Below are 72089 nucleotides of genomic sequence, written 5' to 3' on the forward strand. Positions count from 1 at the left end.
GCTTTTAATATTAGTACACGAGTTCATTAAATTATATTATATGTCAAGTTTACATTGTACTAGCTTTATCAACAATAACTTCATATTATATGCTTAAATGTTTTTTTTGGTTTTAGTTCTTCTTGCTATATATCATCTAACGCTTTCAAACACAAATATATTATTGTTGCTTGTAATAAGTCTAGTTTAATATCACCGGTTCAATAGTTGAATATGTTATTACAGCCAAAGTAAGGAAAATTAAAGCTCACCATATTGTATTTTTACATATTTGATGTATCAGCCATTTGGTAATCGTTTGTGTTTATGATTTTGAAGTCAACCATATTTATTTATTCAGGTGTACTGCTGGTTTCCTAACAATGTTAGCACTGAGGGGTTGGTATAGAAATAGTTTTACTTTCTCATGGATAAACTCTATACAAAATATGAAACAATTTTGCTAGAAAGTATCAGCATTTGGCTTTGGTTTTTAGTCGTTTTTTTATACTAAAGGTAGTTTGATGACTAAAATGTTTCAAGATTAAAGTTTACAAAAACCTGATGGCCTGACAAAAAACGAGTAGGATTCAAATCAATGACCTACTTTACTAAGCGTAGCTCCTGACATCATTTTATGTCCATGTTTGCTTTTGGCAGTGTGCCATCCTTACTAGCAGAAAGTTCAAGTTCAGCTCATACTCAATTTTTTTTCTAGGAGTAACAAATTTTATGCTAAATTACAACACATCCTTGGCATTTTTCTAAAACACAGATGGCAAAATCTTTTGATTCGTTGTTATTTGCCAGTAAACCTGATTTGAAGATGCCGAGTGGAAGCTTTTCACTTCATTGGTTCAGCCCAGGCGCTGGTGACTCTAACTTTAACCTAGCAACGTGTCTTCTAGTACTCAGAAGAGCTCCAAGTTTACTAGAAGAAACAAAAATGGTTTGGAGCCCGTGCGCGCCTGCCTTCGATTGTGACAAACATTTTTTCCTTAAACGGGTATGTTATACTGTAATGACGGAATGTGGGGTTGTCCATTACTAGAAGTAACATAGAGGTGAGAATTAGTTAATATAAATGGACTGACCCACACTCCAGTATAACACAGAATCCGATTATAAGAGCTCGCTTGCAGCAAGAGTCTATTTGTTCATTAACTTTTTCTTAACTCTTAGACAGTTAATTGTTTTAATTGGAAAAATGTTCAAAGGAGCAATTATTACAAGGTTAAATTTATTATCCAATTCAAAGAAAATGAAAGTATACAGGAAATCAGAATGCCGGTCTGTAGTTAACGCACATTTTGGCTACTGATTTTTGGATGTACGCAATTGCCATGATAAGTAAGTCTATAGACTTTTTGTTTTAATGCAGCCAGCTGCAATATCTCACGGCGACTTATGAGGCTTGAAGTGGTAGAGGAGCCAAAAGTCGTAAAGCATTCGTAGAAAGTCTGACCTCTCTAAGCACCGGAGGGCGTAAACAGTGTCATTAACTGCGTACTATCAAGGAAGGTGGGTATCGGTAGACTGAAACATCAAAAATAAACTTGGCCATTTTACAGGACACATGTCAGAGGCGTCATTCTATTGGCTAAGGACAAACCGTACCACCGTTGGGTCAATTAAAATGTCAATCGCGTTGTGGGCCAGATAGGTACCGGTACTTTAACACAGTGCGAGCGACGCAAAAGAAACCCAGTGACTGCACATCGCTCAATGAACTATCCAAAACGATATAACAACTCCCAGTTTCAAGCAATCATTGAAAATTACCATAATATGGTTTGACAACAATGAATAGAGTACAATGTTTAAATAGTCAATATTTCAGTAATTTAGTTTATGTTGATTTAGTCATGTCAGCTGTGTCTTTGCTTATATCATATGTGTTTCTTTTATTATCCAATTTTCATGTATACCCACTGCGTGTCCTGTCTGTGTGTGCGTTGCAATCAGTCATCAGACTTTGAATTAGTAATGATCTTCAACGTGATAACACATTTCTACATAAATTTGAGAACCCATGATTTAACCAAGATGTTGCTGAAATTTTGGCAAACAGAAGTTTTGTGAGGGTTTGTGAGGGTACGCTGACCTCATTTTTATGGCCTCGGCGTAAAGTTTAGTACAAATAATACTTTCACTTTGAACTTCAAACAAGATACTACATTTGAGTATTGTACAAAATGTGCATAACAATTCCTTGTAAAATACTGACTCTCTATTGCTAAGAGTGCTTATTTTATATAAAACACTTTCATGGCACGACCGATGTCAAAACATAAATATTGCCAAACATAAATTGGTATATTTGACACACTAAATTAGCCAAAGTATACATTTTATCTTTTAGATAGAATTGACACTACCACAGATCACAGACAGCTGTATCACAACATTGGTTTGCAAATAAACCTTGAAGACAGGCACAATATAACATTGTTCATTTTATACAGAGTTCATTGCAATGCGTGTCAGCAATGACTTCGATGTTAATTAATACATAAACATTACATAGCTTGTGCGAATAAGTGGCTTTTATGGAAATGATACTGCGGCCTTTATTCAAAAAATTAATGATTCTCAAAAAATGCTCTACCAACCTTAATTGTTAGAACTGATATAATTTGGTCAAAACTGATGAGTCATTGAAAATAAATTGTTTACAAATAAAGTACTTCTGATCAAGTCTGAAACTTGTTAGAAGTATGTATGTAAAGTTACCGAAGAAATAAAATCAACGATATGTGGTTATACTAAAATGAGTTAAGTGTACTGTTTATTGTTATAGATAAAATGTTTTTAACAACATATAACGCTTTACCGTATGCTTTAACCTATTTGTGTCCCAACATGGACATTTTGGAAGACAAAATTATGTCTGGCATATCTATTCCTTCACAGCCAGTGTTAATTCCTTTTTTCGATGTACAACATTTTTATTTTATTTTATAACTTAGTTTTATAAACACTTAACCATTTTGCTGTCAAATACGCATTCATGCGTTTTCTGTAGTCGAGTGCCACAAATGGTTAAGTGCGACTTTCCCAGCAATTGCATAGTAACTTGATTTTATTATTTTTTGACATCCTAACCCATGATCTTTAAGACTTTTTAACATATTGAAAATGTTGTTCAAAGATATATTTATAAAATTAGCTTAAAATAAAGAAGCAGTTTTAAACTTTGGTTTAGGAACTACTATCCTAAAAACAAACCATTTTTTGTGAGTCGATTAACTACCGCGCGCGAGTCAGAAAACAAGTAATTACTTATGTTGATGTCATTATAGCCAATTCAGATTGAGATTTTTTGTGATTATAAAGATGATTAAAGTAGCAGCAGTGACTCTGATAGTGGTGAAAGTGAGTTTTGTAAGAGTAAGGTGAAAGTATTAGTTTTGTGAGCGTGAGGAACATTGTAGATGATCTTCTTAGCTTTGTAGCGATCGGTTCACATAGCTTATCATCGCACAAAGTATATATACATTAAAGTTTTTGCATAGCAGTGTTAGTTAAAATGTTGCAAAAACAAAATATGTTACAAAAATGTTCCAGATCCCAGATAGAATTTGAAATTGAAAACATATTATACACATCATGAAGCAATATTGACAATTTTTGGTAAAATGGCTGGCACTAGGCTGATAGCTAATTTTGTACATGGTTGGCAGCGAAAGGGCTGATCTTGCTTTACTTATCAACAATGCAAATCTAAACTTTTGAAGTAAACCTAATATTTATAGTTATCAGGCAGTGTTTGTTATTACAAGTTTCTTTTGCATTGCAGTTGTACCTGTTGACAAACAGTCAAAAATATGAGTGCTGCTAAGTTGTTAAAAAGCAGCTGACATAACAAATACCGAGATGTCAAAGTTCACCGGTAGTTAATATAGAATAACATTGAAATCAAATAATTTAGAGAACGGATCATTGATGAGTTTTGGTGTTTTTACTGGCCTAATCAGTTTTATCAGGGCAGGTCAAGTTGTAGTATAGACAAAGCCCAATGCTATAATTAAGGCAAATTAAAGTATACAGGAAAATCTTGAAATTAAAAGAAAATTTTCCAACAAAATTAATGAAAATTTGTTCCCACAATGATTGCCCCATACGTACAAGCTCTAAACCAGTTTACTTTCTTCTAGTAAATTTGGAGCACTGCCAAGCACTAGCCAACATGTTGTCAAGTCAGAAACTATATTCATAAGTGATATGATCAGAGCCACTGAAGTGCATGAGTTAGCCTGGCATTTCCAGATCAGGTTTAATGACAGAGAACAAGATTCAAAAGATTTTGCCAATAATGTTTTAGAAAACTGCTATAAATGTGTTTAAATTTAGTGAACAATATAGTATTTTATGAACCTATTATTTATTATGACCTAAAGTTCATGTCAGAAATGACTGTCAATATAAATAGATCCGTAAACATTGCATAGCTTGTTTCAATGAGTAGCTTTCTGATGATCACAATGTTGCTCTAATAAGATTATGGTTATCAAATAAATTCCCAATGACCTCAATCGCTAAGGTTGACATAATTAGGTCAACACTAATGGGTCATTGCAATAAGTTGTTCTTCTGCTTTGATATATATTTGTATCTTACAATGTTAATACTTCTGATCATGTCTGAAACTTATTAGAAGTATGCATGTAAAGTTACCAAATAAATAATATCAACAATATAAGGTTCTATCCAAAAAGCAATATCTTTATTATTTACTGTTAATAATAAAAATATATTTTAATAACCTATCAAGCTTCACTGAATGCTTTAACCCTTTGTGTCCCTATATTGACGATATTATTATATTGTCGTTCTATTGGCCCACCTATTGGTTCACTGTAAAGTTTCGTGCCAAAAAGAATTTCACTGCATACTACAAACAAAATAATACATATGAGTAATGTACATTGTGTATATAGCATTAAAATGTAGAAGACTGACTTTTCATAACTAAAAGTGCTTGTTTTATGCAAACATTACGATGGCACGACTGATGTCAAAACATAAACATTGCCAAGCACAACTTCATGTACGTGACACACCATTAGCCAAACATATGCACTCAATTTTAGATACAAAATGATATGATAACACCTCACAGAAAGATATATCGTAAAATTGGTTTTGAGAATAAACCTTGATGACAGACACATGATGAGATTTTTAATTTTAGACAGAGTTATTAGCAATTCATGTCGGCATTCATTTTGACAGTCAAAATAAATACACGTAAAACCGTAAACATTGCGTAGTTTGTTTGAATGAGTGGTCTTTCCTGTAAATATGATCACAATGTTGATCTAACAAGATTATGGTTATCAAATGAATGCCCAATGACGCTAATCGCTAAGACTGAGGTAATTAGGTCAACACTAGTGAGTCATTGAAATAAACTGTTCTTCTCCTTTGATATATATTTGTATCTTACAAAGTTAACACTTCTGATCATGTCTGAAACTTGTCAAAAATATGCATGTAAAGTTATTAAATAAATTATATTACCAATATAATGTTCTATCCAAAAAAGCATTATGTTTATTCTTTATGGTTAATGATAAAATATATTTCAATATCCTAAAAAGCTGAACTGAATGCTTGAACCCTTTGTGTCCCCATATTGACTATATCAGGGGTTGGCCAAGTTTTTTTCTCAAAGAGCCAATTGCAAAATAACAAGATTTTAAGGAGCCGCAAAATATGTGTATTAGAGTATAACATTTCATACTAATAACACATGTTTGCTAGTTGTACTGCAATTAAATTAGTTTTTTAGAATAATTTTACAATATCTTTGAATAATGTTAAAGTAAGCCTAAACAGCTTTGCAAAACTTGAAGTTTACTGAGATAGATGAAATTGTTTATGGCTGCTCACTATATCTTGGGAATCTGTATTTCTACTGCAGCATACTATTTTTAAGAGCTGAAACAAGTGATCTCGAGTCAAAGTAGATCTCAACTTGTTCTTGGTATGATTCATGTAAGAAAATGCTGATTCACATATATCTGTGCCGGTCAACACAGTGTGCAACAATGTTCTTAGTTGAGCAAGCTGTGGATATCTAGCCTATGTTGAAGCTTTCAAGTAAAAGCCCTTATCGATTTTATCTATATCTGTTTTTTGAGGTTAAACAACTACAGTTGCAGAGATGAGACATTACAAATTTTTAATGGCAACTGAGTAACCCACTCCCAATTTGGCTTCACCTTTTGAGGTAATTTTATGATGTGTTTCAATGATTGAAACTGACTAAATCGATTGTTAAACTTTTTTTGCAGCTTTTCTATGAAGTGAGTGTAATCAGATGTACAAGAGGCAATTGATTCACCCTCATCTAAACATTATCTGAAAGAGAAAGTAAACCCTATTACTTTGCAAATCCACCAGTTTTAACTCACACTTATGGAGAAGGCTTGAACAGCTGGTAGTGTATCAATTATAGTATTGTTCTTCCCTTGAATCTTGAGGTTCGAATAATTTAAATAACGACAGGTGTCAACAAGGAAGGCAAGGTCTCTCATACATTTAGAAAAGCTCATCATCCTTTGAAACCGTCTGGCATTCAGGCTTGTGCCTGTATTTAAAAATGAGGGTAATTCCTGACGACAACCGGACCACCTTGACAAGGCTTTCCCTTACTTAGCCATTTAAGTTTACTGCATGTTAGTAAACATTCACAAATGACATAACTTTCTTAAAGAAACTTCTTTAAGTTTATGTGTCTAAGAGCTGATTGACTTCTGAGGAAGTTGATCATCATCATCGTCTTACACATTAGTTGATGAAAGTGATTATTTGGCTTTCCGCATGAAACAGTTTGGTGGGCGATGTAATGAAATGTTAGCACTGAAGGCATATCCTTCTTCAATCTACATGTAGCTACACATTGTTCGCTTTCAACCATGGCTGGTGCTCCATCTGTTGTTACATATACGCATTTGTGGAGAAGGATCTTCATATTATCAAACCCTCTAAATATGGGGTTGCGTCTAATTTGAGTTGATCTTAAAAAATGTATTTATTTTGTCTATCAGTTGATATGTTGTTTGTTGTGTTAGGCAATTTTTTTCCCGAAATATTTAAAGATTGAAATAAAAAAAATGATTGCGGTAAAGACACTCAGGCCAAAAAAACCATGCCCAACTTTCCCGAATTGATGTAACGCGTAATACGATCTGTCTATGTCTTTCGTGTTCACCTCGACTATTGCGATAACAGTCTAGTCCTACGAGACTCTATTGACGCATATTTTATTTGGCATTTTCTCATGTTGCCTAGAATAAAAGTTTAAATGCGGCTACAGACAAATTATAATGAATGTTTCAAAGTCCTCAAATCAGCAATATTGAAAACTTGTCATATTACCATGTTATAAATGTTGTGTAAACATTTGAGTACCGACTACCAACTTTACCGGTCTGCGGTAATTAGGTCAAGCAAACTAAGTTGAGTAAGGTCTTTTTATCTACGCAGTTCTCAATCGCTACTCGTACAAAATACTACTAACGGTCAAAGCTACTAGCAGTGTATTGCAAAAATATGAATGGCTTTTTCTCATAATTTCCAACTTCCGTTGTGTCTGACAGAGATTAAAGTGAAAAGGCAAATCATTATTTAGTAAGTAAATTAGAATTGTCATCTGTTTTGATCTGTTCTTCTATAAAATAAAACAACATTAGGCCTACTACTTTAGTTCATAGTTGCAGCGCATTGTGTTAGTTCATTCAACTGGTGTACTAGTCAATCTGTCATTTCAATTGACAGAAATATTTTAATTGTAAAATAATAATTGTAGTTATAAAGTGCTTATTCAACTTTGTTCAACTTTACGTTTCTTTAAACTTTTTCGTTTTAAGATAGGATAGACACGCCTCGTATTTATACAAACATTACACGCTATAAAACTAATCTCGTCCATAATATGGATACTAAACATTTCCTTCAAATTTACAATAGTTTACACACCTAAAGAATTTGATATTTTTTATATTTGTTAAGAATAGTGTGCATAATCAGTTTAATGTTTTGCCGTGCCAGTGAAATGTATTCAAGTCGATGTGGTGTTCTTTGCTGTGCTCCAGCTAATGGTGAAGAGGCCAAACATCTATTTGTTTAACTTCAGGGAAGGACAGTACCAAATGCACAGCAAGCCAAATGGGCTGCACTTGTGAAGAAGCATGTAGCAAATTTTCAATCTAACATATATTTTAAATATATAGATATAGAATTTGCTTTCCTGCATTTCACTGATGAATGCTCCAGCAACTATTCCCATTGCAGGTACTAGAAACAAAAAAAGTATTGAGCTCATGTTAAAGAAGCACTCGGATATAATTCCCTCATGAAACTTTCACTTTGAAGCTGAATCTGTTGCTACCCTAAGGAAGCCAAAGCCAACTAAACCTTTGCCTACAAGAGAGCCAACAGCAGTGAAGCAAGGCTTACTTCTTGATGCGGCGGTGGTGTAAGATGTGATGAAGTACAGTACTAGGAACCTTTGAATTTCACAAATCATGTAATGAGCTTTCATTTTAAAAATATAAAACAACTCATGTTTTACAGAAAAGAATTTATTGTCCACGTTTTCAGTGTTCCTACGGTACCTAGGACACCCGTTCTTCCTCGTTCACAATCTAAAATACCATTTTGAAATCCTTAGCCTGCCGAGTCCTTTGGACCTGGAAAGTCCTCTAATGCTGGCAAAGTAGTACAGCTGCAGAAATGTTTTCACCATCCTAAGTATTGGTCGGTTTCAATCCAGACCGATGCTAAACAGTGAGTACAAAGTACTTGTTTCATATGATTGGAAGTGATTCTCTCTTATAATACATTTGAAAGTCTATAAACATTTATTCACAGGATTGAACTTCCAGCCTCACCTCCATCTAAGAGAAAAGTGGCAGTAGTTGATGAAGCAGGCGCCATTCAATCTACATCTAAGCAGTTACAAAAATATTCTCGAATTATAGAGAGTGATAATAGTGATGATATCTAGGAATGAGAATAAGATTTGGTAAGTTTCAAATACTTTGATAAAATACAATAGCGCTTCTTCCTTTTTTTAAGCTTCTTTCATGGTTAAGACTCAGATGATTTTTTTAAAATGCCATAGCACTTACTTTAGTTTTCTATGCTTCTTTTACCGTAAATACTTAGATGAAGAATAATGGGTACCAGATTCAGATAACGGTGAGATAGAAGACGAGGTTTCAGAACAGATAATTGAAGGGTAAGAAATCTATTAACTGCTAGTTCATGTTTGATGTGTATGGTTTCATCGATTATATGTACTCACTGCCTTTACACCACTGTTTTTTTTAGCATGGTTGCAGCAAGTATGCGTGTGCTTTCTGAAGAAGCTAAATATGGTCTAGCCTTGTTTACGCTTTGCTACTTTCTCATGCCTGCTTAACAACACTATTTTACATTCAAGTGTGTCACCTAATTGCCTCAAACCAGACTGTAGAGGTCTGCTACATAGTTTGTAGTTACAAGCTGCTGTGAAAATATTTATTATTATTAGTTGTAAAAAAGTTGATTTTTCAACTGTCTCTAATAGTAAAGTTTCCATTTTTCATCCTTATATGCTAATGAAGGCTTGGTTTCGGTGATTGATTTGATAGTACTAAAATACTGACTGATCTTCGCCAAAAGAGAATATTTTGTTGGTATTCACAGTGAGCCACCTTGGCAGAAACAGCCAAAATATATTGTGGAACGTAACCAGCCTCAAAAACTCCTTGAAATATGCCGTATGTGTGCAGGTCACAATGATGTGGAATTGATTGATAGACATGGACCATACGTTTGCTACCTTCCTCGTTACCTCACCTGTGACCACACAAGAACCTGGTCAAGCTCTGAAAAGGTTTCCTGGCTTCCAGTAATACACCTTTCATTTGTGCCAGCGAAATTCAGTGATGCTTCACAACATCACTACCAAAAAACTCTTTGATTTTCATAAGGGATAAACATCGCAGCACTGACATTGAATACATACTACAGGCATCAAATTGCATACATGTATCTACATGAGGTGAGGTTTATCTTAACTCCAGTTTCAAATTGTATAAACTTTATTGTATTATATGGTGTGAGGTTTACATGTTTTGTGATGTGATTTACAACAGACTGTTAGAAGTGTGACAGCTAATATGCTAACAAAAGGTTCATCAAGAGCACAGGGAAAATAGATCAGAGTGAGTAGCGATGTCTGTTTCCACAGCATTGGAAATTCAAGTACTGTATCTGTTGTGTAACTTTTTATGCTTTGCAAACTTGAAATGTGGAGCTCAATATTGAATTGCATGGTGCAATATTGAGGTTTCATTGTAGCTACATACATTTCTTAAACTTTGATAGATATTTGTTTCAGCAAGATTGTAGCATGCAAGCTCTTAATATGTACAGAAACGCCATTCTCACCTGTCACGGAACGTGAGGAAATGAAAAGGTATTAGGCTAATCTAGAAGAAAAATATCTACAAGTAGCCGGGTTGACGACTGACAGACACTCCGCTGTTACGAAGTACATGTCTACCCAGTAGAGTACCGTTTCTCACACTGTCGACTCATGGCACACGACCAAAAATTTGAGGAAGCAATCAACTACTCTTGCTAACTCCAAGGTTCCTTTCAGAATTCTTCCTGACTGAACACCAACCACTATGAATCCGACGTATCATGTAATTTTAAATACTCAAAGTGGCCAGCTCAGGAAAGAAAGGTGGTGCTCCGCTGTCAATCACATTTATGATATACATGTTCACACCTATGACACTTTTTCCAGAGTGTCAACATGGACAAGCAGAATAATTTTTTGATGAAGATGGCAACAAGCTTGAGGTTGCCTATCTAGATCGCCAACTTGATGCTGATCTTATCCAAGCTGTTTTCGAATATCATCTTCAATTTTAGTTCAGCTATAAACCGAGCAAACACCATCTCTGCTAGTGAACTGAAAAGTTTCCATAGCTCTTCAAACCGAAATGCTCTAAAGAGGGAAAGCTTTTCCTATGCTGGCATGCTCGGCCAAGGACAACTAACAGCCTCAAGGCACTGATGGAAAGGCCTTAGCAAGATGCAGACGTCGACGTCGTGCTAATGCTGCGTAGCTGCATGTTCAAAAAGAATTATTCGAATGTGGTGAAACCGACTGCAAATCTTAACAAAGTCATGTGTATTCATGATAATCTAGAAATTGTTACTATGAATTTGTAGAGAAATTTCTGCTCATCATTTATATGATTACATGTAGTTGAAAATGGACAAACTAATATTTTGAGTTGACCAAATTAGTGAACGTAAAACATATTGACACTTTTTTTGAAGTCAGTTCACCCCTATCGGAAACTGAAATTCATCATGGCATGGTAAGGGGTTTTACCTTTTTTTTCAGGCGTGGAAAAGCAAATTTGCGGTTGGTGGTGTAGCTCACAATGATTTGGTATAGTTTTGCAAAGCTTGCATGCAAGTGCCTTCGACTATGGCTTTGTTCATGGGGAGCAAGCAAGACAGAATTTTCTAACCATGTCTGATTTTCACTTCGTGCAATGAATAGAACTTTTGACAAATCTCTCAATATTGGCTAATCATACAGCTGATTGTAATTCATATGCCATTCTTCCAGACAAGGTTTTTGCAAATGTGGCAAAACGCATTCATTTTTTCTGTCAGTCATCTTTTATCAATGATTATAGCTACAGGTCCATTGAGGAGGTAGAATAAGCAGCCAGACAAAGGAGACGAGGAGTTTATGTCAAACCGCATTACCTTCCGTTGTCTGTCTTCTTTCTGTGATTTTTCTCTGTTCGTATTGTAATTATGTTTGTTATATTTCTTTAATTTTTTGCTGTTTGCATTCATTTTCCTTTATTTGGTAAGCTATATATATTATACAGTGCTTCCAAAATGAATCAATATATTATATATTTATAGTATAAAAAATCATTCTATTGCAGCAGATTCAAACTCCGAATGAGCAAAATCTGCATATTCTTCGTCATCTTCAGTCCCCGGGTATGCCGCTCGCACCATGCTATAGACACTGGTTGGTAGAGGTCGTCACTCTTCTCTTTTAAGTCTTTCTGGGTATGTCCAAAATACCAAAGATCTGTAGGCACATTAACTCCTCTGCCTACACACCAATTTGTAGATTTCGTGTTCCCGCTGCCTTTCAGATCTCACCAGGCTCTCCGCATCTGGATACTTTGGTACCAACAAAATTTTAATACTTTAAGGATATTTTGATAACTTATTGAATGAAGCAGTACCAATAGCAGTGACAATAATTTAATTCTCTCCTAAAATTACCATGGTAGTGCCTGTAGTTATGGTAAGCCGCTCTCAATGAACCTGGCTTTATCAGGGTTTCTTCTCAATGTCGGTAACGCATTTTAGCCCAGTCCGCGGAACAGAATGCCACATGTCGTGGTTTATGCAGTATACGTTCACCTTGTTCTTTCCCCATGCATGACAATTTTCACTCTAACACCACTTCAGAGCTGGTGGTGCCACATAAACATCCTGTAATCAATAAAACAAATGTAATGATTACATGTCATTGATAGATGCTTTTATAAGGTGTATTTACGGTAAAATTTCAATTTGGGTGTCAAATAGATCGTGTGTCTCAAATTATGATATGGACAAACAATTAATGAGGATATTTTATATTTATCGCTCGTGGACTTTTTTCATATGTATTATTCGTTACGTCACGAATAAAGCACTCGCTTGAATCTGAGCTTTTTAAAAGATAGCCTTATTCAAACGCTGGTAACTCTAGACAGGGTTAGTGTATAAAGACCAAAATGACATCAAATTGTAGCTGATGCTCTATTTTTCATTTTAATTTTGCTAAATTGATCTTTTTGACGCAATCACATCTTTAACCCTATGTGTGCAAATACTGACTATATCAGTAAAAGTGTCGTGTCCAACATACCAATCTCTTTGCTGTCATGGTTGATTCAACTTTAGATAGACAAATCCAAAATATTTTTAATAATTTATGAGTTGGTTACAAAACAGCTTATTCCTGTCTAGAGTTTCAGCAAAATAATTATATGTTACTATCAGAAACTTGATACTTGTTATGAAAATTTGTTCTTGTATTTCATCAAAAATAATTGAAATAACTTATATAAAAGTGGCGGTTTTGCTATAAAAATGATTTTGCTACTGATATCTGCTGGTTCAACATTAAAGGAAAATATTTTATGTAGAAATTTTATTAGTATTATTAGTGCACTGGCCCCTGCTGAAAAAACTGATAAAAGTTGAGCGCTGCTCAGTTGTTACAAAGCGAGGCAGACATAAAATTACAGAAATATCCAAATGCACCGGGAGTCAAAGTTAGCAGGGTAGTATTAAAAAATAATTCATAAAACATTTGTCACAATGATAACTTCACTCAAGCATGCTCCAAATAAGTTATTCTTTTTTCTAGTAAAGTTGGCGCAGTGCCAAGCATGAGAAGGCGGGTGCAAAACAGTAAACTAGAGCGATGAGTGGCTACAGCGCTGAATTATACTACCTCTAAATCGCCAAGGTCATTTATCCACGTAACAATTTAACCGCCATATTGGTCTATGCTACAAATTCACTCTCCCTTTTATAGTAACCTAGCAACATTGTACAACATATAATCTCAATGAGCTTGTGGGTGCTTTTATCCATCTCAATCTTATTCAACCTATATATCAAAGTCAAGCTAGCTGAAGATCTACTTATTCTAGTCTATAAGTTTTGGTTGTAGATGACTATTGACATGGTTTCAACAAAAGGCAGACAACTCTATATGGGCTCTATATAATTTGCATTTCTTATCAAGATATGTTTCCACTGGATTTAAAGGTATCATTGGTATCGCTCGCGTTATCAGCCCCGGGAACTTTAGCTTTAAAACTTATTGACTATCTAATAAGAGATCACCATAGCTGTTTACATCACCAAGAGCATAAAACTGGCCAAAACTGTTGTATACATTTGACTATAATCTTGCAACCTACATTGCTTTGTTCGAAAAGTGGTTGGATTGGCCTCGAGCCTAGACTAGCTTTAGCTATTGAGCCAGTAGGTCTCAACACTCAGTATATCTTAATTTGTGTTATATGTATGTGTTTTTCGTTGAAATAGACCAAAAGAAAACTATAAATCTTAACTACAGTATGCTTGACCACAGAATTTATTTGTGATTTCGAAAATAAATGATTTATGCATAAAAAATGAGCCAGATGCTCGGATGCTAACACATTGTCTCATAGCCTTATATATAACAACTATATAATAAATTAAACAGCTAATTGCTTTCGAACTGTACAAATTGTATGCATATATAAAGCAAACTATGAACTTTAATTACATTATGCTTGACCATCAGCTTTAGTTTTGTGAATCAGAAAATAAATGATCTATGCATAAAAAGTTAACAAGCCAGATGCTCTCATGATCCTAATATAACGTCTAATAAAATTATAGTACATGTATATATAAATTATATAATGATTTGAACTACTACATCCCTGCAAACTGTACAATGTGTATGCATTTATATAGAGAAGTTTTAAAAATAAATACTAACTTAAACCAGCTATAGGCAATTTATGTTACAGCGACATAACAGTTCACTGTCTTCTAAATAATATGTTTTTGTAGCATTATGTATGATGTTCACTTTATGTAAATTTAGGTTTTTTAAGTTGGCAAAGTGGTACTGTCTCACTTCAAAGTATGTTTCAACCACTGAAGCTAGTGAGAAGTAATGATTTTCAATTCCTACAGAAGTGTCAGTACAATGTTGCTTTAATTCAAATATATAATAGTGTGCAATCTCTTCTTTTACACACTTCAGAATCTTGGAATATTTCAAACATTGATTTGCTGATGTAGCCGCCGTCAGATACTTTTCGGGACAAAGAACAGTTGTTACAACACCATCAGAAGGAGAAATCAAGCCACCATTGTTCTTAACTCTTAAGAGAACATGAATATCATCATATTTGCTAACTTCCTCAGACTGAATTAGGGAGAGTCTCCGTGGCTCACAACGCAACTTTCTAAGCAGATTTCTGACAAGCCAACCAGATAAATATACAGCAATGTTACCAAGAACAGGATGTGATGTAATGTTTAGCATTCCTTCGGGAAGCATAGTTTGTCTGTCAATAACATATTCAACATAATCTTCACTACCAACAGTTGGCGTCACATAGGTAGTAGAAGGTTGTAACAATGTACTGTCATCCATAGATCTGATATTACCAGTAGCTCCTAATGTAACACCACATCTTGTAACCAAACTAAAATATGAACTGCATAATAATGATTTCTCAGTTTTATTGATCATAGACTCATCGAAATGAGCACTACATAGAAGTTCATTTTTGCGGGAGATCTCCTGCCACCTGGAAACCGTCCACCAAGTATGCCATCTTTCTGGCTCTTTTTCTTTACCCGGAATTCCGATGATAAGAAAACTAGGTTATCAAATTATTAAAAAACATACAGATTAGGATTTGTGGTCCTATAGTCAGTTATAATTAGGGGAAATGTTTATTGACAAAGAGAAAACAGAAAGATTGGCTTTCATCTTTTTAGAACAATGCACCTTTGATGTTCAGGATGTTTGTTGTGTTTTAAAATATTCTTATCAACTAACAGAAGTTTACTTTATTTAACAATTTGCTCTAGTGATAATGATAAAGATTGGGGTTACTAACAAAGTTTGTTCCATGTAACTGGCACTCCTGATCTATGAGAACAGTGACTGTTGTTATTTGAATTTAGCAGCACCAGTACTGACCTACTTTGTCTCCAACACCAGCCAAGATTAATCAACCAACAGTAAAAATTAATTCTAGTAAAAATAGTCAACGATAGTGTTTTGTAAAATATAAAAATCAGGTAAAGGTTCACTAAAGGCTGGCTGTGAGTAGTAACAAAAGCAAACTACTAACCAGCTATTAGTAAGCTACTACTAACCAGTTGCTAGCAAGCTACTACTAGCCAGCTACTAGCAAGATTATAACCAGCTACTAGTAAAAGCTACTAGCCAGCTACTAGCAACATAGTAACCAGCTACGACTAGCAATTAAGCTACTAACCAGCTATTAGCAAGCTACTACTAACCAGCTACGAGCAAGCCTCTAGCCAGCTACTAGCAAGATTCTAACCATCTGCTAGCAAGCTACTAACCAGCTGCTAGCAAGCTACTAAACAGCTACTACTAGCAAGCTACTAAACAGCTGCTACTAGCAAGCTACTACTACCCAGCTACTAGCAAGTTTCTTCAAAACAGCTACCGATGTACTGTTGCTACTAATGCAGGAATAAAACGCTAAACTCACCTGTGAAATGATATATAATTAACCCTCCCTGTTTCAGGGTTGTATTTGTGGTAGCAATTAATAGCAAACCACGGATTTTCAGCAGATGAATGTGTTTTTTTCTTGGGTTACCTATAATCCGTCATTTCACTAATTACAGCCGGAAACCCATGTAGCAGTAATCAAAATGGCGCTCAAATCGTTGAACGTAAGTTCATTGGTTTAGATAGGCCAATGCCATTCCAGTGGTAGTATATTTCAGTGGGCCACAGTCAGAACAACTGAAGTGCATGGCTTGCCTTGGCATTTCCATATTAGGTTAACTGACAAAAACAACAGTTCAAAAGCCCTTTCTAACTATGTCTTAGATAAATGCTATGGATAGGTTCAAATTCATAATAATTTTAGAAATCATAAAAAATATTAATTCAGTATGAGATGAACTTCAACTTTTTGTTAGTGAAAATGGGAGGTGGCCAAAAGCAAACTATAAATAAAACATGTTAGGAACTTTGCCCTGTAAAGTGGTCAATTTGAATGTTACTCTGCTAGCTTCAGACAATGTTAAATTTCGCAGGTTAATTTTATTAAAATGTATCGGTATGTTTTCTAGCATTTGCTATTGTTTTTTTGTTTGAGGTAAATTGACTGCCAGGATGTTTCAACAATTGCTGGGATGCTTAAAAGGAAAATATGTGCAAAATGACGCCACAATTTATGAGCATGGTGATAATTGACTTCAACAAAAGCTTTCAATCTGCAGTGTTACCCATCTCTGTGTTGTTAGTCTTTCTGCAAATATAGATCACATAATCACACTTTTGGTGATTTTAACCTTGAAACATCCTGGACATCAGATTATCTCTAACATCAAAAACTATCAATATGATTGGAAAATACTGGTACTTTACGGTAAAATCCTCTGAAATTTAGTAGAGGTTTATATGTAGGGATGTGAAACTATCTATAGACCAATTCCACTCTAGACTAACATTGTTAGGAGACCAGCAGTAGCCTACATATGAGCCAATAAATAATGTTCACTTCAAAATCATAAATAGTGATAATTGTATAGTGACTCATCTGTCAAGTATGTATAAATATAATACGGAGAGCTTTTCCAGATCTTCATTTTACTTACTCTAATAATATATTTAGTTATTGAATCGGTAATATGAAATTGGATTTAAGATATACATCAACAACTTTTTTGGGGTTTTAAAGAGTTATATGATATGAAACAGGAAGTGCTAAAAAGGAAATAGAAACAAAAACAATAAATACTGTTACTGAAGACAATGGTAGATTAATGTCTTCTACATGCAACATATATAATGACCTCATGTACGGAGATCAAAAGTTTATCAGTTATTTCAATGTAATCAAACTTTGTTCATAGTATTAGATCTTCAACAGTAAGTTATAAAGTTTGTAGTGTAAATAAGTTTTAATCATTGTTCATAAAACATGAAGATGTTTATAAGAAGGGCTAATAGATTGTCCAAACTAAAAAAAAAACAGAAAAACTCTAAAAGGTCTCTTTTGGTTTTTTTAATTACTCTTTGTATTGAAAGTAAAAAATAATCATGAGTAAACAATTTAATAATTTTTGTATTCATAATAAACTTCATACTTTAACCTTATCGGTTCATCAGCTTTGCTCTACATTATTGAGTTGTTTGGCAACTCTCAAAATTGCCCTCTCAAAGGCCCATTTTACAGAATAAACATAGACTATATACCCACTGACTGGATTATGAACTTGGTGTGAGTAACTAGTGCCTAATATCTGCTATCTCTTACATTAATATAAATGTTGGCACGATGCCAAATACCAGCTAAAAGAGTACAGAAGGAAATATGGTAGATAACTTCTTAGTAGAAATTATATTTGTTGCCTGCAGTACGAGATGGACTGCTATGGATAACCAATATACAATATACAAGCTTCATTATAAAAGTAAAGTGAATTGGTTTCTACAAGATATGTATAATACATAGATGTTTACAATTAATTTATTTTTAAGTAAACAAGCTGAAAGAGTTCCTTTCTAAAAATCAGTTCAAATTTTACTATGGCTATACAAAGCAAAGGAAAAAAAATCATTTTAGCTTTTCATAAACTGTTTGTTGAAGCGCTTGATGACTACTGCCTTATTTTTTGTAACATCATAAGAAATAATGGATCCAGTTGTAGTTTTTAATTAAAAACTATTTAATTCATTAGCATATTTGTTTTGCTCTGTTGAAAGTATCCCTATGTTTCCATGACTCGCATAATCCGCATGTTTCAAATAATTCGAACGATCCGCAATTTGAGTACTTAGCAATCGAGCGTTTCAATGAACACCTGGTGATGCGAATTTAACACCAGTACTTGACCCCATAGGTCACGTCAACAAAATCATCATATGCAGCTGATCAGCAATAGTCTACTGAGTGCGCAGACAAATCCAAAATAATCGGCAAATGAATGAAAAATAGTGGAAATTACAGCTACTTTGAGTCATAAGCTGATACTAAGTTTCTAGCAAGTAGACTATTAGAGATCTCTATTAATATGTATAGTGTTTAATTTCACTATGAGAAATAGTCAGGGTAGCATTACATGTGTTTACATCAACACTATGTATCTACTAGTATATCTATCAGTTACTAGATTGTACAGCACATTTGTCAACACAGCTTCTCACACGTATTCTGTATATCATTTATAAGTAAACTAACCAGTTGAGCTAACCAGGATTCTCACAGTGCTGCTGCTGTATGCTGCCACCAAGACATATCTCTCACCATAGCAGGCTACACCAAGTGGATGAGGAACATCTTTACAAGTCCAAAGCAGCTGGCTTTGAGAGATGTCTATCAAGCTGACTTGAGATGAGCTGTAGTCAGACACAACAACCTTGTCTGATCCTGCAACACAGAGTGAGACATAATGTTGGCTGAGCTGAGGACAAGAAATGTCTTTGAGTTTCTTCCCTGTCAGTGAGTAGATAATGAGAAGCTTGTTCTTTCTGTCTGGAGCAACTATTTTATCACAAGTGATGGCTAGTCCTGTGACGCAGCTGCCAGTAAAGTCAATGTGAATCCAGGAAGTGACTTTCTTTCCCTGCTGGTTATGTACATAGATAGTCCAACGCTTGCCACACACTGCTGTATATAGTCTGTCCTTGTAGACCTCTGTTGCTCCAGGGTAGTTATTGAATGTGATGAATGAGCCTTTTACTTGGTAGTTGTTGTCAATAGTAGCTACTGCATTATTATCCATTCCAACTATTATTTGAGAGTTCCAGACTTTTATTGAAAAAGGACGTAATGGTAAAAAGATTGTGTGAAGGATTTTGATGGACTTTGAAAGATATTTAGAAGGTTGAAGCTTCAGCTGTTCATCAATTAGAAACCCATCAGAGGAGACAACTCTTAGCATTATCTCACAGTTACCACCTGGAAGTAGAGAAAAAATGTAAACATGTAATATATAGTTTTTTTTTGTATAATAGTTGCAAGAAAACAATAAAAATATTACTTGAGTGTAAAAACGAATATTAGGTATAGAGATGTTGGTTTAGTCAACACTCATGCTACACAGTCACAAATGATTTCATGTATGATGTCTCAAAGGTGTAACTTTTTGAATCCTGACGGCAGGTATATCAGCCCCCATAGCTTTGTTTAAGAATGCTGTTTTTAAGTAACAATGTAAACTAATCAAATTATTTTGTGCACATTTATTAGTAACTTCCAATTAAATTATTCCCAAACATTATTATCTACTTCCTTTAAGATAAGAATTATTTTAGTAAAACAATGTGGCAAAATGATGTTTGTTGGTATGAAATAGATAGTTGTGACACAAATGAAGAACTATTTAATCCTCTAATTTTGCAGACTATCTTGAGTCAAAAAACAGTGATGAACAAATGGTCCATTTTCAGTGTATATGATGCTTCTGCAAACATTTTAAAGTTTTAAAATAGTACAATTTTGTTTGGCTTTGGCCTAAAAAACTGCAACCTTAGTATTTCTGTACACGGTGACATTTGATGTGTGTTGTTGGACTTTTTGACCAAGTTTCTATGAAATATCGCTGTATTGTGAGCATAGTTATATATAGTTAACAAGTTTCAAAGCGTTGGTATCATCGAACGAATTGCCCAGGGATATTTACAAGAACATATTGACAAGAACAACAACGTGTATGGCCATCTCCGAGGTGTTGCATAAAAACCCATGCAAAGTGATCACTTATCTGCAGCATTGAATTTCTACTAGCAGAAATAAATATATATATAAAAGTACGTAATTGTATGTATGGTAATAGTATATTTTCAGGGTATCATTAAAGCTGTTTTCATCAATTTTGCTAGTGTTTAAACTAAGTTATATGGTAAACATTTATATTAGACTATCAACACTAGTTTTATATTAAACCACATATTATTAGCAATTCTATATTTTTAGTATATTATATAAAAATGCATCACTGAAGTCAGGTTGTTTCCCTTAGTTAGGCATACGCCTTATAAGATCAATGCGTTGTCTTCCACACATTACCTACAGACTATTGTAGGTCAGAGAGACAATTACTAAATATAAAATAGACAGGTTTAACATGAAACTAAAATAAGAGCTGGTTCCTGTGATTGATTCACATAATTGCTTACTAAAACATTTGATGACCACATGCATTTTAGTACTATAGCTTCATGAGCAATACTGGAGCCAACAGTGATTAGTTTATTTAAATTTGTGAATATTTTTATTTTGTCATGTCATTAAACTGATATCAAACAGTAACTATATTTGCTGACTTTCTAGGAATTGCCATCATTACAGTGCTGTTAATAATAATGATAAACAAAGCAGTTCGTTAGTGGAAAACTTTGCTAGGAAACAGAACAGGGTACCCCTGTTATATTAATGGTACGGGCAGTTCATGTTAGGAATCTGAGGCTATCTTAAGTCAAGCTATCTACTGTAAAAACATGAGCTGATTATATAAACTTAGTTGTTTATCATTCAATTAGATTAGGTCAGCCAATTGGATAATTTTTAATTTTTGTTGACAATAACGAATGGTTTGTTGAACAAAATAGAACAAAGAATCACATATACTATGATTTGTTAGATCATTATATTTCAAGTTAAAAATGTATATCCTATAGTGAATAACAATGTAGTGTATTTCATATAAGATAACACAATAGTACCATTAACTGATGTTCTTACTAGCTAAATAAAGTTAATGATAAATTATTGATATATTAAATAATAATAAAAAAACAATATTTCTATTATATGTTAAAGACTTCATGCTGGACATAGTTTTCTATTATATCTTTGCGAAGTAAACATTTAGAGAAATTTTTCAAGTTGGTTGCATTTGGTTAAAATTTAATGTGCCGGTAAGTTTTATATCATGGTCTGAACATAAAAACAGTAAGAAAAGAATGTAACGAAAAGTTAAAAAACTTGGTTTTTAGTGTCACTTATGTTTTCTAAGCACCACTTGTTGGCCATGGCAGAGCGTCCTGGCCAAAAGCCTGGAGGGCCAACCCTTTAAACACTGGCATAGCCAGGCTGGGCCTCCCTATCACGGCGAGGGATTCGACCGTGAGTCAGCTCAGCTCAGCTCAGTCAGCTCGGTGAGTCAGCTCAGTATACCGATTAGCCAAACAGTGATAACAGGAAAGATACAAAACGGAATGGAACCTACCAAGAGAAGAAAGGTATATAACGAACTGACTGATTATTGCTAAGCAGTGCTGAACCCACCAACTCTTTGCATGCTTGTTCATGTTTTGCCATTCTTGTCTATGTAATGTAAAACCTCTAAATAGTGTTATTGTATGCTCAACTCTGAGAGCAATTAGTCAGCTATTATGAGTAAGCTCCCTCAAATTAGCCTTTGGCAATGTGCCAGGCTAATGGCCAATAGCAAGCAACTACCTTACCTCTCATTGTTTTCAAGCCGATTGTTAATACCAGTGCAATGCCGCTTGCGTCAAAAATCAGCATTCCGCTAGTACCACTATATATTCACTATTAAATATATATGCTCTTTTACAAACACTTGGTAATTTTGTTAGCCTTATTGGTCTTGTATAAAGTAAAAATCTGATCAAAATCATTCAACGTTCAATTAGCAGTTTGCACAAAGAACAATTGATAGAGAAAGATACTAAACGGGTATTCTAACTACAGTAACCGCTCATACAACATAAATAATCCATGCCAGAAATGTTTAAGTTATAAGAAATAAACTTTATAACAATAATAAAATATATGTAAATTGTCTAATCCAATCCCACATCTTTCGAAACCCAACCCTTTTGCCATGCAAAGAGGAAAAAAATGACTAAACATTTATTAATTTTGGGAAAGACCGTAACTGCACTATTATTGGTTTGCATCGACAACTTTCCTCCTTTTTATTTCACTGGTCTCTTCACTAATCTAACTGTTTTTGCAGACCATGATTGGGATAATTTTACAAGTTGATTGTGACTGCGCGTCTTCGATGTTCTTCAACCATTATTTGCTTTTTTTAAACTGCAAAGTCTATTCTGCAAAGTGAAGTTAATAACAAATATTTTATTTATCTACAGTAAGGCAGAACAACAACATTTTTTTACTATAAAAAAGCAGTTATAACGGTTCGTCGTCTATCTGTCTTGAAGGATCAAGGTTAGGAGAAAAGATAAATTTGGACAATTGTCCAGCTTGTGACATTCAGGTTGGTAGACCAAATTTGAAACAGCTGCACCAAGCGATCAGGATTTGTATTTATGAACAACTGAGCAGCTATGTCAATCTTTTTTTGTTGACACATTTACTAATCCATTATGAGGAATAGATTGCCACGAATGTTATATATAAGTTTATTTGAAGTTCCCAACATGGCGATTTTTCTTCAGCAAATAAACTGACATTCATTCCAATTTTGAAAACTTGCCTGACTTGACAATTTGCATTATATGGAATTTTTTACGCTGTTGGAAGCAAAAACTTTACAGAATTGTTTACGTCATTTAAAGATTACGTTATATGTTGTATATATATATATATATATAGATATATATATATATATATATCTATATATATATATATATATATATATATATATATATATATATATATATATATATAAATTGGATGGTCAATTTGATACAAGACTCAGTTTCCCTACTTTTAAAAACTAAAGATGAACCTTTACTGGCATTTGTAAGTATAGTTGTACTTTGCCAACATGAAAAAATTCTGTTTTTCTGTATAACAATCCTATTGCTGGACAGTAATTATTCCTATCCTATGAAAGATAGCTTTATGCAGTTTATTTTTGTAATTAATTTTAGAGAGAGTTTCATTTTCCGAAATTCTCTTGAGAGCTAATGTACTTATAAAAATTTACTACTCTTTTTTAGTCTTAATCAAAAGCCCAAAAAGGCCCAATGAGTCTTTCAAGTAATTACATATAAACTAGTTTTCTAATACGAATGGAAAATCAGCAAGTCGAATGAAGTTGTGCACTGGGTGAGAGGAAAAGTTGTGGAGTCATGAAAGTTTATCATCGTCTTAGTCAAGGACAGTTTACCAGCCAATGCAGGGAAGGTGATTAAATTTCCCCAGCCACTGTTCAAGTAGCAGTTGCGATTAAAGCTATATATTAAAATTTGTATATTGTATTTTAAAGTTTATACCACTGATATTCTGTTTAATGGGCTTGCCATATAGTATGGAGTGCCATTTGTAAAATTTTGTGATATTCACACTATAAAAACATTTTTAGTATATCAGTTTACATGTTTAGTATTTGAAGATTCGTGTTTAGTATGTCAGTTCACATGTTTTATATGGCAAGGTTAATGTTTAGTATGCTAATTTACATGTTTAGTATGTGAAGATTGTTGTTTAGTATGTCAAAATTCATGTTTGGTATGTTAACTTTAATGTTTTGTATTGCTAAACGCGCATGTTCGCTATTCCGTTGCGACCCTGTTTGATATGCCAATACGCATGTTTGTTATTGAACTTTTATTTTATATGCGATCTATTTTTTATTACCTTTCGAAGAAATGCTCCTAAGTCAATCGCGCTCTTTTTTACACGTAGCCCGCGGCCCATGGCTAAATAGTTGGCAAACTTGGAGAATTTCGATCGATGACCCTGGGGAGCGAAGACACTATAGCGAGATTTCCTCACCGCGTGCATCCGAAACTAGCTTTGCCACATTCGTTCGTTTAATAGAAAATTCTTTCAAATTCAAGTTACTTGACTTTGAAAAAAGGTAAGTCAAGATTCTATTAAGACTCAACTTTCTATATCTGATTTTCTTTACCTCAGCAAGTGAGTATTGTAGGTTGCTGTTCTGTTTTGTAGTAACAACAACGATTTCTTCATCGACCTTTTTTCTAATATATTGAGAAAGTTATTCGTCGACTTACTGAATTAGACTACTTAAGCTAAATAGTTTGCCAACTATTTAGCGATGGGCCGCGGGCTACATGTAAAAAAGGGTCGCGATTGACTTAGGAGCATTTCTTCAAAATGTAATAAAAAGGAGATCGCATATAAAATAAAAGTTCAATAACAAACATGTGTATTAGCATATCAAACGGGATCGCAACGGAATAGCGAACATGCGCGTTTCGCAATACAAAACATCAAAGTAAGCATACCAAACATGAATTTTGACATACTAAACAACAATCTTCACATACTAAACATGTAAATTAGCATACTAAACATGAACCTTGCCATATAACACATGTGAACTGACATACTAAACGCGAATCTTCAAATACTAAACATGTAAATTGGCATACTAAATATGTAAGTTAGCATACTAAACATGAATCTTCACATATTAAACATGTAAACTGATATACTAAAAATGTTTTTATAGTGTGAATATCACAAAATTTTACAAATGGCACTCCATAATATAGTGACAGTCATCTCGAATTCACAACAGCCAAACTTGTAAATACAAAACTGTCAACATCATAGTTCGCCTTCAGATAATATCTTCATGTCGTTAATCAGAGATAATTATGTTGATACACATATTGAGGACTTGACAACATTGATATCCGCTTCTTGTGTTACTAGGCGAGAGCCTCGTCACAATCATCAATGCTGACATTAATGATGTTTGCCTACGAAACTGATACAAGGTTTTTATGAAGTTTCCTTATAGCAAAAGCGTTAACAAAGTAGTTATTCGCTAAATAAAATGTTTAGAAATACATTGACCAAAGATTTGTTATAGTTATTTATGTAACATAATCAAAAATATACGTATTTATTACCTTAATATTGTTGAAATAACACATTGATCCATTTTTTTGTAGTCAGTAACTATTTAAATATCAAATATTTTTTACTGAGCATGGTTACAAATTTGATAAAGCCAATACTTGAAAAGACCAATGTAGTTCATCATAACAGTTGAACTACATAGTTTATAAAACTGTATCAATAATAGGTTAATCGACATAAAAATTTGCATCAAAAATGTCTTAGAAAATAGCATAATTGTGTTATGGAGCTGGGACTGTTTTAGTTGTTGCCAAAAAGACTGCTAGCATGTTCCAGTCAAATGATTTTTCAATATTATTACAACTCTTGAAATTGTTATTAATGATCAAGACAAAATAACCCCTTTTGGTGGGACTATTTTTTAATAAAAATCACATTAAAATCCAGTTTTAAGATTACTAAAATTCCTAGCCTTGATAGTTCTAACTTGCTTGGCAATTGCTAAGGAGAAATAATGATGATAGCTGATGTTTGTGGAAAATGAAAGTATGCCCATGATGGGCATTAAACATATTATTGTTCGCTCAAAGCATGCAGATAATTGGTTGCCTTTGTTCGAGGACCAATGTTGCAAGGGAACATGCTGCTGCTCACTAATCAGAAATGAATCATTCAAAGCTTGCTACAGTAGCTATATGCGCTTCATGGTAATATACTAATGCTTTGCAAAGCCGTTCTATGTGACTCGTTGCAGTGAAAGAGTTTAGCAATTGCTGGCCATTCAAAATTTTGTTGGCAAATGCACATTTCCTACATTGTATGGCAAAATTTTACTGTTTAGTTCTGCTGACAGCTATAGAAAATCAAAGAATCATGGACTAGTAAGCATTAGGGTTTACGTGAAAAATATTGTTGTTTGATTATGCAAAACATTTCTTTTCACAGGCTCACACTTGACTTACCGATTGCTGAAAAAGTTTTTTTTTGTTACTCACCCACTCATTACTCACCCACTAACTTTTGCTAAAACATTGCAGAAAAATAGTACTGCCTACATGTATGTATTCCTACACCTAACTCAATTTATGGATGCGGATCAGAAGTTTGTCACGTAGTGAATGCTGGAAACTAGAGAGTAGATAGTTTTTCGGAACCTAATTTTTTGCAAAAAGTACATGTAACAGCCTTACTTTGAATTCATAACTTATAAACAGTAACAGCGTTTGAGAAGTTTATCTTAATAACTCAGTGTCATGCATTATTTAGGTGTTGATTAGGCATTTCAGTATATAGACAATATATAGAATAATCTACAGGGTGAATTAAAGGTTGTGATGTATTTCCTGATGCGAATAATTTACAGTTTGAAGTCAAAATCTGACTCATGCATCAAAGACAGCATAATTTCCCATATTCCGTTGGTAAATAACATATAAATCAGCTTATTGCAAGAAATATTTTTAATTGTGAATATATATATATATATATATATATATATATATATATATATATATATATATATAGTTTTTATAACTATATATATATATAGTTTTTAGCATGGATTTCATCTAATCTGCTAAAAGCTTAATTATTTGATAATAATTGATTCAGAGTTATAAATAATACCTCAATATGGAAGGTTAGCTAATAGTGTATGGTATTTTGACAAATGGAAAGTAAATTTTTCAGCAGATAAGCTAAATTAAGAAAGAAGTCATTTCAACTGTACTTTAAATGGTAGCTCCTATAAAACAGTAAGTAAATTATAATCTTTTTCAGTAGACTTACGTTTTTCTCTCACTTTGCTGAGTGAAAGTACTTGAATGGATGGCATGACTTCATCGATCAACCTTTGTATATCATTCTTTGTGTCGCTGTAGCCGGAAACTATATCACACTAAAATAATAGTGGAAAACAGTTGAATTCTTCAAACTGAAAAGCCTGTAATGCAACTAAGTAACGAAAATTACCGATATGCTACTATTTAACATATTTGCATAATTCCAATGCATTTCATAAGCTGTAATTGAAGCGAAACACTTTATCTATTTTTTGTTGATTGCGTAAGATTTGAACAAATCTAAAAAAACTCATCATCAACATATATGAAAGATTTTTAAATATTTTGTGTTAATAAAACTACCAGTAAAATGGCAGCTTCTATTACATAACCATAATCTTCAATTGTGTATGTTTACATAATAATAAAGCAAAATTAAAATATATGGGACAAACATTCACAAGCTCTCATGGTATGTTTGTGGCTCTTGATAATCAGCATTGCACTATTATAATTAATGCTTTGCAATATCACTAGTTGTTAAGATTGTTAATTACCTTTATACTTATTTTTTATTATCCACCAAAGTTACAATAATGTTCAGTTGATTCAAAAAGGAAAGTCACAGACACTATATTAAATTGCCATTTAGGCTAAAGAGTAATAAACTAAAGGTCTTGGCTATAACTTCAAGTAAAGATAATTCAAGAAAACTATCCTGCTTTTTGACCATGACCATGTTTACTGCACTTCGTACAGGTACGCATTGGAACAGCTGAGGGCTGTGATAATATTTTAATGATAAATGAGGAAGTGAAACTGAAATAAATTGTATTCAATTCAAAGTGTAGGGGTATAGGAGTTTATAGGAGTAAGTAAATTAACAGATTAAATGTATAGAAACAGATAGAAGGCTTTGCTGGAAACTTGAAACTTAGGTTGAAGGTCTTTAGAACCTTAGTGAAAACTTGTGAAACCTTAGTAGAGAAACTGGGAAGCCGGTTGTAGACTTTGAAGTTCAAAGCCAGAAGTTTCAGGAAGAAGGTAATGTTGACATATTTTGAGATACGAAAGATCCCAAACTTTGCTTTCTAAGCAAAGTTCGCTTTACTTCATGAGATAGACTGATTTCAATCAGGTTCACTAAAAGAAGAATTTTGTCAACTTGTGCTACTCTCTAGCGTAAAAATTCCCGTCTCAATGCCAATTTCCCTAAAAAGTTTACCAGTATTAACTGGTAGACTCGGACATGGACATTTGGCTTTTAATTCAGCTCATGCATTGTCGCTCATGCGTTGGATCCGATAAATGAGTCTTTGCATGGAATTCCTTTAACAGAAAATGCTGAAGAACACATGCAAAACTGGCTGCGCAATGAGTCAGATGCCCTTTTTCTTAGTGGCATTGAAATGCTGGTACTATGATGGATCAACTGTTTTGAGAAGAAAGTAGCCTAAGTTGTTATATGGTTTAAATAAAAAATTCTAGCTTGAAAAGTGTCTTTCTGTAAAGAACCACCATTGTACCTGATGAGCATGCTTGACTCTAGACTCTGTTTTGCGCATTATATTTCTTATTTGGCTCCATTTCTTGAGTATCTCATTTTCAAGAAAGTCTGTGATGAGAGTTTTGGTTTTCAGTCTATCTTCTGTATATTCATCCTCTAGCTGTTTGTACTTAGACTCTAGAGTTTTGATCTTCAACAAGTGAGAGGGTCTGATGACAATGTTTAAGTGAAAGCACCAATACTTCCATATGCAAAAACACTCTACTAACTTTGACAAATTATTTAGTAGTTCACGATCACTGGTAGTCACTACTAGCAGTTTGTAGAAATTGTATGGAAAGAAGTTCACTGAACAATACATCAGAATAAACTTGAAACTCCGCACTTGAATTGAAATCTTTTTATCAAATTCTTTCCTTCGCAGCTAGAAACATTTTCTCTAACTAATTATTACCTGACAAGATAGATATAGAATGTAACGTAGTTTTATGTTATACGATATTTAGAAAACACATGAAAAATATGTATTACAAAGAGATTACTTACTAAAAGATAGAATACATCTGAGAATAGAATTTTTGGATGGTAAGCTGGACTTTTTTGGTTTTAGTAAAATAAAACCTGACTTCTGTCATATAGATTCTGAAACGTTTTGCACTTCACAAAAAAAGATTTTTTTCTGCCAAAAAATTGATCAATGACCCATCTGACCTTCAACGCAATCATGCGTAACAAGTTTAAAAAAAATAGTTTGCAGAGAACAAACAGATATAGGTTTGAATAACTAAACAAAATTATTACAAACTCATAGACTTTTAGATCTTGTATTAGTACCAGATTTGATAATCAATCATGTTTATTTCTTTTAGTAAAAAATGGTATTATTGCGTGACACTATAGTGATTATTATGCGAAGGCCTTCAGGCTTGTTAACAACTTTTAACATTTTAACAAAGCCTCTTTTGTTACACTAACAGTATAATCTAGAGCAAAGAAATGATGGGTTAATCAATTGTCAATGACATTCCAACCTGTTCATCTCTTTTATCGTGAATCTTTTGCACCATCTCAAAAGTTTCCTTGTCATACTCAGCAAGTTTTTGAGACGTGAACTTGAATATTTGTTCCAAACCCTCTTCTTTCTCAATAATTTTTCTCTTTAGCTTGTTGATCTCCTCATTAAGATGTTCTACAAGCTGCTTTAAAGTCACCATCTGATGAGTCTTTCCTGAAACAGACAAAGTATTTTCAAAGTTTAATTGACCAGTTAATAGATTAATCAAAACATTTTATTTGACATGATCAAAGTGGAAAGAAGAAAAAGAAACATGAAGAAAAATACTTGAAATTCTATTTTTCCATAATTTTCATAGAGGTCAAAGCATAAACGAATTTTTTTTTACTATATGCACAATGTTGTTTGTCTCTGTTACCAGTTACCATCATCACAAAATCTGGTTGAGCAGACACATTCATTGCAAATCATCTTCAGACATTTATCACATCCAAAACTAAGTAGCTTGTTGCTGTGATCATTACAGACTCTGCTTTGCTGACCCTTCAGTAGTTCATACTGTTCCATGTTTATGGTCGCATGAACCTTACCAAACTCTTTGTGATACTCCTGATGGATCTATAACATAATTGTTTCAAAATAACATTAACAAAATTGATCAAAAACTAACTTGATGACATGCTATGTATATTGTCATGAACTTATTATGAAAGTGAGAAGTACAGTTACTAAAATGGAAACACTAAAATGCTAGAGTTCTTGTTTGTGTACCAATGAAATTTGTACAACTAAAGGAAGTTTTTTACGATAGATGTTACACCATTTATCGCAGCTACTACTTGGAACAAATTGTGAATGTATTTCCAATTTATTGTAGTTGGCAGAATCACTAATAAAATTAAGTGAGCCACAAATAAAATAAAATATTTGTTTTCCATGATTTATCAGACATAAACCCAGGTCAACCTTTACACACCTTGTGATGCTTTAAACAATGAATTGTATCACAAAGTGTGCAATAGGAAAATGCTTGTTGGTCATTCTTTCCTTTTTTGCCCAGACATCACAGAATCTAGGTTCGTCTCTTAAAATTTGGTATGCTGGCAAATTGGTGGGTTGCACCTCACAGATTTGACTACAACAAAATAATCATCAAGTAATTATCTTTATAGGTAGACAGCGTAAAATTTATAAAATTCAATATTTAAATCCATAACATTTAAAATAATAACAAATTTATTAATTCGCACTTTACATTTTTAATATTTCAATATGATAAATAAATACTGTGTGTACAAGTACTTCTAAAAAATATACCAAAATAAACCTTTAGTATTTGTGTTAATATGTGGACAGTTTATACATTGTGAAATATAATATATATGCTCATAATATTTAAAGTATTACTAAATATAAGCAGTATTATTTCAGATTTTTTAATACTTCAATATGCTGATTAATTATGCACAATTATCCCAAAAACACACTCTTTAAAAACTTTGATTGTTTTGTTTATTATATAAGGTTTTGGTTGAGAACAAAAAAAGTTCCAATGTTTTGGTCTACATGATGGAATTTTAGGAAAAAAAAACTTATTTTCCTGGCTCAAATGTTACGCCTTATGAGCTTCAAAGTCTCTGGAAGATGGTTTTAAAACCATGTTAAAGCGATAGTATTAAAATTTTTCGAAGGTTGAGAAGTAATGTCGCCATATGACACTGCTAATGATTAAAGTCTATATACCAAATCAATAATGCAGAGTCTACCTCTAGTTTATGTAAAATCGTTAAAGATACTTTCAGAAGTAAAATTTTTGATAATTGTCTTTCTTTTTTTCTTAATTAGCAGCGCATTGTACGTGAAATAACAATCTATGGGACAAGAGTAAATCTGGGTAATTAACTCCGACCATCGACACTAGCTTATGTTCACCCAAACTTAAATAACAATATTATTCAACAGATTTTAGCCAAATCATTCCATTGCTGCTCTCATATTTTGGTGGCAAGTTGGTAGCACTGTCTACCTCTTTGACAAAGTCAAGTGCCCTGGTTTCTTGGAAAAGAGAAAATGACCTTGCTGACCTTCCAATGAAACGGTGTACCACTTCACTGACTGCGGCACATCAGGCCGGGCCTAAGGACCTAGAACTCAAGTTGGATAGTGTGGACAGATATGTGCCTAAGAGAGGCCAACCGAAATAAAAGATTGAGTTGATGAGCTAAGTTTGACTCGGCCATCTCTCCTTTTTCTCGCCACAATCCAAGCCAACCTGAATCACATGAACCACAAGCCAAACACCCTACTGCCAGAATGAAAAAACGAGTTAAGTAACCAAACAACATACTACCCAACCAGCTCAGGAGCTGGGCTAAGGAGCCATCAGTCTGAACAGAGTTGTGCTCAAAAAAGCAAACTCAAGTGTTAGAGTGTCTTACCGCCAATTAACCCCTGTATTTCTTGCAAGAGAAGAAAGCGATAAAACTGTCACAAAAATTTCCTGCGGGCAGAAGTTGGCTTTTCAAACAGCCTCTTTGATACGGGCTCAGAAGCAATTTGAGGAAGACTGCATATTTGCGAAGACGGACGGCTGACGCCTGAAGTAAGATGCAGTATCAGAGCACCAGCTCTGATCTCCTCTTCTAAAGCTGAGCAAAAAGTCTCAACAGAAGCTATCAGAGGAAATTATTGTGCCGAGCTGACACCAATAAGGCAATAGATGCCACAAGCACTTTGAGCCTACTTAGCAGGTGACAATGCGTCCAGTAATACTATGGTAATGCTACGGTCGGCTGCCAAGTGTACCATGCTACAAAAAAAAGGATACATGGGAAGATACATGTATAAGAAGCTGTGAGAATGAAAAAAACACGAGCACCTGAAGACCTCGGTCTATGCAGTCATTTGTATGCATTACTTTTAACTGTATCATTTATTTAAGAAATATAGCTAATCATTGCCATGCACTCTAGTAATTTGTTTTATTGTGCCATATGTAGAATAACTTGGTCCAGTTCTATGCACAAAAGTGAGAAGGGTTGTGTTTAGAACCTGCCAACTTTTAACCTTTAATTGGCATTCCCTTTAGTTTAGTAAACCTTGTATCGGGTGACATTAAGTACTTTTTGGCCTTACAAGTTTCTTCAAGGTTTTAAAGTAATATAAACACTAGGATCATTTGTTTATATTGTATGAAGTGAAAATTGAGAATCAAAATTTAAACTCGCTGCTTTGCCAATATTTACTACCAAACTATGTTCTAACACATTTTTAATGCTGTACGCATCTATAAAATACTAAAAAAACTATACTGGTTAGTATTTGCGGTTTTTGCATCAATAGAAAATAATGGCGCTTGGTCGGTGTAGTGGTAAAAAAGCGGTGTAAATCGATTTGGTGTAGATTTGTACTGCTTTATATTACCCTGCATTAATTTGTTTGAGCTTGTCAGGCTGTTCAAAATTTTATTTTAACACTCCTAAAAGCAAAACGAATTTATGACAAACAAACTAGAGTCAGAAACTTGTATTAGAATTTCAAAAAAAAATTTTGTCTTCAATATTATTTGGTTTGCTATGAGGACACCCGAGTCAGCTACCAAAAAATATGTTCTATTGTTGAAAGGTTCTAATGATTTATTGTTAATATTAATTCAATATATTAAGTAATTAAAATTAGGTAAACAGGTAAGAATTAGTAACAAAGTGAAGTATCAATCAAAACGCTGTGTTTTTACCGAAACAGTGGGGCAACGTAGCAGTTGGCACAATGTTTAATGCAATTGTTAGATTGTCAATTAAATACTCGCCTTAATGATTTAAAACAACAAAATATTAGTCTAAATAAGTTTTACAGATATATATGGCAATCAGGTCATGTAAGTGTTTGTGCAAAAATAAAAAGATGACACTACAAAAGGTAAAATAATAACCATACATAGAGTTTGTAACCGAATAAATATGATAGGCACACTTAGTCTGCTTTTAAACATGATTCAAATGTTTATACGCTGTCACCCAGCAACATACCTGCCATCTTCCAATAAGAAAAAAGCCCAATACTTCAGAAGACTATTTTGTATTCTAGTGCTTGCTATTGTCTGAAATATTGAAACTTGGTTCCTTTACCTCAGTGAAACTTGTGGCTAGATTCCAATTCTTAGCACATTTTCTACATGACTAAAGCCGCGTTACTATATTTTACTGCGTACATTGGCTCCATGACACCTGCTTCTCTAGCTGGGACTTTTAATCATTGAACTGATAAGTTTACACAAAGGCTTTTAGCAGTGTGTTTACTTTACAGCTTGTGGTTCTTAGTCAATATTTGAAGTTCTTGTATTTTACTGCTGCTGACTGCGAGCTCTTTTCGCACATTGACTTGACTTATAGAAAACACCTAATGAGCTTACAATGACTATTTGCAAGCTTTATGAGAATTTTCCCCTCGCTAATCAAATTTGGTCCAAATGGTAATTTAAACTTAGTTTTGAAAGAATACTTATGCACGTAGGTAAAATATAATAAGCAAATTTGGTATGCTTGAAAACATAAAACAAATGATGAAACACAGTCACCTAACAACATATCTCCAATCTTCACATGGCCAAATTCAATATTTTCCTGCTCATGGAGTAGCAAAATGAGTTGCAACAGCATGTTATGACTTCAAATATTCACTGTGTCTAGCTGATGTCTAGGTTTGTCAATTAAAATAAAAAGTGATAAGAATCATCATTCATGTCTGATTGCAGACATAGTAATATTTACATACAATTGCACCATGGGAAATTTTCCTGTTTTAGTCTTTAAACGATAGAAACTCGGTTACTTTCACTTCAGTGAACAGTGCTACTATATTCATATTATTATCACACTGTCTATAGAACACAAATATTCACCAGAATAGTAGAAAGCCTTCTTGTATATTCAAGAGTTCTAATGATGAGACAAAACTCTTAACATGGTTTGTTATTTTATAGCTGGCAGCTCGTAAATATATTATGGCCTTGTAATTAGCCAGGGCCAACACTGAAGCTCTCATATGAAATCATAAAATATCTAGTCAAAATATTATGGCTTTCTACTGGTTAATTACTAGTCTCATAATAATTTTCCTGCAACTCATAATTATTGTTTCAACAAAAAATCAGGTCGTTAGGTTATTTTTCAACAAAATAATAAACTCAGAGTCGATTTCAACAAAATGGTAGACAAAGATAAGAGTTGATGGTATTTGGCGTATAGAAATACTGCTTTGACAAGATTATCAAGCTGTTTGTCATTGAGGACATACAGAAACCGTGGTAAAAATCAATGAACTAAGTTTAATAACGCTTGTTTTGGAAAATATTTGATGAATATAAATCATGAGATAATTTAAAAGAAAACTGGTTTGGAAAGGAATGTCAAAACACAAACAAGTTCAATCTATTTGTTTAAGTTTACTGTAGAATCAAAAATGATTGCTGCAAGAATTATAATATTATGACAATAAAGAACATCTGACATCATGCTTTCAGTTCACTTCCTTCTTAATACCTCACAACAATTTTTTGGCAATATGTAATTGTAGCACTACTATTTGAATGCAATTGTGATGTGTTTTTTTAACCATTATCTTATTAAAAGTGTATTAAAAGTGACATTCAAAAAGGGCAGCACATTATAATTGTTTGGCTAATTTTTCAAATTTTTGGAAAGGTTAATTTAAGGTTAACCCTTTAATTCATTCGCAACCATTTGTGAGGTATCTCGCGAAATATGTTGTAGCTGGGCTACAAACATGAGTTATCTTGCTTTGGAAACTTATCCATACCATGTAAAGTCATTTGTAAGTTATGGAAAAAAACTTATTATTAGCTCGAAAAAGTTTTTCTGGCTAATCATAAAATTTATAAATTTGCCTCAATGGTATCTCTGCAAAAAGTTATATCCAAAATACTAAACCGATACAGACGTCCATCTAAACCAGAATTCATCGCGGTGACTTTAGATTTTGTTGTTCGCAACCAAGTTTTTCAACTCCAGAAGTAAATTTGCAGATTCAGAACCAGACTTCTTGTTATTCTTTAAAATATTAGGACTTGGTTTCCTTATTTCAGTAAAACTTGTGACTATATCCCTATTATTAGCGCATTATCTATGTTACGAAAGTCATGTATTTGACTGTTTATATTAGCAGGCACAAAGCCTTCTACTCTAGCCAAGAGTCTTAATCATTGAACTGATAAGTTTACACAAAGGCTCTTAGGAGTGTGTTTACTTAATAGCTTGTTGTTCTTAGTCAATATGGGGAGTTCTTGATTTTATAGAGTGTCAGCTAGCCACTAGCTATCAAATTTTGCCAGAGCAACATTTTGAGATTCTATTTTAAGGAAATATCTACACACAGACTTTATGTTAACCAATAATAATAGGCAAACTTTGCCTTCTTTGTAATCTGAGCATATCATGAAAACTTTGTCACCTAGCAACATACCCGCAGTCTTCCCATGGGCAAACCAACATGTGATTCTCATCATAAAAGCCAGTCAGATATTGAAGGCAATGTACATGGTTACAGGTAAGTTGACGAGGATTGGGCAGAGCTACTCCTTGTCTCAAACAGAACCCACATTCTATGGCAGGTGGCGCAATTTCATCCATGTTAGCCATGTTTAGAACTACAAATATAATTTCATATTTTAAGTCCAAACCAAGCTTACAAACACCTAATAAAAGCTCCAAAAGGCCTAGATTCATTATTGTTGCTTTAAATGGCATGTTGCCACCATTTAAGCAGTTTAAGAAGCTAGATAAATACTGGTTCAAATACGTAGATGACCCTTTTATATCAACTTTGTATCCCAATGTGATGAATGCCTTCAAGAACATAATGGAATTAGAAGTTCTGAGATAAAGAGTAGTACCCAAAGTTTTGTTGGGTTCCAGCAAAAATAAAATGACTTAGTGCTGACAGAATCAATAATTGTTTGGACGCACCTCATACGTGAAAAGCATAATTATGCACCGATGCATTGTTATAATGGTTATTGATGGCTATGATGGTTATTTTATAGGCAATCTTAGACTGCACAGTAAAAATAAGAATCCCCCAATGTCTAATATAACAAGTACTATTACTATACCATAAAACTGGTCAAAAATTGATGAGTGTTTGGCTACTACAGCGGTGATGGTTTCCTGCTTGTTATATAAGTTATTTACTGCAAGAAAACAACTACAAATTTTTGATGTAAAAAGGCCCAAACTCGTCCAGCAGCACGGAAAACAGACACAATAATTACACCAAACTGAACTATTACTAGGGAAAGTTACAATACATTACACAGAGTATTTTTACTAGTGTAGGTTACAATATATTACAGAGTATTCTTATCTACCACTCTGCCACAAAAGCCGTGAGCTGCTGCATCTGCCCTTCTTTTTGTGTTTCTCTAGTGTGAAGTAACAAGAAGTGCTTCTTATGAAAGTCATATTTCTACATACAAGTTTAATGCATTCTGGAAATGAGCTTGTATGTCAATTTAATGGCATCTCAAGGCAGTGTTTTCTGTATAAAACATCTAAGCAAAAAGTAACTTGTTACCATATAATGACAAAAACTCTAAACAAGATGTTTATGCTGTAAGTGTGTAACAAAGTAACAAATACTCATTTAGTTGTTATGATTTGCAACAATGCAACAACTTGCTTAAACGCTAGCGTGCAACTCGCGATTCTCACATATTGGGACACTTGTATGTTAAAGTATGATGGTATTCGTCAATATTTGCTATTAAAGCCATGGGTTCTTTTGGGAAAAATACTTAGACAATATGCAGCCTCTGAAAAAACTAACGAGTAGCTCATTATGGTTTGTTCCTAAGAAATGCTCAAAAGATCTTTACTATGTTTAACTAATGATTATATGGAAATACTCAACTGCAGCACAGGATGCCTATGCTATGATCATCTACTTAACTCATCAGTCTTACAATAATACTAGTAGCTTTGTTAGAACTTGTCTGGTTTTCAAAAGGAGAAATTCATGAAATGATACTACAAGTACAACTGTATAACTAATAATACACTTAACCTTAGGGTTAGAAACTTAGGTTTAGTATATTACACTAGAGCAGCCTGATAGCCATTAATACTATGTAGCCTAATCAGCTCATGACACAAGGACAAAGTGAATAGCTGAGCTGGAAGATATACTAACAAATGTTCAGACACACACTAACGTCCACGCTACACGTATATTATCATTGATAGTTTAGATTTCCATTGGTCACATTAAAACATAGATTTATAATATCCTTCTATAAAAATGATGCAAAAGGCCATTTACTCATCAGTAAAGTTTAGCTGGGTAGCTTCATCCTAGTAGTACCAGAACATAAGTAAGAAATGAAACTGCTCCAGTCAAGCGTTGCAAGCATTCATCGCTTTAGCCTTAGAGATCATAACCCTTGGACTCAGCTCAATCACAAAAATAATAATAATAGCCGTCAACGTGTTAATAGTCTCCATGGCGCATTGCTTAAAGATTACGCAATAAGCTGCTGGAAAAAAACTTTGCTAAGCTTGTAAAAAAAATCTCATGCTACAGTACTGTCAGGGTTTGAAGCAATAGATTACCAAAAGTCAAAAGAAATAATAAATTGTGGGATCACCTAATACCACAACTGCTGCAAAACATTGCAGCAAGCACTGTTATGCATCAATAAGCAGACATGAAATATACGGCAATTGCTATGCTGCTGGAAATATCAAGCATGGGAGTTGTCCAACTATCATAGCTGATGCAATGTGAATATATGGGACATCAGTTCAATTGGGAGTTGTCTGATCATTATAATGAAAAGCCTAATGAATGAAAAACAGCATAAAATAGTTACTAAATCACGATTATTATTGATCAACACCACTTAATATAAAAGAGACTAACTGGTTACAACAATTATTAATGGATATTCATCGAAGCAAACAACTCTACAGAGTATCAGGCAAAAATGGAGGTATATCGCCAATATTACAGGAGCCAGCCAAATTTATGACTTGTTGGAGCGAAGAAGCAGCCGGCGTGCACCAGATCAGCAACCAGCCATCAGTGAAAGAATCATTTACAACACTTTATTTAGTATATTTAGTTATAGCTTATAACATCATTATAGTCTAGAAAATGTTGTATTGTAGAGCAGTAGAAAAATATAGCATAATTATTCATTAACTCAGATATTGTATTTTATGAGAAAATATTGACGAAATGGTTGTAAAAAGAATGGCATAATATGATAATAGTTTCTCTCGATTCATATAAATTAGCTAGCTAGTAGCGTCTTAGGACGAGGATTACTGTAAAATTAATTTTATAATGCTGCCATTGTTAGTTTTTGAGTTATGGCCAGTTTTGTACAATTTTTTACCGGACTTTGAATATTTTTCACTTCTCATTTGCTTGTCGTCATGGAATCCCAACCACAGTAAGGAATTTTAGCTCACCGCAAGGAATCTGAAATATAAATTAAACAAAAGCTTACGCAAAGACCGCAAGTTAAACACAACCAACCAATGACATTCGACAATGGCTCAAGGACAAGTATAAAAGAGGGGCAAAATCAAGGGAAAAGGAGGAGAAGCTGGCAGCGAGCCAGACGGCAAAGGGGAGTCGCAAAGGAGAAGCTGGCAGCGAGCCAGACGACAAAGGGGAGCCGCTAAGAAGAAGCTGACAGCGAGCCAGACGGCAAAGGGGAGCCGCAAGGAAGAGCCAAGATAGGAGGATTAACATAAGCCCAAGATAGCCAAGGAGCCAGCAGCAACCAGCTCGCCGAGGATAGACTCAACAAACACGATTCACCCAAAAGAGGTGGCAAGCCAGGAAGCCATAAAGCTCTGAGAGAAGAGAGCTAACTCAGCCGCCCCTGTTTACATTAAGAGCTACTGCTACACGCCTAACAGATTTGTACTCATTTAACCTAGTAAGGCCATAACAAATAGGGCTAAGTATATAAGCATATTGTTATTTTTTGCTTGAGCTAGTAAGCCTTGACAGAATAATTGTTATTTTGACCTTTGGAGAAAAATAGAGTTCACAGACGCTTAGAAACAAACAACTGGCGTGTTATTGTCAATTATAAGATAATTACCTGCAGAGAGTTGCCCACAAGAGATAGTAGGCCTCATAATCTCAATAATACTTGATACTTGGGCTCATCGATACAGCAACGCCTTACTGTCAAAACAAATTGCAAGGATAATTATAGTAGTGCCCATCTCCATTGATTGAGTTGCTATTTCAATTTTGCTTTATAGCAACGGTCTGATTTTTTGTGGGGCAGAAGTGCCACTTTGTCTGCGGTCAAAATTTGTCTTGGGAGAAATTGAACTCAAGGTCCAGAGGCTAACCATTTCACATAGAACCATAAAACCATAGAACCATTGTAGTATTTCACTCAAAGGAAACTCACAAAAACAGTACATTTCATATTATTATTTAAATATCAAATTATCAGTATTAGCCTACTTTTTATATTCATTATTATAATAAATTTAAAATAAATATAATAAATTAAATTATTTAAAATTTCTCCCTTGACAGTACTAAAGTATGTATTATTTTGTTATTTTGCCCAAACAACCTATTATTTTACAATATATTCTGTCATCAGAAAAAAATGACAGCAAGCAAGAAATCAGCTTTTCATAGGTAGTATTAACTAGTTTATACGCAAAATTAAACTGCTTTCCTCTGGTAAATTTCATGAGCATTAATATAGTTATTACTAGATCAGGCTGAATTATTGCTTATAGATGAACTCGCATAAAATGTTAGTTTATATTATCAAAGGGTATCCGTATTCTTCTATTATTTGCTGTTATTTTTTATGTTTGAGATGAGCTGACTGCTAGAATGTTTCAAGATTAAAATCAACAAAACATTGTAGCATTAATAGGCTAATAAAATTAAAGAGTGCCAATACTTGCTTCGAATAATGTACACAGCCGCGAAGCCGCCTGTTTCTGGCTCGTAGTCACACTGGCTATTGTCAGGGCTCAAAACTGTAGATGACTGATAAGTCAGAAAAAATACTAAATGTTGGGATCGTAAAATATCACTGCAGTAAAAAAACAATGCGGCAAACACTGCAATACAACAAAAGAGTAAAAGTCAAAATCTAGAGCTTTTAAATTGCTTCTAGAAAAAAAAAGCATCAAAGTTGTCCATTCGCCACATACGATAATGAGTGAAGAATTAGTAAATCAGTAGGACTTGGAGTTGTCTGAACATTATATAAAAAAACATTGTAAATGATAAACTGCATGAAATTCGAACTATATCATGATTACTATTGATCCTCACTACTGCATATGAAAGAAAATAACACGATACCACAAAGACCAATCAATATTCTGTAAAACATTCAACTTTACAAAGGGAAATGCATAAGCAGAGGTTTGTCTCTAGCATTAAGGGCCAAGCAAGATTTTCAGCCTGTTGAAGGATTGTAGCAGTCAGCACACGACAAATAAGCAATCAGCTATGAGCAAGACAAATATTTACAATATTTAATATAGTTTTTTATATTATATATTATATACCTATATTATATATAATATATAAATTATATATATATTTTGATAGCTTTCAAAAGTTTTTATATGTACATGTATATATATATATATATATATATATATATATATATATATATATATATATATATATATATATATATATATATATATGTATGTGCGTGCGTGCGAGCATGCATGTGTGTGTGCCTTCGTGTGTATATACAATAAACAGCCGACTATATACAGCAGTGTATGGCAACCCTTGAACCATCCATGTACATGATCAGCAAGGAAAGCAGGTCACTTCCTGGACTCACAATGACTATGATAACAGTATCACAGGACTAGCCATCACATTTGATAAAGTAGTTGCTCCAGACCGAAAGAACAAGCTTCTCATCATCTACTCACTGACAGGAAATAAACTCAAAGACATTTCTTGTCCTCAGCTTAGCAAATACTCTTGCTCACTTTGTGTTTCAGGAACAAACAAGGTTTTTAAGTCTGGCTCTTGCTCAACTCAAGTCTTCTTGATAGACATCTCTCAAGGTCAGCTGCTTTGGACTTGTAAGTATGTGCCTCGACCACTAGGAGTAGCATGCTATGTAAAGAGATATGTCCTGGTGGCAGCAACCAACAGCAACACTGTGAGAATCCTGGATAGCTCAACTGGTTGGTTTACTTATAAATGATATACAGAATATGGGTGAGCAGTCGTGTTGACAAACATGCTGTACAATCTTGTAATTGATAGATATAATAGTAGAGACATAGTGTTGATGTAAACCCATGTAATGCTATCCTGACTACTTCTCATAGTAAAATTAAACACTATACATATTAATAGAGAGCTCTGATAGTCTACTTGCTATAGACCTAGTATCAGCTTATGATTCAGAGTAGTTGTAGAATTTTCACCACTTCTCATTCATTAGCCAACTATTTAGGATTTGTTTGCACACTCGGTACATTTTCACTGATCAATGGAGTATAGTTTTTAAGATGAAATCCTTTGTTTTAATCAGGTCTCAAAGTTGTACATACAACTAAAGACATTGATGTTCTTAGATGGTAAATTAGAGGCACATACCTTGTACCCCAAAGATTTTCACAAGTTTAGACGTTTTTAATCAAACTACTTTTCAATCCATTATTTTTTTATGATGCTATCCTAGAAAAGAAAACAGTGGTCATAAAATTCTTCTATAAACCTTTTAATTTTTTTAGCAGGCACAGCGACATTATTGTCGTTTCGCGTTACTGCCGCCAATGGGCAGAGGGACTATTATGTCGCCATGCAAACGTTTTTTATAAATTGATTTCTGATTAGCTTATAGCGTTTTTTAGTTAATTTTGGTGCTAATAGTAAACTAAAATATATTAGTCTCTGTTAGCAGCAAAAAATAGCCGTTTTGAGAAAAAAACACGATCATTTTTGCAATACTAAACGAATGAAAAATCAGAAATAAAAACGTACTGAATAAAATGGAGATTTTTGTTTGTAGCTTTTTTATGCTTATGTTACTCCTTTCTGAATATTTTCCCAGATTGAAACAACTTTCTTTTAATGTCAGGGTGTCCTCCAAAGGCTGTAGACAAAGGCACAGTCATAGAGGAACAATAACAAGCACATGATATCCAGGCTGTGATGTAGGCCTCTGCAAGGGCAAATGTTTCCAAAATCACTATAGCTTGAGAAACAATTATATAAGAATTTGACTTATAAATGTTTATAATATGCACATACAATATCATAAATAAAAGTGTATCAATGATTTGTTAAATCAATTTGTGAAAAATTGATCTGCCCAGGGGTCTCAAATAGCTCAAAAAACTGGCCTGTGAAAGGGTTAAAGCAAGCACAGGGAAGAACTTACAACTGATGACTTGAGGGGGTTGGAGGCCATGTGCAAGATCAGCATTTAAAAGGGCCAACATTATAGTAGTAAGGAGGAAATAGAAGAGACAGAAAAACCAACGTCGACAGAAATCAATAAACTATAAGTTGGTATGAATACCTTACAAAAACTTGCCTGCGAAGGATTAAGAAAAACTAAAATAGTTTCTACTCATTTGCTTTTTATTGTCAAAGTCAAATTTGAACAGATCTTTAGAAAAGAAAGCTTTATATTTTAGCTTGTTTAGAAAAAAATTAAATTGAGTGTAGGTTCAATCTATTATACATAGCTTTGTATAAATCAATTATTCATTTACTTCTAAAATGAAACTTGTATTTTGGCTAGGTGTCCATATCAGTTCGTCTTGAACCGCAGGCAACCGAGATTATATCTATCAAGAAATTATCTACCCTCTCCCCTTACCACACTCTTATAGCTGGTATTTGGCAACCTGCCAGTATTTTGATGACCATAAAATATTGCAAGATATTAGGCACTAGTTATTCACACCATGTTTACTGTCCAGTCAATATATATATATAGTCTATTTTACTTTTTGGGTTGGACCTTTAAGAGGGCAACATGTCAAGTGAGCTGAGGTTTGCTCTCTAGTAATCGGGCTAGGCTCATGCTGTAATCTCAGATTAGTGTAGACAACTCCATTAGGTATAGCATAGCTGGGGAAATAATTAGGTTAAAATATGAAGTTCATTATGAATAAAAACAATTATTAACCTTTTCTCACAAAGAGTAATAAAATAGCAAACGAAAACTGAGTAGAGTTTTTGTTTACTGCAAGGAGTAAGTTTGCAGATGTAGCATTAAAACTTTGATTGTATTTTTACTCTAAATGTTTCGATGCAGTCTTTTAATATACCTCCAATCAATTAGTTGGAAGGAAAAATTTTAAAGTTATATGGAGGCTAAGTAATGGAGGAATTGATGCGTGGGAAGGATAACTCCTTCAAAAAACCTTTCTTATGAATGACTGAATAATACAGTGTTTAATTAAAACCATTTTAACTAGGTTGTTAAGGGAGTGGAAATCATGAATATGTTGAAGGTAATTAATTATACTAATTATATTGTAGGTGAGGTAGTCTCAGAGCCAACAGACAGCGCTGTTCAGAGTGGTTGGGTTTATGACATGGACATCTCTGTAGACTGACTAATTGTACATGTAGCTAACAACAATAGGAATACTTTAGCAGTCTTCCAGCTACAACCATAGCCTCTGCTTCATCAGTCTGAGTTGCTGCCTTCTCTTTCTTATTATGAATCATAAACTACTCTGCGAAAGCTAAGAGAGATTTACCCGTGATACTGGAAAAAAGTTTTAAAGCTGTTTACGGTTCAGTAGAAAGAATAATATAACTTGCTATTTATAAAAAGCTCAATTATTTTGCAATGAAGAGTTGTCTTTCCTTACTTAAATTTGGCTCATTGTGATTGGTAGATTCATGAAGAAAATTAGAATTGTGTATGATTTATGGCTTATGATCTGATTTTTATCGTATTATCTGATAGTATAATCTGATTTGACAATATTTTAACCCTCAAAATAGCTTATTGCATGCTCTAAAAACCATTTTAAAGTCATCAGTATTTGTTGACTTATGTATAGTGTATAGTTTTGTACTGCTGGTTTCATAATCATTTGGCCTGAAGTGGAATTGGTCTAGAAGAAGTTTCACATCTCTACACGTAAAACTTATATACTAAATTTCAAAGGATTTTATCAAAAATCATCAGTATTTTTTCAATAATTTTTTTGTTTTGTATGTTGGAAGTATTTTGATGTGTAGAATGTTTCAAGATTAAAATCAACATAACTTGATCATTGTTAAAATGTTCAGATAAGAAAGTGTGTGACTATTTAATCTATAAATGCAGAGAGACTGACAGTATAGAAACACAAAAAACTGCAACTTATAAGCATTAGCTGAAATCAATTGTTATCATGTTAAGAATTAGTGGCGACTTTTTGCACATTTTATTAATTGAAGTGTTCCAACTAACCTTAAAACCTCCTGGCAGTCAGATCAGCTCAAACAACTGCTAGAAATGAAATGATGAAATTTCCTTCAACTATTACCATTGTTTGCAGCTAGACCAGTAAGATTCAAATTGACCATTTTACAGGGCACCGTTCCTAACATGTTTTGTGTATCTTTTGGTGGTAACCATACTGTACTAACAGAAAGTTAAAGTTCAGCTTAAACTCATATAATATTTTTTTGGCTTCCAAAATTATTGCTAAAATAGAACATATCAGCAGCACTTTTAACACATAGCAAGCAAGAGTTTTTGAATTGTGGTTATTTGCCAGTTAAAGATGTGGTTGCGTCAAACCAGAGTGGATTTTAACCGAAAGTATTTTTCTTTGTCTATCATTTGATATGTTGTTTGTTGAGTTAGGCAATCTCATTGTCAAGATATTTGAAGATTAAAATAAAAAAAATTCGATCACAGTAAAAACTTCCAGGCCAAAAAACATGCCCCTGCTTGCCCAAAATGATGTAACACGTGATACAACCTGTCTCCATCTCTCATATTCATATCGTCTATTGCGATAAAAGTCTAGTCCTACGCGGCTCTATTGGCATATATTTTATTTTGTACTTGCTCGTGTCGGCTAGAATAAAATTTTAAATCCAGCTACAGATACGTTATTGCCAATGTCTCAAAGGCCTCAAAAAAGGAAAACTAAAAACTTGTTAAACCTGCTTCTTCTAAATACTGTGTAAACATCTTAGTACCGACTACCAATTCTACCGGTCTACGGTAATTCTGTCAAGCAAACTATGTAGAAAAAGGTTTTGATATCGGCACAGTTCCGTCGCTACCCACACTAACGATATACAGCCTCCTAAAAGCCCTGCCCACATTATGCCCGTCGCCTAACCTCAGACTGAGGCTGTACTGTATATCACTGCCCACACCAAAAACTAGTTTCTTACTACTGTAAGTAAAATAAGCAAGTTTCGTCTTTGAAAAGAATGTGTGGCAAAACCTATTACATCCCTAAAAGTAATGTACATTGTATTTATAGTCGACTGTCAATGTTATAGAGTCCTCCTTGCTATCGATGTGTAGAAAAAAATATTCGCTGGTCACATTGGATTAGTTGATTCAAGTATTGAACAAATGGTCGAGCCTGTCCATTCAGCTCTGATGGCACTTCATAAATCCATCTATCAAAAAAGATTTACACACATGTGTCACCGGGGCTATGATGCATTCAATGTTCTGCAAATCAAGTTTTGCATTATCTTCAAAAATATAATTTATTATATCATTTTTACAAGCAAAACAGTTGACATCTCAGCATAAAGCTTTTATTAAAAATATTCATCAAGTCGTGGCTTCTCACATTGTTTCAGCTGATACAATAAGACACTTTTATCCACTGCAGCAAACTCACAAAACATCAGGATTTATGCAACACACATTCAAGTCTCTATTACCCATTTATGACAGTTTCCACACCGACAAAGCTGCTTTGGCTGGTGGGACCACATAAACATCATGTAATCAGTTAAACAAATTCAATAAATATATGTCATTCATTGATATGTAATTCTAACGGGTATCTATTGAAAGCTTTCAAATTGGTAGTTGGATAGATTGCTAGTGTAATTTTAAAAATGAATAAGTATTTAACTAAAGCATAAGTACCCCAAGCCAACAATTCAAAGCATTGGTTCTGGAAGTTAAAGATTTTCATTGCTCAATCGATTTTCTTCACTTTCTACAAGTGAGAAGTGAACATCTAAAGTCAAACCATGAATCTAATTTTCTAGGTAAAACTGCCACAGAAAATTTGAAGCAAGTATAGCTCGGTGAAACGATAAAAATATTATGAAACAATGATTAGTGATAGCAAAAAGTTATAATTTCATTAATTAGTACATGTATTAATGAGTACTAAAAATATTAGCTTTAGTATATTCATCAATCTAAACCATTGTATTGCTTGCTAGTTGCTATGGAATAAAATGAAGCTGTCAAGAACTCAATGTATCTCGCGCATGCAGAAAATTACATTATAACCTCAAACAGGAAAATATAACCTGAATGTAAACGCAACAGCAGTATATCTATAGGAGCCCCTAAGTGAAAGATAAATTTACCTCAATTCTACCATTCTGCTATCTTCCTCCGTACTACTTTAATCACCTGATGCAGAGAAAGCTCGGAGTCACCTTCGCAGTAACTTTTCAGCAATTTTTACAATTTTGTTGTTCGTCAATAAAACGGGTCGATCGAGTAATTCATTAAATTAAAAATGTTAATTAATTTAGTAAATAACGATGTCCATAATAATAGAGTAAAATCCTTAAATTTGAGATCACAGACAACACGTTTTACGAGTGATAACATTTATTTTGACATATATAAAATTTGGTGCTGATGATTTGCTAAGGAAGCGACCTTATATTTATCGCTCGATTACTCTTTTCAGATGTATCACTAGTTACATCACAAATAAAGCACCCGCTGGAATATGAGCTTTTTAAAAGATGGCCTCATTTAAACGCATATATCTCAGGACAGGATTGGTCTACAAAGACAAAAATGACATCAAATTGTAGCTGATGTTTTAGCCTTTTATTGGTTGTGATTTCATTAAATCGACCTTTTTGGCGCAAGTATACCTTTAACCTGATATAGAAAGGCCAAAGCCAGCCATGCACTTAATTGGAATAGCGTTACTGTAAGTAGCTCTGGTTTCTGATGTGGTATTACGCCATTTCGTGCTTGGGCGTGGGCCAACTTTACTAGAAAAAAACAAAACTTTGGTGCCTGTTTGCACAGGGCTATCATTGTGGCAAACATCATTTTACAAATTGATCTCTCAATGCTACCCTGCTACATGCAGCTTGAACTGTCAGTGCATTTTGCTGTTTCTGTAATTTTATGTCTACTGTTCCTGTTACTGAGCTGAGCACATCTTTTTGACAGTCTTACAGCAAGTACAACTGCACTCATAAGACTAAGATTTTTTCTATGTTAAATCTTTGCCTTATGAGTACATTTGTACTAATTTTTCCTACGTAAAATTTTTGTATTAAATGTTAAATCAGCAGATATCAGTGGCAAAATTAGTTTTTATTAGCAATCAGTATTTTTATATGGAGCTATTTTAATTATTTGTAACGACATTCTAGAGAACCTTTTCATAACAAGCAGTCTGATAAATGTGTCAGTAGAAAGATTTACATGGCTGACACTCAAGGCAAGAATAAGCTGTTTAATAACTAATTCATACCTGATTAAAAAAATGATGGATTTGTCTATCTACAGGTAAATCAACTCTGCAGCAAAGGGATTGGTAGGTTGGACACAATAGCTTTCCAATTATAGTCAGTAGTGGGAAACAAAAATATGAAACATTCAGTATAGATTTAGAATTTATTAAACAGATTCTTTCAATGAACAATAATTAATAGATAATGTTTTTAATTCTGTTATATTGTTTTTTTAACTTCAATGTTAACATTACATACATATTTCTAACAAATTTCATGCATGATATAAAACATCAACATTACATAACATTGGCGGCCTTATTTTGAATTGAATTATGAGTTGATAAAAGTATATAGATATATTTTCTGAAGTAAAATGTAGTTACAGTGCACCCTCGAGATACGATGTTAATTCGTTCCAAGGTTGGCATCGTATGGTGAAAAAATCGTATATCGGGGTATAGAAAGCATTGTAGTTACACATTGCAAAAGAAAATGATAAAAATCGTCTGAAATTTTATAAAAATGCTGTAAAAATTGAAAGTTAGTAACAAAATAGTATGTTAACTTTAGTAAATATAGTTACCTACAATAGCTGCATTGTTTTAAGTGTACCTAGTGATTATGATCTGCAATATGTACTATAAAATGCAACATGATACATAATGTGTGCACGAAATGCAGTACGCACGGTAAGGAGTTCTTACCTTCAAGACCTACCCAGAACATAAGCTTTCAATTCCCTTCAAATAAGTTTAATTTACTAAACACACATTTAAAACTGAAAAAAGTGGAGTTTTAGTATGTTTTTATGATTATTTCACTAAATTTCAACTTTTCATCTATAAAAATCTTACCGCTTCTCAGCTTGTCGTTGCTTTCACTATAAACCTTAGCGAGTCTGGTTAAACCCTTTTTCAACATAATTCGACCAGAAAAGCCATGCAGTGCTATTCTCGAAAGCGGCCTCTCGTACACTTGACCATTTAATGGCCATCAAAAAATAAAATTTTATTTACGTACAATACTTAACAGTGCATGTAGTGTACGTACATACCTTTGGAGTAAGGTGATTTAGCTGGTGCATGTAACGAGCAGAAAGAAAGCAAAAGCGTATCAATGCTAATTATGTGACTACACTTGAAAATAAATTTAATACGTAATGAAGTTTTCTAGCAGGCTGAATAAAGTTGTCTGGTCCTGTCAAGAGATCGCAACTCCAAATTTTTTACTAGTTTTCTAATGAAGTTTATTATTTTTGGGTCTTGAAAAGCAGAAATCACCAGGAAAACACAGCTTTGCTGCTGGTACAGAGAGTGCTAAAAACAAACTAACTGAGTGCAATGTAGAAGACAGCCTACGTAATCACTTACTGAGGATGATGCTTGCTGGTGCATTGTAAATGCTGATGCAATGCAGGCAGTTGCTAGCTAGCTAACACTTATAAAAAAGATCCAGAGAACGTTGTAGTTTGTCTTGCATGAAATGTGCACAGGAATCAATGTAAAAATACATACGGAAGTTTGTACGTATTTATACCCTAGAGGGCAGGGCTATAGCAAGTTCTAAAAGGTAATTGTAGATGTGTCAACTATCTTGAGTAGCTAGATGTAAATGAGTTACATACGTACATACGATGATTTGTATTTATGTAGTAAAAATCAGGCCTGCCTGCCTGCAATTATGCAATAAATAAAAGCTAAATGAAGTAAACAAAACATGATTAAATATAAAATAGAACAAAAAGAAAATTAAAAAAATAAAACATGATAAAAATAAAACATAAACTGAAGTAAATGAACCCTGACACACATGGATGATAAATAATGATATGCATTATACCTGCATTATACAGTATTGTTTACATGTATTATTTCAGATCAGTAAACTTGAAACTTGAAATTAAAAAATCGTTTTAAAATAATTAATCTGATAGCACTTCTTCAGGTGCACTTTCTTTTCTAGCTCTTTTGTTACATTCGCTGTCATCATCTGTGCCTTTTGATACTTTTCTCTTGAAAAATTTATCCAAACGAGTCTGTTTTTGACGATTCTTCAGAATGTCTCTAAAATAGCTCAAGCAAGTGTCATTAACATTGTCCATAGCACGGCTTGTGAGTATTTTTTCGGGATGTTTGTTTGCAATAAATCTGGTGAGGTTCTCATACCAGCTTAATGCTTCCTTTATTTCTGTTGATGTGGTTTTCTCAGTCCCTTCCAATTCTTCGTCACTACCGAATTGTTGCTCCTCCTGAACTATGATGCCCTGCATTGCCTCTAACTCTTTTAAATCCTCTGTTGTGAGCTCTTCCCTGTGCTCCTCAATAAGGTTATCGATGTCAGCTTCATCTACAACAAGCCCCATAGCCATCCCGAGTGAAACTATTTCTGTAACATCACCCTCAGAGGTAGGATCTAAGATGATTTCTTCTTGAGAATCTTCAGCGTCTTGATTTGCCTCAACACCCGGCCACAGCATTTTCCATGATGATTTTAAGGTTTGCTTTGAAACCTCATTCCAAGCTTTTTCAACAATCTTCAGGCCTTGAACGATGTCAAAATGAACCTTCCAAAACTCACGCAGAGTGAGTTGAGTGCTTTCAGTAACTTCAAAGCATCTTCTTAACAGTTGTTTTGTGTAAAGTTTTTTGAAATTAGCTATTACTTGCTGGTACATAGGCTGAAGGAGTGGGGTGGTGTTTGGCGGCGGGTAAAGAACTTTGATAAAAGAAAAGTCTGAATGTAGATTTTCCTCCAGACCAGGAGGGTGAGCAGGGGCATTGTCAAGTACTAAAAGACATTTTAGAGGGAGATTGTTCGTGTCTAAATATTTCCTTACAGCAGGACCAAAGCAGACATTGATCCCCTCAATGAATATGGCTCTTGTAACCCAGGCCTTGCTATTAGATTTCCAAAATACTGCAAGCCTATCCTTTGTGATTTTGTGTGCCTTGAATGCATGAGGATTTTCTGAGTGGTAGACTAGTAGCGGCTTAATCTTCAAGTCTCCACTGGCATTTGCACAAAGTGCAAGAGTGAGTCTGTCCTTCATCGGTTTATGGCCAGGAAGTTTTTTTTCTTCAGCTGTGATGTATGTGCGACAAGGCAGTTTTTTCCAAAAAAGGCCAGTTTCATCGCAATTAAAAACTTGCTGAGGAATGTAGCCTTCGTTAGAAATTATTCTTCAAACTTCTTCAAGAAGTTGTCGGCTTCTTTCTTGTCCGAACTGGCAGCCTCTCCAAGCCTCATCACTGAGTGGATCCCAGTTCTCCTCTTAAACCGTTCAAACCAACCGTTAGAAGCCTTGAACTCTGAAACAGTTTGATGTGGCGTTCCTCCACTGTCTCTTTGGGTTTTCAAGAGATCATCAAAAAGGGCTGTCGCCTTGTGTGAAATTGCTGACTGTGTGATACTATCACCACGTATTTCCTTTTCTTTAATCCATAATAGAAGGAGCCTCTCCATCTCGTTGTGAATTGAACATCTATTAATGGCAAGAATAGTCATGCCCTTGGAAGCTTTGTTTGCTTTAATAGATTGTTTGTTTTTAATGATAGTCGCAATCGTTGACTGGTTGCGACCATACTCTTTAGCAATACTAATGATACGGGCGCCGCCTTCGTATTTGTTTATTATCTCCAGTTTCGTTGCCATGGAAATCATTTTCTTTCTTCTTCCTGTAATGTTTGTACTGGTCGCCGTATCCATTGCTAACGAATTAATTATGTACTGTATGTATATGTAGTTTTAAAAATATAACTATGCTGATTAAAAATTTATAATAAATATGAGTATCACGTTAGAAATAAATAGACGCTCTTGCTTGAGTATTTTTCACAAAGTTTCCCACGTGGAATGCCGACCTGAGAGAAATTGGTCATCGTGTCTTTTCAAAACGCTGTAAAATTGTTTTCGGCAAACAGCATTTCGGCGTATTTGTAATTTCGGCGTACGTTATGAGCACACCGACCGCCAAATTTTAACTCGGGGAAAATCTTTCTCGAAATCGTATGGTGAAAAAAAAATCGTATAGCGAGGTGAAGATATCACGATATTCAACTTCGTAAGGTGAAAAAATCGTATATCAGGGTAATCGTATCTCGAGGGTGCACTGTATTGGTCAAATTTCTGACAACAACTGATTGCAATGGTCACACAGACAAGTGAACATTGAGTATGACATAAGCAGGGGAGCCAGGGGCGTATTGCGACACAAGGTGCATCGAACCAGCCAAAAAAACGCTGTGTCAACACTTTGTGCAGCTGGCTTCCTACTCACATGAATTTGAATGAGTACTGTAAATGACATCATCACTCAGACATATTAAATTTATGAACTTCAGCTTGGCACATTAATATTAAATCCGACTTGTAAAAATTGTATTCAAGAGCAGTTCAAGAAATTTGAGTGCTGACAGGAAACTATGGGATGAGGTACATTGGAACATGTCCAAAGGTATTACATGAACTATCTTACTATTTTGCATAGTTAAGTTGCCATTACTAGAAGGTAATAAATGTTGACTACAGCTCTTTGCACTTCATCAAGGCCATGTTAGCCACAGCAATAAGCAACATGGGTCAATAATGGCTGCTTGCTTTAAAATTCATGAAATCTATTCTAATTAATTTTTCATAGCAAAGCTGGGACTTTTAAATGGATTTATTTTAATTATTTGTAATGAAATTTAAGGGAAACCTTTAATAACAAGCTATGTCCGATAAACAAAAACACCCTCAGGATACAATGTTGATCTGTTCTAGGGTTGGCTTTGTATGGTTCCAAAATCGTATGTAGGGGTATAGAAACCATTGTAATTATACTTGTAAAAATTCCCGTGTAGAAATTGTCACAATGCTTTAAAATGTTGTCACCTAAATTTTGAAAATTAGTAACAAAGTAAAATGTTAACTTTAGTAACTATAGTTGCCTATAAAAACTGTATGATATTTAGCAGTTAGAATCTGCAACAATATACAACATGATAATGTGATACCCAAACTCAGTCCACATGGTATGGATTTTTACCTTGAAGATGTACATGTATGTGCAACATAAACTTTTAAATCACTTCAAAAAAGTTTAGCTTACTGAAAACATACTTTAAGTTAAGTTTTAGTATGTATTTTTAACTATTCTATTGAATTTGCAATTTAACATTAAAAATTTATTACTTAGCAGTTTCTGTTCTTGCTTTCACTGCAATTTTTAGTGTGTCTGGTTAAAATCTTTTTCACCCTAATTCGAAAATAAAGGCCGAGATTCGGTTCTTGAGAGCTACCTCTTGCCCACTTGATCATTTGATAACCATAGTAAATCTTTTTTTGGATACAGTATGTACATATGTTTGTATTAACGTGACTTGAGCAAACATGTAGCGAGTAGAGCGCAGAGAAGGCAAAATTGTATCAATGCTAATTATGTTACTGTACACTTAAAAATAAATTTATTATGTAATAACAAAGAGTTTTTGTAGTTGGATAAAAATAGTTGTCTAGTCCTATCGAAAGAATTACAACTCAAAGTTTTTACCTGTTTTAAAAAAAAAATTGGGTCCCGAAAAGAAGAAATAGCCAGAAATACACAACTTTTCTGCCGGTGCAGAAGTGCTAGAAGAAAACAAGCTAACTTGGTAGAGTGTAGAATATATTCTACTTGCTCACTGACTGAGGATGATGCTTGCTGGTGCACTGTAAATGCTGGTGCAATGCAGACAAATACTACTAGCTAACACTTATGAAACTATCAAGAGAAGGTTGCAGTTTTTTTGGTATTAAACATGCACAAGAACTAATGTAACCATACATATAGAAGTTTGTATGTATTTATACCCTGGAGGGCAGGTCTTCAGCAAGTTCTAGAAGGTTATGTGGATGTGCCATGTATCTTGAGTAGCTAATTACATATGAGTTACATACATACAATGATTTGTATTCACAGAGTAGAAAACAGGCCCGCTTGCAAAATTATGATGAATCATGAAATACGATAAAACATATAATGAAATAAATAAAACAAGATTAAAAATGAAAATAAAATAAAAAGAACATAATTAAACATGAAAAAAAAAAATGTTAAACAAAATGATTAAAACATGAAAAAAATTACAGACAGAGATGATCAATATTAAAATACATTATACATGCATTGTATAGTATAGTTTTATATATCAGTCCGAATTAGTAAATTAAACATGTGAAGTAAAACATTTTTTTAAAAACTCAGTCTAATAGTATTTCTTGAGTTTTGGTTAATCTCTAGCTTTTATGTTAGATTTATTGTTATTATCTGTGCTTTTTGACACTTCACTTTTGATAAAAATCTAGCAAATGGAGTCTGTTTCTGACGACTCCTTAAAATTTCTCTAAAACAGCTCATGCCCATTTTATTAACATCGTCTATAACACGGCCTGTAAGAACCTTTTCTGGATGTTCATTTTCAATATACCTAGTAAGGTTTTCATACCAACTTATAGTTCAATGATTTCGATATTGGCTTTTCTGTCTCTTCTATTTCCTCGTTATGACTAAACTGTTGGCCCTCTTGAATGCTGATCCTGTGCATCGCTTTCAACTCCTTCGAGTCATCAGCTGTAAGCGCTTACCTGCTCTTGCTTTAATGGATTTCTTGTTTTTGATAATAGTTGCAATTGTTGATTGGTTGCGACCATAATCTTTAGCAGTATTACTAATACGGGCACCTTTCTTCTATCTATTTATGATTTCCAAATCTGTTGTCATGGAAATCATTTTTTCCTTCATCCGGTAACGCTTGAATTGGTATCATATTCTTTAAATAATAATTTAATTTTAGATACTTGTAGTTGTATGTGCAAGCTTAATTATAATAAATAGTAAAAGGTGGTATAACACTAAACATGAATATTTGCTATGGATTATGTACTTTTATTAAAATATCCCAAATGGAATTCTGACCTGAGAAAAAACTGGTCATCACATTTCAACAAAACGTTATAGAAATGCTTTTGGCGAACCACATTTTGGGATCTTCGTTATTTCAACGTTCGTAATAAGTAGCCTGACGGCAAAATTATAATTTGGGCAAAATCAGGTTAATCATATCTTAAGGATGCACCGTAATGGAAAACCTAACATTCCAAGTCATAAGAGTATAACATGCAATTTAAGACAAAAAGTGTTTGCCCCAATGAGAGCCCGTGCACGTTGGCTCCAAACCATCTCAGCTTTCTTCTAGTAAAGGTTAAACACTGCCAAGAACTGTACCCTACAGGATGAAAATATTTGTTGGTTATAAAACTTCGTGATTTCGTGAACTGTCAATTCCGCGAATCATTAAATTCCGTGAATAATTAGTTCTATTTTTAATCCCAAGGAAGAATAACTACTGCATCAAATTAAAAACTAGTCACTAGGCTGGTTTTTAATATAAATACTAAAAGTAGTTGAGTTCCAAAACATTTTTAAATTCATTGCCTTAGCTTTGAGGTAACACCACTGCCAATGCATCACATTTATTTACAAAGTTATTCAACGTTGTCACAATATATGCAGAATGGCGTCATCGCAAAAATAGCCGCCAGGCAGAAGTACTAAACGTAGCAGGGTTTAAAAACTTCTTTAAAATCATCGCCGGGCTTCGAGTTTTATTGCCATTGCGTCAGACTTCAAAAAATTATTCGAGGTCTTCACAAATTATTCGATATGGCTTTGTCATCTCAAAAAACTTCTCCTAGTCTCTTTACATTGAAATCAACTCCATCAATCTCTAATACCAAAGTTGAGGACGATCACGATTCTGATCTGGACATTATGGCATGTATTTGATTTGCAGTGCAGATACGTTTTTCCATATTTAACTGCATTAGTTAATTCTTTTGTTTAAAAGATGATCGCTTTCATTAAATACTTCAGTTATTGTTTTTGTACTTCCTTAACACTCGTTAATATTTTTTCTTTTCTGTGTGTACTGCAGATTGAGAATGAAACAACCTACTCCCATTACGAAAGCTAGAGACAAGTAGTAACATTCATCAAGGAATATTGGCAGAGAAGCAACCAGTAAACCTAGACCCCTTCATTGACAACAACTCCTTGATATCGCTGCAGCAAACATGATTAAATTATACATTAATTTTCATGTATAGATATGTTATAATTTATTACAAACTTGAGTGTACAAATAAAATATTTCAAATACAAATAAAATTTTACAAACGATGAATGGAGCAAATATAAACAGTTTAGTCCATATGGCGGTTGTCTAGCAATAAAATTAAATTGGTACTCTTGACAAGTGCATCCAGTGTACTAGCGTGTAATGGTGCTGTCTGACTAGTTATTTCGGTAATAGCAGCCTTATATCGCTGTCACTGTATTGGGTAGATGTTAAAGGCGACTCTCTCGCTACTACATGACTGGTAAGGAAGTTATCATCAGAACTCTCCTCGTGGCTTACTATTGCAAAGTTCTGCCGGTTGACCAAAAATTTGTGCTTGTAAATGCGTTTTTTTCCTTTTTAAAACAGATATATTTTCCTCGTTAGCAGCTGAGGTCACTTATACCTCTATTTCAAGACCTCCCTGAATGATTGGTAATCTTCTAAGAATGCCATCTACCACCCTTGCAATCATTGTGCTTTCGTGTATGATGAAAAATCTCTCTCACACGCTAAAACAAATAATGAAGCGGTAAATACGAAAAAATAAATATTGCGTTTTACCGAAGAACCAAAGTAAAATTCAACTAACTTAGTAAATGTGAACTCATTACTTACCATAAATTGTTGGTTCATCAAAGGCCTCCAAATCTAGGATGATCCGTGAAAACCTCTGAATGCAGCAACAAATTTATAGCTTAGCACGATCGACCAGGACGTGTAGTTGTAAGCTAACTGAAAAACGAAACACGCAATGCGCGCATGCGTAGAGTTAACTTTATTGGTGGACGTAATAGAGTTAACTCTGCATAGAGAGTGACAGTTCTCAGCTGCGAATAAATTAATCTGCGAATATGCATGAAATGGCAATTTTCGTGAAACATAACTCCTCGAATAAATTCATCCTGTAGGGTAAGTTGTTTTGTTAGGTTAAAAATAATGCCCTGAGTGCAATGGTCATGAGTACTGAAGTGAAAAGCTTCCATTCAGCATCTCCAAATCAGGTTTAATTGCACAGATCAACAATTCAAAAGCTTGTGCTAGCTATTGTTTATAAAAACACCCTGGTTATGTTTTAAATTAGCAAATATAAATATTACTCCTGAAGAAGATAATTTGAGTATGCACCGAATTTCAACATTCTACTAGTAGATTTGGCACACTGCAAAAAGCAAATTTAGGCTTAACATGTCAGGAGCTATCTCTGTGAATTAGTCCATTGATTTGAATCCTACTCGCTTTGTCAGGCCATCATGTTTTGTCAATTTTAATCTTGAAACATTTTAGCCATAAGATTTCCTCTAATATAGAAAACAACTACAATGAAAGAATAATACTGGTACTATCTAGCAAAAATGTTACAAATTCTGTTTAAGTTTATCGGTAAGAAAGTGAAACTATTTCTACAACAACCCTTCCGGGCTAACATTGTTAGGAGACCAGCAGTAGATGTGGGTCAATAAATACTGATGACTTAAGAACAATAAATACTGATGATTGTAAAATGGCTGATGATTGAAATATGTAGAAATACAATAACATAGGCTTTGTATAATCTTCTTTTTATTGAATATAATAACATACTCAGTTAATGAACTAGTAATATGAAATTAGACTTAATATATAAAACAACATAATATTTGTGTTTTGATTGTGTTAGTTGACATGAAACAGGAAGTGCTAAAAACAAAAACATCTAGGTAAATAATTAAAATGAAGTTATTGTTGATAAAGCTAGTACAATGTCAAATCGACATATAATATAATTTAATGAACTTGTGTACTAATATCAACGCTATGTCAGCTTATTGCAAGGCAGCCAAGCCATATTCACATATTTAGTCAACAGGAAGCATTATCTGGTAAAGTTACTACTGGTAATAATCTTAGATCGCTGTTCTTAAAGCATGGATAGCTTTATGATGAGGATTAAAAGTTGTCAAAATGCATGTTATTATTAATTGATTTGCTGGAATATTAGATAAAAACCAAAAATTTTATAATATTTCAAATTTTCTTCATGAACAAACCAATCATAATGAGCAAAGTAAAGGCGAAGGAAGACAACTTTTGATGATGGAAACATTAGACTTATGTGTACCGCTAATCAGTCTTTCTCCTGAGCAGTAAACAGCTACATATCAACCATTCTCACAACATGGGTACATCTCTCTTACTATTTTTAGAGTAGCTTATAGCTTTTTATAAGAAAGAGATGGCAGCAACTCAGACTGATGAAGCAACAGCTATGGTTGTAGCTGGAAGACTGCTATGTTATTTCTATTCCAGTTAGCTACAATGAATCTGTCTCCAGATATGTCCATGTCAAACACCCAGCCACTCTCAATAGCTCTGTATTTCAGCTCTGAGACCACCTTACCTATAATATAATAAGTATAATCAACAGTCTCAGCATTCTCCTGATTTCAATACTGTTTAATATAATTTAATATAATTTATTTGAAGTTTTAAACTGTATTCTTCAGTCACTAACTAGAAAAGCTAGTCGAAAAGTTATCCTTCCGCAAGAAAAAATATCAATCACTGCACTGCCAAAGAACTTCACCAATGCTCCTTATAGCTAATTAGTTGGGGTGTCTTGAAAGACCGCTTGGTTAAAGTAAATGTTTCATCAAAGTTGTAAGTCTACAATCTGTAACTTCACTCGTGGCTGCAGAACAAATCTCTAACAAGTTTTATTCGCTATTTCATTACATTTTATTATAAGAAATTTGTTCCGCTCAAAGTCACACTTCAAAATTATCACTTCCTCAGCTATGCCTTACTTTATTGAGTTATTTTTACACTAAGCCGACAGTACAGCTTTAGCCTCATTGTTAGAGAGCAGGTCTCAGCTTACTAGACGGGCTGCCCTTTCAAAGGCCCATCTTGCAGAATAAAAATAGACTTAGTACCACCTGACTAGAGTACGAACTTATTGTCAATAACTAGTTCCTCATATCCAGTGTCGTATAGTTTCACAGAGTCCCGCGACCAACAGAAGCGTATACGGGAGCTCGCTCGATTCAAAACAAACAGGCCACGCCTACTATTTTTATATAAGTTATAATGGAGAGGCCGCAACATTAATCAACAAAAAAATACTCCCATTAGCAGTGGCTTTAAAATTGATTGTTGTATCATGAACCATTTGAAAGAGAACAAAATTTCCTACAATAAGCTGCTAATAACGTTTTTGTAAAAATGTAAAGTAAATGCAAAAAAGAGCGGTTTTGAGAGCGAGGTATGAATATTCCCTTAGAGATCAGTATGTCGATCCGGTTTGTTTAGGATCAAACGTTTTTGTTTCCGGTTTTGGTCGCGAGACTTTTTAAAGCTATATGACTCTGCCAGTACAGAGCTGTATAATTTCACAGAGTTTCGCTGCTAACGGATGCGCATATCGGAGCTCGCACGGGTCCAAACAAACAAGCCGCGTCCACTATTGTTTTATATAAGTTATAATGGAGAGGCCGCAACACTAACCAACATAAATTACTCCCATTGGCAGTCGCTCTGAAAATGATTGTTGTATTATACACTATTTGAAAAAAGACAAAATTCCCTACAAGAAACTACAAATGATTTTTTGTAATAAAGTAAATGCAAAAGAGTGAGATGTTGAGAGCGAAGTAAGAATATTCCATTCGAGATCAGTATGTCGATCGGGTTTGTTTGGAATCAAGCGTTTTTGTTTCCGGCTTTTGGTCACGGGACTCTGTGAAACTATACGGCTCTGCTCATATTATGCTACTTCTACAGTCACAGGAAGGTTGGCATGGTGCCAAATACCAGCTATCAGGGGAGCCAATGGCAGAGAGTAAACATATTGATAGAAACTATAGTAGTGACCAGCAGTTACAAAACTGACTGATATGGGTAAGCAAGCAATTATACAAGCTTCATTGACAAAATAAAGTGAACTTGTTTATAAAAGTATTTGTATTATGAATATATTATTACACTTAATCTATTTTATTTAAACAAGCCGCCAGACAAGGTGGGCTTGTCTAACATTGAGTTCAAACGTTACAGAATGAAAAAATATGAATTTACAGAACGACCAAAAACCAAATTAATTTAGTTTTATTTAAATTGTTTATAGTAGCATTAAAAGAACCACTGCCCTTTTTTTACCATACTATCATAAGGAAGAATAAAGTAAAAGACAATTTCTTCATTAAAACTTAATATTATAAATGTTTTAGTTTTGCTTCATTGAAAGTATGTCCCTCCAAACCTTTGGAACACATTGTATGTGCCTCTAATTTCCCATCTGCTAACAGGACTGTCCATAGTTTTATGTACAACTTTGAGACCTGATGATGGCACAGGATATTATACTAGTAAATTATATGATATTCAGTTGATCAGCGATAGTATACTGAGTGTGCAGACAAATCCTAAACAATTGGCTAATTATGGAGAAATAGTGAAAATTATACCGTTACTCTAAATCATGAGCTGATACTAAGTCTATAGCAAGTAGACTATCAGAGCTCTCTATTATTATGTATTGTGTTTAATTTCACTATGAAAAGTAGTCAGGGTAGCATTACATGGGTTTACATAAACACTATGTATCTACTAGTATATCTATCAAATACTAGATTGTACAGCTAATTTGTCAGCACAACTGCTCACACCTATTCTGTATATCATTTATAAATACACCAACCAGTTGAACTATCCAGGATTCTCAGAGTGCTGCTGGCAGATGCTGCCACCAGGACATATCTCTCTCCATAGGAGGCTACACTTAGTGGATGAGGAACATCTTTACAAGTCCAAAGCAGCTGACCTTGAGATATGTCTATCAAGCAGACTTGAGATGAGCCATAGTCAGACACAACAACCTTGTCTGATCCTGAAACACAGAGTGAGACAAAATATTGGCTAAGCTGAGGACAATAAATGTCTTTGAGTTTATTCCCTGTCAGTGAGTAGATGATGAGAAGCTTGTTATTTCTGTCTGGAGCAACTACTTTATCACAAGTGATGGATAGTCCTGTGAAAATGTTATCATTGTCATTGTGAGTCCAGGATGTGACTTGCTTTCCCTGCTGATCATGCACATAGATGGTCCAAGGATTACCATACACTGTTGTATATAGTCTGTCTTTGTAGACCTCTATTGCCCCAGGGTAGTTGTAGAATGTAATGAATGAGCCTTTTACTTGGTAGTTGCTGTCAATTGTAGCTACTGTTTTATTCCTCATTCCAGTTAATATTTGAGAGTTCCAGACTTTAGTTGACCAAGGATATGATGGTAAAGAGACTGTGTGAAGGAGTTTGAGGGACTTTGGAATAGGTTTAGAAGGTCGAAGCTTCACCTGCTCATCAATTAAAAACCCGTCGGTGGAGACAACTTCTAGCATTACCTCACAGCTACCACCTGTGAATAAGGGAAAATGCATTGTATAATAATGCATGCAATAAATAATGTTTGAGTGTGAGCACTAATAGTGGATATGAAGATGCAAGTCAAGTGAACACTCAGACTGCACCGTCATAATTGTATTTATACAAAGTTTGTAATTCTGAAGTATACAAATTTTTCTTGTTATTCAGAACCTGCTTCCAAAAACGTTTAGGCAAAAAATTCACGTACTTTTATTATTTTTTGATAAATTTTTTTGTTTTAATATAATTTAAAAGAAGTGTTTTACCAATTATTCTACATTTTAGCTTGATCATAAAAACTAATTCAAAAACTTGTCACTATTGATTTATTGTCATTATTTCAATTTAATTATTTTAGCTACTCTGATGCTCCAAAACATTTACATTAATCACAAGGCAGCATGGCATCCATGTATAGCCATCTCTAAGGCTCGGCATAGAAAAATTCAACAGTACTTATATATATATATATATACAGTCACACTTCAACTTACGAGCTTAATGCGTTACGAGCCTGAGCTCGTATGTCAATTTACTCGCATGTTGGTGCAATTTATTTATATATACAACAATTAAATATATATTGATTGGTTTCCATACTCTAAAAAAGCAAATAAAACACTCAAAACAAGATATTGTAACAGAAAGAACATGTTGATTATTGTCCTTACGTACTACATGCTTTTAAAAAGCAACAAATAAAAAATAATGCAAGAAAATGTGTATAATTAAAATGTAAAATTAAATACATACAGTAGCAGTTAACACTCGCATTTGCCAGGGAGGGAGATATAAGTTATCCTTTGTGAGAACATTTGACTTTGATAAATTTGGATTTTATCAAAGTGTTAAAAGACAAACTTAAAAGCAAACCTAAAAGCAAACTTTCATTTTCAACTAAACGTAATTAAAATCTTTTCGGCGTTCATAGTTTGAAGTTTCTCGCCGGTTAGCGAGAAATTTTTCATTTTTTTTTGTTTCAGGATAAGGGGGGTGTTTTAAGATAAACCTAACTAAGGACGTTTGCCTTTGTCGCCCTTGCAACATGTTGTGATTAGAACGAACACAGGTGTCATCACAATTGGTTAATGCACGACCACTAGCCAGCTTGTCCGAATGTCTATTAAACAGTTTGGATAGATAGCGCCGGCCTTTTCACATAGCATCGTTTCAGTTACGCTGTCACCGGCCAATTGTTTGTCCACTGCCATCAGCGGTCGTGAAGATCACGGCACCGTTTAGAAACTATGGTTAGTCCTTTTGCGAACTAAATGCCCTGAATATAATCCTTCTGTTTGATAATTATGAATTTCTGTATTTTTGTCATATTGCCGAGCTAGCTCAATCAGGCATACACATTTTGCGTATTTTTCAATATTTTTCTGTTTAATATCAATTGTTATCATTTGATTTTTCTTTGTATTATCTTTCATTTTACTGGCAAACTTTTGGTCTATGCACAGTACGTTTAATTCACATAATTCTGCACAGAAAATTGTGCACAAAAACTCGGTACAACAGTATAACCTGAGCAGTTGAAAAATACAGAGTGATGCTGTTCTCATAAAACACCTCCGGCATACATGGCAACTGACTCAAGTGCTCGTATCTCAAACATGGCTCATATGTTAGTGCGAAAACTTGCCTAAAAGCTGGCTTGTATCTCAAGTTTCTCGTACGTTGGAGCACTCGTAAGTTGAAGTATTACTGTATATATATATATATATATATATATATATATATATATATATATATATATATATATATATATCTATATATATATCTATATATATATATATATCATAAAGACTTAGTAAATGTATAAAGATTATGATAAATATAGTGTGTAGCACTGAATTCAGGTTTGCTTCCCTTATTTAAGTCTAAGTGAAACCAGATCCATATGCTGTCTTATATCCCAATTATACTGCCTATCCCAACTAACAACAACATTTTGGGATGTTACGTAATATTATTGTAAAAATAAATTCCAAGCAAACAATTTTATAATGTTCTACAAACGTTATCTGATGATCATTGTAGAATTATGTGCAAACCATGTCACAGGAATATTGTGCAGAATGTTGTGCAAAAATATTATCACATCGTTCGGTAGAGTGTTGCATTAACAAACTTTGCTAACGTTATCGTAACATTGGTAGAGAACATTAATATAGAATGTCCCAGCTCTAGAATGATCGAGTGCGAACATCCATACAACATTCTGAAGCAGCAATCCGTTAACATCGCTTATACATTCATTTGAAGGTAAAAATTATGTAACACTCAAACATTCCAGTTATGTCACATGTCAATGTTACATATATATTTATGCATAAACATTCCAGGGTAACATTTCTGAAAAATTGCTGAGATAATCAATAGGAGTCTTCTCTAACAATGTTATGATAATGTTGGCAAAGCTTATTTCTTTAGCGTTCTAGCTAGAATGTTACAAAAAATGCATGGTTTTTTTAAGTTGTCACCCTTTGATAATGAAATATTATTTAAAATGAAGCTAATTAAGTTTTATACACTTTTTCATTAGAGATTTAAAAACAAACTAAATATTGTGGAAAAACATTTTTATTTTAAATGATTCATGTAAAGAAAAACAAAAGTCATAACAAAATACAATTTTCGCACTTGATAAGAAATATTGCAAAATGGCAAGGTTCCATTAGCTCTAATGGTGCATCAGAATGTGGATTTTAATAACTAAAATGGTGAGACATACTTTACAACTAATTAGATGGCCATCATTTGATTATGATACACACATGTTTTGTGTTACTAATATGATACACTAATACCAAATAAATATATAACAAGATGACATCTGCAAAGGAATATTAAATGTGGTTGGCTGAACAAACAGAATAGGCAATTGTATGTGCATTCACATTCAAACTTTTAATGATCATTATAGCTTAACTAAGATTTGCAGGATAAGGTGTGATCAGTGCATATTATCAATGTTATAAATATGTTATAGGAATATTTGAAAATGCACAGCATTTACATCCCATCAAAGTTTTAAGCGTAACCATCATGGGATGTTAGCTAATAACTGCAATATTGTGTGAATGTTATTCTAGATCATTTGCTGAACATTTCAGCAACGTAGTCCCACAACATTGGTGGAACGTTGTGGGAAATACGTTCTAGCAACATATTTCCTGCAATGTTGTGGGAAATACATTCCAGCAATGTATTTCCCACAACATTGCTGGAACGTATTTCCCTTACTGTTCCAACAATGGGAATACGTTCGAGCAATGTATTTCCCACACTGTTGCCGGATTGTTGAAAGTGTGTGTACCAATAATCTCGTGACAAAAATGCAATGAAAAATTTTTTGAACTTTTGAAACATTCCGGGAACGTAAAAAAGTTTTTTGGGATAAGGTACGCGTCATGGAAAGCATCACAAGCTATGAAAAGGCAGTTTTCTATGAAAACAAAAATAGTATGAGGTGATTTTTTTTTAAAAATTACGGTCAGTTAATCTTGACAATAATTAAACTAATTATCATGCAGTAACTATATTTGCTCATTTGCAGGAATAGGTTATAACGATACAGTAGTTATGATAACAACAGGACACTGATCAGTACATGCGTGAAAAACTTTGCAAGAAAGGCAATATACCCCAGCGTGCCCTCGAGTTACTCTGACAATGTTATATAATTTATTTGCCTCTCAATGTAGAACACGGGGAACTTGTTCGCATTATGAAACCGGAGGCAGATGAATGACACAACTTTAGCAACGAATAAGTTGACGTTCAGAAAAACAATTAAAAATACATGCTAAAACTTAGTACACGTACATGTTTGATAAGCTAAATTCATTTATGGTAAACTCAACCTATACGCTCTATGCTTACTTCAAAGGTAAGAAATCTATACAGTATGTACTGGATTTATTACATTGTAATGTTACATTTTTTGGCAAATCTAAACTCCTAAACACACTAAATTTACTGTATGGAATTATAGTTACTACAGCTAAAACGCTATTTCGAAACCCTTTTAATATGTACAGTACATACTAAGCTACTATTGAGCTTCAGAATTTTTTTACAGGGTTTTCACATTAAATATTTACTTTGGGTTTTCATTGCCCTCCATACAAAATGTTTGCCATGGGATGCCCATACTGGAAGAAATTAAAACTATATGTAAGGGTCCACTTTATTATAATAGGGGCAGTTCATGACAGGAATCTAAAGCTCACTTAAACCCTGTTGTATGAAAGCATGAGTAAAAACTACAGATTTATGGTTTTTCAGACCACTCAACCATCTTCAGTCAGCTACTAAAGAATCCTACATGTGTAATCAAATTCAAAACTTGTCCGTTGAACAAAGTATACCAAGGAATAACATAAAGTGGGATTTGTTAGATAATTATACTTTGGGTTAATTATAAATAATATAATATAATATAGTTTATTATAATGTTATAAGTATAATATTATAATGTAATAAGTATAATATATAATAGCACAATGTAGGAAGCCCAAATGTTAAACAAAATAGTGTAATTAAGTGATAATGTTGATACATTGATGAAGTTAATAATAAAAAATTGATAAAATAAAATAATAAAATTATAGCTGAGTAGTATATAGTATTTATCGTAGTAATATATCTTGTGCATCTATAGTTTGGCACAACATTGCGGGATAAAACATATGATAATGAAACACATTATCATAAAATAAAATACAATACACAGTAATACAAAACAGCATTTATAATTTAATACTAAACTGTTACAAAGTATACTAAATTAAGTCTTTGTTAGTAAAAGATTGTGTGACTTGTTTCTACTTATTAGGTTGTGTCACTGAAAGTTTTTGTGTCTCCAGGTTTATGCATGAAGTTTACTTCCTAATCTTATTGTTTATTTTTTCAAAATTCAAATTATCCAATACAAACTGCTACTGCTGACATCGGAAACCATTATTTTGTACTACATTGAAAGACTTGTTCACATTGGAACTGTTGATACCTGTTTTTACTAATTGATTAACACAACAGCTTTATTTACCCTTGTGACTTTGTTTGTGGAGATCGCAATTTGGATCAACTTAAACTCATGGCATACCATGAGCCGGGTAGTGTGGATTAGAACAGTGTTTGTGTATAGCCAAGACTCTTGTGGTGCTGCTTTACCAGTCTTCATAAAAACATTTCTAATTTGTGTTTAGTTAATAAAATAGACTATTATTCCTAAACTTTTACAAACAGGAAAAATACTCTGTTCACATAAAACATCCTTACAGCAAACTGTACGTAGTTTCATTTTGCAAAAATGCTTTTAACAACTTTTTTTCTTTGCCTTCTCAGACTCATTACAGCTTCAGAAGTTTCACCTTTGAGTTTAGATGATTATTATCTCTTGAGTAGTGGTACTAAGGAAATTACTTTACTATTTTTTTAGGCAAAAAATAACAACAAGGAAGGAAATCGACAATACACAGTTATCCATTCTGTTACTATCTGCCAAACTATGAATGGAAAGTGCTAGATATCTCAAGTAAGTAAACCTTCCTGGATACTAGTATACTCCTAGACAAAAAGCAGAGAAAAATGATCTTGTAACATAACGTGATAATAATAATAATAATAAAAATAAGGTCATAAACAATAGGAGGTCTATTAATTATAACCTGTGAAGCTTGAAATATGTTCAGCTTGTCATTTACGGTGTCAGCAGAAAGTGCTGAAAAAGTCTAAACTCATTCTGCATCACATTTTTAGGTTTTTGTTGAATAAGCTGATGTAGATTTTAATGCTGATTATCTTGGTATTAATTATACTATGGTGTCAATTATTTGACGTTGCAAAATAGGAGAAAACTTAAATGTTTTTTTTAATATAACGAGTTATGAGAATAATAAATTGAATGATTATGATGATTATGATGATATACTAAAAACTTAATCGTCTCAGTAAAATAAAAATTGAGTAAGAGTAATTAATGGTTTACAGAAGCTAAGAAAGGCTAAAAAGTGTTTAGGTTATAAGGTTATTAGTATAAAACTGTTAGCATATATATGTTAGTATAAATTAGTTAATTAGTTAATTAATACTAATAGCATTTGTAACAGTGTAAAACAGCTTACACTTGTCTTTCACTTTGATGAGTGAAGGTATTTCTATTGATGGTAGAGCTTCATCAACCAGCTGTTGTATGGTGTTTTTAGTATCACTGTAGCTTGAGACAATGTCACACTGTAGAACAATATGAAACATCTCAATGATTCTAAATCCATTATAAATAGTAAAATATTCTACAGCTTAAGATCTATCAGGCTTGTTCATTCACAAACACAAGTAACACATCTAGAAATTTTCAGGTATATCTTTTATGGCCCAAACTTGACTTGCAGTTTGGTAATTTCCACAAATTTCTAGCCGTAAGCTGAAAATTGCCAGGGAGTTAGTTTTTAACAGACTAAATTTGTTTTTTTATTTGATAACCTCGACTTGATAGCCTAAGGCTTACTGCTAAAACATATTAAAATTCATGCAATACCAATTAAATTTTTGGCACAAAGTGTTGCACTGCATTTACGACAACCATCAATGAACCAATCAGTTGAAGCGAATGTTCTTAACACCTGCGAAGAGGCATTCTTGATTTTGTGATTAAATAGATAAATGCATGTCTATCTGAAAAATAAATTTTTTAAAGTTGCCAAGTTTGACTGCATTGTTTGGAGAGGGCCTGTATTTAACAATAAACAAGTCATACACAAAACATGAAGCTCTCTCAGTCTGCTCTTAAAAAGCTTCTCTAGTTTGGTAACTTGAATATGTCATGTAAGCCTAACTTTATTATTGCAACTTTTATTCTGCTAAAACCAGAAAGCTAAAACAGATTGCCATACTTGCCATCATGTTTGAAACCGTTAAACTTAGGAAATAAAATAAGCGGGTAGTACAGTGGTCCATAAAACAATGTTTTGCGCAGGACTTGAACTCATGGAAATCAGCATACTATATCCCAATACCTGCATTAATGGAGTGCCTTCTAGATTACTGTCCAGGAAATCTTTCATTATCAATTAAATATGATGTTTAGAAGGTTGATTCTAACGAGCTGATGAGGCTTTGAAACAAACTATTATTAAAGAGATGGCAAAAATACAGAGCCATAGTGCATAGAGTTTACATGGACTAACCGACAATCAATGACAAAGTAGGGTATATTAGGATAGAACATATTTTGTATTATGCTACGCGGTCGCAGTAATTAGTATGAATTTGCAAGTGACAGATAATGTTTAAGTGAAATATTTATATAATTTTAATTACCCTATAGAGGTCGAAATAACTTTAAATGCAATTATGAGTGAGGAGCTGTCATAATACATTTTAATGTCTGTGATTGTAACTATTGCCCTCTTATAGGATGTTTACTATGCTGATGTTTTTATATATAGGTGGAGCTTATATGCATATTATGATAGATTATATATTGATATATTATTGTATAATATTGATAGCATATGGTCAGCTTATATAAGCATAGCATATTGATATTGATATAATATTGATATATTGATTATATATTGATAGATAGTATATAGATGCATATTATATATATGGTGTTTATATATATTAATCATTCATAGCAGACATATTTCAGTTATAAAACATATTTATTATCTTTTTAACAAGCGAAAAGAGTTTTTGTGGGAAGAGTATCTTATGCCATATTGGTGAGCATTGATCTGAACACTTTGAACTATGTACAGACATGGTGTGTCCAATCTAAACAAAAATAGTCTCACATTTTATAAAACGGTTTGGGTTGATCTATATCAATAATCAGTAACAAAATTGTTCTAAACGGACAACTCCATATTTTCTGTTATCAGGTTCATATTGTTAGAACTGGTCTGTCTCTCAAATTGTGACTCATTCAATAAGCTAACTTTATTGAAAGTTCATCAAAGGACTAATTGAGTTGCTAATATTTCTAACAAGTGCAGCTAACATATAATTTAGTTAACTCATCATAAATAAGTTGCAGTTTTTATCAAACAATAAATGTATGAATCCATGCCAATATTTGTTGTTCAAAGAACAGTGTCATGTTCAGAAGATCCCTTTGTTCAAAGATTCCATCGTTAATTGCTTGCACCACTTGGAAGCCTCGATACATAAGTGTAGGCTTTTTACAATGAACTGCGCTAGTTCACTCCTTGTCTTTCTGTAGTTGATATTGGTTATGTTGTAAACAGTGTGAAGTTTTGACAAGTACATTCAACTGTAACCTTTCCTCGTTTGTTTATTTCCTCCAGGTGCAAAAATGTGTAAACAAATACTAGTCTACGGTTCAGTGAAACGTCATAGATATTAAGTATTTCCACATAATCTTTATTTTTACTTAGTGCAATTGTATTTATCATCAGTCTTTGTCTGGTAATTCCTTCACTATGAAATTTTGTAACCTAAGGTCAAACACTGTAAGTTTATAAAAAACACTGTCATGGCTGGCGTACACATTTAATATTGAATGATGATTACCTTTATTGAATGTACAGTTTTCAATATGTTGCAAGAGCTGTGTGATTATACTAGCAAAAATGCTGGATTATAGTCAAAAGATTCATGATCCAGTCTGATGTTGTTGTAACCATTTCTGATCAGCGAGTATTTAGTTAATTAGCCTATGTTAGATTTACTTATATGAAATGAAAAAAAGAATTTGCTTGTGTTGATGCAAAATAAAACTTGTTTTTGCACACGTTGAGCTGAAGTTTGCATTTTCCTTTGCATTTCTTTGGCTACAATTACCAGCTGTATCAGACTAATTACATGTTTGGTACAGAAGCAACTCAAATTGTTTATCCATGAACTTCCATTGAATATCTATTCATCAGTAGTACAATTTAAGTTAAGGGACGTTTTGTATTAGACAATAATAAAAATAATTTCACAATCTATAGTAATAGTGACACATCTTCCGACTCAGAGTTTGCTCAAGTTGCTGGTCACAAGAGTTGGGGAAGAGCCCAAAGAGTACCTGTATTCATTTTACACCACATTTTGTACTGTTAAAGGGTTAATGATCATACAATTTTAAGCTGACTAGTTTAGCATTGAAGCCAACTATTAGGTTTTGTGTTGAAAAGTTCCGGACAATTTATATGTACAAGCGATAAATATTAAGTTTTTTCTGAACAGCTCACTAAAATAAAAGATAATTTAGTAGCAAATTAGTACTTAAAGTTTGACTTGCAACAAAATTCATGTTACAGTTATTGGTATCAAAAGACTCACCATGTCTTACTCCATTGTGTTGTAGGTGCCAAATAGGTGGAAGTGGGATTACAAGCGCTTAAAAGCTCAAAAACAAAAAGCCGCCGTAGATTGGAATCTGTTTATTTGTCTGACGTAGTCATTACAATTTGGTTATTGTCTTGTCACATGATGTCCTTACATGAATTAAAAGGCCAATGAAAAGCTCAATATAAAACTTATCATAGCACTAGTATATGACAAACACTTTGGGTTTTACTGAAGATCCCACACCAAATATAGATGCTCGCTACTTAACAGTCGTGTTTCAGCTTGATCTAATTGGCGAACCGTAATCTGATCATGTGATCCAATACTCCGCAAATAATTTTTGCAGCACTTTGCGATTATCACAGGTGACCAACAGTCTCGCCATGATTATCATACAATGATATGTACTCCCTCGAGCTAAGGTTAAAAAATTAAACCAATTTTCACGGTAAGTTATAAGATATCACTGCTAAACATGACAGCATTACAATGATGATAAAACAGACGTGCAAAAACAATTTAGTTGGTTTTATTGAATGTGTGAGATTTATTTGTGAACATATTTTGACGAATAAGGTTGCATGAAAGTGCAAACAGAACCCATCTACCACAACTACGTCCCATTTGAGCCGT

At 33.7% G+C, this 72089-nt stretch overlaps 3 protein-coding genes across 3 annotated transcripts; all 3 read right to left on the minus strand.

Annotated features, from left to right (window-relative positions):
- Positions 1-21513: 21513 nt before the first annotated feature.
- Positions 21514-36533, minus strand: LOC137396834 (nuclear cap-binding protein subunit 1-like). The gene is made up of 8 exons (XM_068083144.1): positions 36376-36533; positions 31980-32492; positions 30872-31030; positions 30321-30513; positions 29912-30108; positions 28900-29070; positions 27381-27489; positions 21514-22043 (listed from the first exon to the last, which is right to left on the minus strand). Exons 4-8 carry the CDS (start codon positions 30460-30462, stop codon positions 21982-21984), a joined length of 681 nt encoding a protein of 226 aa, XP_067939245.1. The 5' UTR covers positions 30463-30513; positions 30872-31030; positions 31980-32492; positions 36376-36533; the 3' UTR covers positions 21514-21981.
- A 13994-nt stretch (positions 36534-50527) lies between these two features.
- LOC137397068 (tigger transposable element-derived protein 1-like) lies at positions 50528-51655 on the minus strand. The gene has a single exon (XM_068083353.1). It carries the CDS (start codon positions 51653-51655, stop codon positions 50528-50530), a length of 1128 nt encoding a protein of 375 aa, XP_067939454.1.
- Positions 51656-51780: 125 nt separating this feature from the next.
- Positions 51781-52311, minus strand: LOC137397069 (putative CENPB DNA-binding domain-containing protein 1). Its single transcript, XM_068083354.1, has one exon. The coding sequence runs from the start codon at positions 52309-52311 to the stop codon at positions 51781-51783; it is 531 nt and encodes a 176-aa protein (XP_067939455.1).
- Positions 52312-72089: the final 19778 nt, after the last annotated feature.

Source organism: Watersipora subatra, chromosome 5 (genome assembly GCF_963576615.1).
Source record: "Watersipora subatra chromosome 5, tzWatSuba1.1, whole genome shotgun sequence".
Lineage (NCBI taxonomy): Eukaryota > Metazoa > Bryozoa > Gymnolaemata > Cheilostomatida > Watersiporidae > Watersipora > Watersipora subatra.

Coding starts and splice junctions, on each gene's coding strand:
- LOC137396834 (XM_068083144.1), bottom strand. CDS start 30,462: ATGGAACAGTATGAACTACTGAAGGGTCAGCAAAGCAGAGTCTGTAAT. Junction 30,109..30,320: donor AACCAGATTTTGTGATGATG/GTAACTGGTAAC, acceptor TGTCTGTTTCAG/GAAAGACTCATCAGATGGTG. Junction 22,044..27,380: donor CAGCAAAGTGAGAGAAAAAC/GTAAGTCTACTG, acceptor TTCTCTTGGTAG/GTTCCATTCCGTTTTGTATC.
- LOC137397068 (XM_068083353.1), bottom strand. CDS start 51,655: ATGAAGGACAGACTCACTCTTGCACTTTGTGCAAATGCCAGTGGAGAC.
- LOC137397069 (XM_068083354.1), bottom strand. CDS start 52,311: ATGGATACGGCGACCAGTACAAACATTACAGGAAGAAGAAAGAAAATG.